This window comes from Lathyrus oleraceus, chromosome 6 (assembly GCF_024323335.1).
Source record: "Lathyrus oleraceus cultivar Zhongwan6 chromosome 6, CAAS_Psat_ZW6_1.0, whole genome shotgun sequence".
Taxonomy (NCBI): Eukaryota; Viridiplantae; Streptophyta; class Magnoliopsida; order Fabales; family Fabaceae; genus Lathyrus; species Lathyrus oleraceus.
The window spans coordinates 310,760,965-310,833,053 of NC_066584.1; the positions used below are offsets into that span (position 1 = coordinate 310,760,965).

Consider the following 72,089-nt stretch of genomic DNA (forward strand, 5'->3'; position numbering starts at 1 on the left):
GGATACTCTCAATCTAGCAAAGCATATAGAATATACAACAAACGATTACTTGCTGTAGAAGAGTCTGTACATGTCACTTTTGATGAATCCAATCCGAGAAACGTCGGAAAGGGTAGTGTTTTTCATGGTGCAGGTACATCTACCGAAGACATACTCAAAGGTGGCGAGCCGGGGATTGATCAACCCGACATAGTCAAAATTGAGGAGGACAAAGATGTACACCATGAGGAAACCAAGGTAGTTCATCCGCCTTCAAACGATGATCTCCCTCAAGCTTGGAAGTCTTCCAAAGACCATCCAATCGACAACATTCTCGGAGATATCTCAAAGGGTGTAACAACTCGATCTAAGCTAAGTAATTTCTGTTATCACTTCGCTTTCGTTTCGCAGATGGAACCTAAAAACCCTAAAGAAGCCCTACTCGATGAACACTGGTTTTTATCAATGTAGGAGGAACTTAATCAGTTCACCAGAAATGAGGTTTGGGACCTTGTCCCTCCTCCGCGAGATCATCGAGTAATCGGCACCCGATGGGTGTTTAGGAACAAGCTGGACGAAAACGGGGTAATAACCCGTAATAAGGCGCGTTTAGTCGCGCAAGGGTATAACCAAGAGGAAGGCATCGACTATGAGGAAACTTATGCGTCGGTTGCCCGACTCGAGGCTATACGCCTTCTCCTTGATTTCGCTTGTGCGAAAAACTTTAAGCTATTCCAAATGGATGTCAAGAGTGCGTTCCTTAACGGTCACATAAATGAAGAGGTTTATGTCGCACAACCTCCGGGTTTCGAATCCCATGAGTATCCTGATCATGTTTATAAACTAAAAAGGGCTTTGTATGGTCTCAAACAAGCTCCTAGAGCTTGGTATGAGAGACTAAGCAAATTCTTACTCGATCAAGGCTACTCAAGAGGAAAGGTTGACACAACCCTCTTCATTAAACGTCAAGGAAAGCACTTGATATTAGTGCAAATTTATGTAGATGATATCATATTTGGGTCTACTAACATGAATCTTGTGAGAGAGTTTTCAGACCTTATGCAGGGCGAATTCGAGATGAGTATGATGGGGGAGCTCACATACTTTCTCGGTCTGCAAATTAAACAGCTCAAAGAAGGAACTTTCGTGAGCCAGACAAAGTACTGTTTGGACCTTATCAAGAGATTTGACATGGCAAAAGCTAAGGCCATAGACACCCCAATGCCTACTTGTACAAACTTGAACAAAGATGAAGACGGTAAGGAAGTAGATGTAAAACGGTATAGAGGTATGATTGGTTCACTCCTTTATCTTACTGCTTCTCGTCCCGATATTATGTTTAGTGTATGCATGTGCGCAAGATATCAATCATGTCCCAAGGAATCCCATTTAAAAGTCGTCAAACGAATACTTCGATACCTATCCGGTACTCCGAAGTATGGACTATGGTATTCCAAAGGTAATGATTGTTCATTGGTAGGTTTCTCCGATTCCGACTTTGCCGGTTGCAAATCGGATAGGAAAAGCACCAGTGGCACTTGTCACTTATTTTCAAACTCTTTGGTCAGTTGGCATAGCAAGAAACAGGTTTCAGTTGCTTTGTCAACCGCCGAAGCGGAATACGTTGCCGCCGGTAGTTGTTGTGCCCAAATCCTTTGGATTAAGCAACAACTATTGGACTTTAACCTCAAACTTGAACGTATTCCCATTTTCTATGACAATACAAGTGCCATTAACCTTACCAAGAATCCTGTGCTGCATTCTCGCACCAAACATATCGAAATCCGACACCACTTTCTTCGGGATCATGTAGAGAAAGGTGACATTGTATTTGAACATGTTAATATTGAAAATCAACTAGCGGACATTTTCACAAAGTCGCTAGCCACTGAACCTTTCTTTCATATTCGCCGAGAACTTGGTATTCTCGATATTTCGGAACGGGCAATATAATCGGTTGTTTTACCTTATTCCATATAAGACTATAATCTTGTACTTCTAACAAGTTAATGTTGTTGCAAGCACAAGCTTACTGTTCACCAAGTCACTCCGGCATCGAGGTGATACTGTTCCTCTCTCTCTCTCTACAAAGTCTCATGGTTAAAATAGTTATACCTCATAATGATAGTATATATATATATGCATGATGTATCTCTTTGGATGTTTATTGCTGCATGGCATGTTATTTATGCATCAAACCTGTCAACGCATGTGCAAAACTGTGAAAAATTGAAATTCTGACTGTATGAGTCGACCGCAGCAGGGCTATGGTCGACGCACGCTTAATATTTTCTGTATTTTCTCAAAAATCAAACAGTATGTCGAGCTTTAGTGTGAAGTGGGATAACATTAAAGCATTAAGACTATTATGTTTGTAGACTGATGATCACATCTCATGGATCATGGATAAAGAGTTATTAAGTCTTAAACATAGGTATGAATATTAGGAGTAATATTTATACCGGATTGACCCGCTATGAGAATACTATATAGAAAGTTATGCAAGGTGTCATAAGTTATTCTCATGGTGATAATAGTGTATTCCACTCTTCGACCTGAAACCACTATGGATCCTAGATGTACAGTCGAGTGCTTTATTGCTGATCCAACGTTGTCCGTAACTGGATAACCATAAAGACAGTTGATGGGTACTCCATAAAGCATGCTGAGGGACATGAGTGATCTAGATGGAATTTGCCCATCCTGCATAACAGGATAAATGTCTATGGGCTCAATATTGAACTGGACAAGGATGACACGGTCTATGCCTTGTGTTCAATATAGACATAAGGGCAAAAGGGTAATTATACACATAAGTATTATCACAGAAGGAATTGTCAGATCACATGACATTTTCGTGTCTTGGGTAGCAGTGATGTGTTGCTAGATACCGCTCACTGTTTATTATATTAAACGCGTGATTTAATATAATTGCCAACGTCACGAAAACCTACAGGGTCACACACAAAGGACGGATTGATGAGAGATAGAGTAACTAAGGAATACCGTAAGGTACGGTGCCCTTAAGTGAATTATAGAACATCGTAAGGTACGGTGTACTTGAGTAGAATACGAAATATGGTAAGGTACCATGGGCTTAAGTGATTTTGGGCATATTATAAAATATGGGCCAAAATACACTTAAGTGGGCTTTTAGCTTGAAGCCCACAGAAGTGGTTCTATAAATAGAACCCTTGTGCAGAAGCAAAAATTTGCGGTTGCATTATTTTCGTTTTCTCTCACTCTCTCTCTCTCACTCAAAGCCTTCATTCGTACCAGCTAACACTGAGATTGAAGAAAGCCGTTCGTGTGGACTGAGTAGAGACGTTGTCATCGTTCAACGTTCGTGATCGCTTCGTGGATCTGCATCAAAGGTTTTGATCGTCACAAGAGATCTGCACCAAAGGTTCCGATCATCACAAGAGGTAAATATTCTATCACTGATCATGACCATTCGTAAGGATCTCTAAAGGAGAAATTTTAATTTCCGCTGCGTTTTGGACCGCAATTCTCCTTCAGCTTGTTCCACAAGCTCGCGTCGAATCCTTCAACAACGATATCAGCAAGAGAGGAGTTGTTCGATAACATGCGTTCTACAAGCTTACCGCAGAACGCATGCACCTTGCAGAAATCATGGCTCTGCTACAGCATCAAGGCTTTGTCAACTTTTTGGAATGCAACACTAAATATAGCGAAGACTTAGTCAGAGTGTTCTACGCCGGACTTCATGATAACTTTCGCGGGCACAAGTTTTACTCCAGAATCGGCACGACAAAGGTATCGCTTAAGTCAAATGTCTGGAACCAATATTTTGATATGTCTGTGGATGATGCTGAAAATCCTCTACCTGAGGTAACTGACTCTTACCAAATAGATGGCTACGAGTTTAAGAGTGCATTGAATGACATGCTGAAACGACCATATCCTGATCAGTTTGTGAACAGTGACGCATTCCCACGAACTGTCACTGCCGGGAAGCTAAAAACCGGAGAACGGATTCTTCAGTGGATTGTCTCACGCATTCTGCGACCAAAGAAGGGTGGTCTCTCCAGAGTTGAACAGGCTGAGGTTCACCTCATTTACATTTTGAAGAATAAGCTGAAAATCAACTGGCCCTACTACATAGCCAGTAGGATGTTCAGTCTACGTGATTCCGGACGAGGAACGGCTCTTGCTTACGGATCTTTCATTCAAGAGGTCCTTACTGCAGCCAACGTTAATCATCCGTCCTTCCCGTACACTTCCATCTCATCTGACAAAGAGTTCAGCCCAAAAACTCTGTTCATGATGGGATATTTTTGGTGCGATGAACGGAGAATGTACAAGTTTGTTCGAATAGGAAATGTTCCGGCGCCTGTTGCAGCAGATGATGACAGTGATGAAAGTGAAGAAGAAGAAGATGAAGAGGAAAATGAAGAAGAGGAAGTCGGGCAAGCCTTTGATCACCATGGTGGAGGTAATAGTCCCCCACGTGTTGATACTCACGACTACTCCGACTCTGCTTGGGTTCAGCAGTCACATTCAACGGAAGAAGATGTTCCCATCTGGGGTGGCTGGGGTGAATGGCAACATACGGGCTGGTCAACTCAACGTCAATTCTACCAGTCATATCACCAGAATGATGAAGAATCTCCTCCGTCTCCTCCACAGCATGCAAACTCTTCCGAGTTGTTGGATATGATGCGAAACATGCAGCTAGCTCAACAATCCTTCATGCAAACCCAGGATGACCGCTATGCTCATATTAGCAGTCAAATTCAAGCCCAAAATGAGCGCTCGACACCCTATCTACAAGCTTAAATGAACGGTATGCAGACTTGGATCGGTCGGTCGACGGGAGCCTCAAGCATCTAAGCGGTGTTGCTGAATACCTATCAACTCTGGCTGACCCCAGCAGAAACCCAGGCATCTGCTACCATCCAGGACACCGTCATTAGGACATAGACCTTCATATGCACATTGCATGTTGCTTGTTGTTTTGAATGTATTCATGTTTGTTTTCTTTGTTTTGCCTGTTTGTGTAACAGTAATTTTAATGTGTTTCTTCCTTTAATTAATGATTATCGCACAGAAATGATATTGGTGTGATATTATTATCTGTTTGTGTTATTTCCTGTGGAATCTTTTGTTATGTTGACTAATACTTCCTTGTCTCTTTTTGATGTTGTCAAAGGGGGAGAAAGTGTACAAAAGCAGGCAACCAAAACGTTCACCACAACTAACAGACTAACTGTCATTTTTTTATATAGCCTTTGGTTACAAAAGAAAGGGGGGTGTGCATAATGTGTCAATACTGCATGTTGTTTATCGCGTTGGTTTTTGCACAGGTTGTCATCATCAAAAAGGGGGAGTATGTAAAGCCAAAGAGTCAGACAACATATGATCGCAAGTTTCGATGATGACAAATGACCACCATGCACGTCTACAAACAAATGCAACACATTACCTATCATATCCTTTCCTGCTTATCTAAATCTGTTATAATTCTTAAAAACATATGTGGACAAAGTGGGATCATGACGAAATGCATGAAACTCACAAAACACAAATTTTTGCAGATTTGAAGACTTTGAGTCGACCATAAGGGTCGGCGCATAGCTCACGGGTCAGCGCAAAACTCAGACAAATTGGAGATTGGTCAGCACATGCTTACTTGAGTCGACCATAAGGGTCGGCGCATAGCTCACGGGTTAGCGCATAAAACCCTTGAGTCGACCACAGGTCGGCGCATGGCATAGTGATGCTATCCACGGGTCAGCGCATGAAACCTTGTGTCGACCATAGGGGTCGGCGCATTTCCCACGGGTCAGCGCACGTCGACCTATGGTCGACCGCTCGTGCGTAAACTCAGTTTTCTGAGTACTTTTCACTGTTTGAAAAGCTGTTATTTTTGGTTGGTTTGCTAGTTACTATAAATAGAAGTCAAAACACTTCTATCAACCAACATTTGCAAATTTGAATTCAAGTGTTCAAGGAAACAAGAAAGAGTGAAAAAGGTGTCAAAGATTCATCATCTTCATCTTCAACATTTCACAACACATCAACTACACACAACCATTTTTGGTGTGCTTCGTGATCGGTTAAAGGTGATAAGGTTCGAAGCTGAGATTGGAGAATCCGGTTCGGGTTGAAGCTTGTGGCAGGTTCTTTCTTGAATAAAACCGTTAGGGTTTTGTCCTCCAATACCGATTTGTGTTTGGGGGTTTTGGACGAATTGCTTCATCAATAGTCAGCTGAGCGAAGGTGATTGAGAAGAGGAAGTCTTCATCAGTCTAGTAGCGGATTCGGTGATATTGAAGTGAAGGATTCGGGTTCGACTCGTTGTGTTTGAGATCAGCCGAGCCGAGGGTTTGAAGAATGGAAGATTCTTCAACAAAGGGGCTGGAATCGGAGGTCTAGCAACAACGATCGAAGGTCTTGATTCATCTTGAATCAAGGAGCAAGGATAGGAAGCATCATTCAACACATTGGAAGTTCTGTTGTTTACTTGCTTTGCAATCCTTGTATAAACGGTTAAATTTCACAGGTGATATCTAATTAAATCATCTCAATTCTAATTTTAGAATTGAGGGCAGACGTACCCCGAAGCGAGGACGGCGGGGGAACTGCCTCATCAAATCTCTGTCTTCTTTAATTTTCTGCATAATCAGTTTTCAGCTTAAAAATTAAGTGATTTTAGTTTAAGCAATTTTACCAAACATTGATATAAGTTGAGTAAGAGATTAAAACTCTATTTTTTGAATCCAAAGTACAATAGTATATTGTACTAGATTAATTTGAATTACTTACTCAACACAAATATCACTTGGAGTGTTTATGCACGCCAAGTGTTTGAAAATTTGCCTAAACCAAAGTTGTCTTAAGTTTGTAGCTTGTTTAATTTGGTATTTGGATCATTGGAACTAGGAATCCTAGTAAGTGAAACATATCATTGATTGTGCAATTAGTGTAGTGATTTGTATTTCATTTTATCTCTAATCCATTAGCTTAACGCATATCCGGTTTTCCAATAACGGTTCGTTTTAGACTAAAATTTTCCTCGGCCACTTCCGCACTTAAAACAATTTTTCAAAACCAATTTTAAATTGGTAGCGCCGACTCAAGTTTTTAATTGGGATCTATTCAACCCCCCCCCCCCCCCTTCTAGATCCGTGCCATAGTCTAACACTTCATACCCGGTTTGATTATTGGTGTTGGAGAACTCAAAACGCATAGATACTTCGATTGTCAATCTGGATCTGTTCTCTATAATAAGTGAATTTCCACGTCCACAACTATTGGACGAACCATATGTAAATACTACTCATTGGCTCGGGTGCGCCTAGGGTCATTTTTTCTATCATATCTGCAAACAATTGTGCCTTTAATGTTTTCCTCAACTTGTAAGAAACGTCGAATTTGAACATTTCTATGGACCATTTGAAGGAGAAGAGCGATCCAAAACGCATCGGAATTAAAAAAATCCTTTAGTGATCCTTACGAATGGGCATGATCAGTGATAGAATCGTTACCTCTTATGGCGATTGAAACCTTTGATGCAGATCTACGGAGTGATCACGAACGTTGAATGGTGACAACGCCTCTACTCTGTCTACACGAACGGATTCCTTCAATCTCAGTGCTAGCTGCTACGAATGAAGGCTTTGAGTGAGAGAGAGAGAGAGAAACGAAATTACAACTGCACACATGCTTCTGCACAATGGTTATATTTATAGAACCACTTGTGTGGATTGCAAGCTAAAAAGCCCACTTAAGTGTATGTGGCCCATATCTTTTAATATACCAAAATCACTTAAACGTGTGGTACGTTGCCATATTTCGTATTCTTCTTAAGTACACTGTACCTTATGATGTTCTACAATTCACTTAAGTGCACCGTACCTTACGGTGTTCCTTAGTTACTCTATCTCTCATCAGTCTGTCCTTTTGTGTGTGACCCTGTAGGTTTCGCGGCATTGGTAATTATATTAAATCACGTATTTAACATAATAAACGGTGAGCGGTATCTAGCAACACATCACTGCTACCCAAGACACGAAAATGTCATGTGATCTGACAAATCCTTTTGTGATAATACTTATGTGTACAATTACCCTTTTGCCCTTATGTTTATATTGAACACAAGGCATAGACCGTGTCATCCTTGTCCAGTTCAATATTGGGCCCGTAGAGATTTATCCTGTTACGCAGGATGGGAAAATTCCATCTAGGTCACCCATGTCCCTCAACATGCTTTGTAGAGTACTCATCAACTGTCTTTATGGTCATCCAGTTACGAACAACGTTTGATCAGTAATAAGGCACTCGACTTTACATCCAGGGTCCATGGTGGTTTCAGGTCGAAGGGTGGTATACATCATTATCACCATGAGAATAACTTATGATACTTTGCATAACATTCTATATAGTATTCTCATAGCGGGTCAATCCAGTATAAATATTACTTTTAATATTCATACATATGTTTAAGACTTGATAACTCCTTATCCATGATCCATGAGATGTGATCATCAGTCTATATACATAATAGTCTTAATGCTTTAATGTTATCCCATTTCACAATAAAGCTCGACTACGAATACTTTAAGAATAACGTCCTTATGTTTAATGGGATCTCATGATTAAGTCACACTTGATACATTAAACAGACTAGCTATTCTAGGGACTTTATTAAACAAACATAATAAAGAAAAAAGCCTTTTATTATTAATAAATAATTCGATACAAGTACCAAAAGTATTGGCCTCTAGGGCTTACACCAACACCATTTTGTCAGACGCCTAAATAGGTCTAGTCGGTGGAGCACTTGCTTCAAGAGTATATCGGTTTATATGACTATGGTGTGTTCCAAGAAATAATGTCGTAACTTTTTTAGTGATGTCACTAAATCCAGTGTCGCCTTTTCTATATTTAGATATTGTGTCTCTGGTCCGGTTAAGGCTTTAGAGATGAAGTAGAACGAGCTTTGATGACCGTTTATCTCTCTTATAAGGAGGGTGTTAATTGCTTCCTTAAATAAGGCGAGACAAAGGTACAACGATTCTCCAACTATAGGTCTAGATAGCACAAGTGGAATTGGTAGGGCCATATTTAGGGACGTGAACACTTTTTAGCATTCTGGGGTCTATTAAAATAATGCTTCTTTTTTCAATAGATTGTAAAAAGGGAGAGCATGTTACGTCGATCTCGAAATGAATCTGTTCAAAGGCTGTAGCATCTGGTTCAACTTTATGACATTCTTCTTCATTGTTGGTGTAGCAATCCGAATGACCACCTCACATTTGTCCATATTCACTTCTATGCTTTTATCTGTCAGATAAAAGCCCAAAAACTTGTCAGTTCTCATCCCGAAGGTGTACTTTTATGGATTGAGCCTCATATTGTAATGTCGGATTCTTTGGAAGACCTGGGAAAAATGTTGGTCGTGTAGCCCCTCTTCGTTGGACATAACAATTATGTTGTCTATATACACTTCCAGTGTTTCGCCTATTTCTTCTTTAAAGACTTTATTCATCATTCTTTTATATGTGGCTCTTGGGTTCTTCAAAACAAATGGCATCACGTTGTACTCGTATTTGGCTTGCTCGATCATTAAGGCAATTTTCTCTTTGTCTGGCTCATACATTTGTATTTGATTGTACCCGAAATATGCATCCATAACGAAAAAAGCTTGTATGTGGCTTAGTTGTCGAGCGACGTTTCTATGCTTGGAAGCGGGTACGAGTCTTTGGGACGTGCTTTATTAAGATCGATATAATCAACACACATTCTCTATTTTCTTGGAGCTTTCTTGACTAGCACCACATTAGACATTCGTTCGGTGTATTTTACTTCATAAATAAAACTAATGTCCAACAAGCATTGGAATGTCTTCGTTGTTACCTCATCCTTCTCGGGAGACTATTATTTGCTCCTCATGGACATGTATTGGGCACTGGGGTCAATATTCAGTTGCTAACATACTACACTAGGATCTATGTCAGGAATCTCGCGGGGGGAGATGGTGAAGAAATCAGAGTTAGGTCTTAAACGTATAATCAACCTTCTGTTACTTTGGCAGACAGACAGACCCTTATCCTTACCAACCTCATAGAATTATCGCCCAACTAAACGACTTCAAAGTCTCCATCAAGGATCGGTATTAGGACTTTCGTCTCGATCTAGGTCAAGAGGCCCAACTCGTCTCCACGAGGAGGTTCGTTTTTGTGAACATTGGGGTTGACTATGTTTGCTGCTCCATATGCTTCCTCGCTTCTTTCTTCAAGAATGATGGTCGTCGATAGAGGACTCTTCGATATTGCTTCCTGCATACGACGTGCTCCACGAAGGTCAGCTTTAACTACAAGAGGTATGCTAGAATCATTGTGGTATTTTAACCGCCAGGAATGGTCGATCAAGAATGTCATTGTAGACGTTTTCGCATGGAATCACAAAGAAACGAACGCTCACCATCATCTTGTTATTTATTTCTCCCAAAGAGATCGGTAAGTACGTATGTCCACACGGGCGAGTGGAAGAATCATTGAATGCCAGGAGGCTTTGGCCTTTGCACTGCTTCAAATCTTGTTTCCTTAAGCCAAGCTCAATGAAAGTTCTGAAGTAGATCAGATTGCAAGAACTTTCGTAATTTATGAGGATCCCTAAGACATAATGATAGTGGAGATAGCGGTATTGATCGGCAGAAGTGTCGCATTCGTAGTCTCGTCCACCTTCTAGTGATTTTGAAACCCTAGGGTTGGTCTCTCATCTTTTTTCTTCTTATTTAGAGGGGCTAATTTAACAAATCCTTGCGGTGAAAGCTTTACTCGTCAGAATGGATCTTCATCAATCGTGTCTATGGTGAAGATTGAAGAAGAACTTGATCTGAAGAATTTCAAAGGATCTTTTAGGAGGAAATTTTAAATTGTTCCCATCTTAGTGTATCGATCAAAGTTTGGAGAAAATCTTATTGAAACGGGAATGATCTGATTGAATCAGATATTTGATTGAGAAATTTGTATAATCAGAACTTGATTCCCACACTTTGGACCACTGTTTCGTATAAGATAGTTATATAAAACATGTATAGAAGTTGACAAAAGAATGAGAAGGATGCGAAAGGGAAATATGCAACCTTTGGTGATTTTCAAATAATTTAGTTACTACAGGATTGCCCTTTCTGTAATGCTATAGACACTGTAAACATTAAAATATCCAACTTATAGGTGAAGAAAGATTGTTAAAGAAGCTCAAGTTTATGAACTGCAAAATTGCATATCAAATCATCAATGTCATCATCATGAGCCTGACATTCTTATTAGTTTGAAAAATCTTGAAATCGAAAGTGTTTATTTAACAAGATATATGCACAAAGTCACTAGCATCGTTCATCATCAATTTTCAAGATCCTTAGTTAAATTATTGAAATTTTATAATTATTTACAAAACCACTCTATTAAATATACAAAACTTTTGACGTACTGACAACTACCATTACTGGTTAATTATATCATTTTGCAGAAAACCGTAAGATTCTCTGATGAAAAATATTGCATGGCCAAGTTGCCGCAATATGGTCCATTCCACACCACAAGATGCGGCAACAAGGAAAAGGAAAGTATTAATCAATTATTCAATTGTAAGGTGTAACATGTAGAAAAGTCTTCACCTAATGAAAGAAGAAAGTTCCAAAAATGTGGTGTGCCCTTAACCTAACTGATAATCCATCATAGCTCCATACATGGCAAGACAGCTATCATTAATTTAAATATACGTTTTTGTTACAGTATATCTATATTTACCCCATATTTGACGGCACAAATCACCTGCTCCACATCAATTAATTTATTATTTAGTCAGATATATTTTGATACAGACAACGATCCTGCTCTCATTATCTAAATAGAAGATATTACACTTGAGGTGAAAGTGAAACAGTTCTGTAAGCATTAACCAGCTTACTGTACAAAAATGGTAAATGCAAATGGTAAAGCATTCAAACATTCTACAAGCAATATTATACTTATAAAGTTATGACTATTATACTTATAACAACTAGAGTATGTTTAATAACTCACCATAGAAAATGAATTTTACCAATCTAGTTTTTGAATATTCACTCCTGAATATGAATTTCTTGTATTATTATGTTGAAAAAAAAAAAAAAAAAAAAAAATATATATATATATAATATATATATATATATATATATATATATATAGATATATATATATATACTATATAAAAGCCTCCTAACCAATTCAATTAATTAAGAAAAAATTTAATACAATAATATCCTAAATAATATTTTAATTGATATTACTAATAAAAATAATAGATTCAGAATAATAATAAAACACTATCTCAACACTCCCCCTCAAGGTGGTACGTATACATCATAAGCATCCATCTTGTCACATATGTATGTAATTCGAGGTCTTCGAAGAGATTTTGGAAAGAGGTCGGCAAGTTGATCCTTGAAATTAACAAAGGAGGTTTTGATGGTCCCAATGGTAATCTTCTCTCTAAGAAAGTGACAGTCGGCTTCTATATGCTTTGTCATTTCATGAAAAATTGGATTGGAGGATAGGTGCAAAGCTGATTGATTGTCACATACAAGTTCCATAAGACCGACTTCACAAAAGTGAAGTTCCTGTAGTAAATGCTTTAACCACAAGAGCTCACATGTGGCATGGGTCATGGCTCGATACTCAGCTTTTGTACTTGATCGAGCAATGATCGTTTGCTTTTTGCTTTTCCCTGAGATCAAATTTCCCCCAATAAAAACACAATAACCCGATGTAGATCGTTTGTCTATCACTTGCATCTCCTGCCCAATCAGCATCTGAATATCCAATGATATCAGGGTTGCCTCTATCACAAAATAAGTCATTTGCTAGGTGATCCTTTTATATACTTAAGGATTCGAATAACTGCTTCTAATGGTTGTCACAGGGAGAATTTAAGAATTGACTTACTACACGGACCGACAAAAAAAATCAGGTCTAGTCAAGGTAAGATAATTCAACTTTTCAACAAGTCTTTGATATCTTCCCGGATCAGTATATGGCTCCCCCTGATTAGGGAGAAGCTTTACATTAGGATCCATAAGAGTGTCAACTGGTTTGTAGTTTGTAAGATTTGTTTCTTCCAAAATATCAAGAGCATACTTCCTTTGAGAGATAACAATATCTGACTTTGATTGAGCTACCTCAATTCCTAAAAAGTAACGAAGAGAACCCAAATCCTTAGTCTGAAAATTCTGAAATAAGTGTTGTTTTAAAGCTTGATACCCTCAAAATCATCACCTGTAATTACAATGTAATTACAATGTCGTCAACATAAACCACTAGATAAATATATTTATTGGAGGAGCAGAGTGATCTGATTCACACCGGTTCATCCCAAATTGTTGCAACACTTTACTAAATCTTCCAAACCATGCCCGAGGTGATTGTTTCAAACCACCATACAAAGACTTGTGTAATTTACATATCCGATTACACTCCCCCTGAACAACAAACCCAAGAGGTTGCTCCATGTAAATCTCCTCTTCCAAGTCACCATGCAAGAATGCATTCTTGATATCCAATTGAAATAGAGGTCATTGTTTCATGACAGTCATGGCTAGAAAGAGGCGAACAGATGCCATCTTCACAACAGGAGAGAAAGTATCACTATAATCTTGACGGGGGACTTGAGTGTATCCTTTTGCCACTAAGCGATCTTTCAATCGATCTATCTGTCCATCAGGACCAACCTTAACATTAAATATCCACCTACAACCAACAAATTTTCCAGGTGGGAGAGGAACAAGCTCCCAAGTATGATTAGATTCTAAAGCTGAAATTTCATCAAATATTGCATGTCTCCACCCTTGATGGGATAAAGCTTCCTGAATAGTTTTAGGAATAGAAACGGATGCAAGTGCAGTAACAAACGCACAGTAGGTAGGAGATAACCGGTGATAAGATACACAATTATAAATAGGATAACGATTACGGATTGAACGATTATCTTTACGGATGGCAATAGACAAGTCCAGCGACGGGGCCGGAGCAGGGACGGAGGCGCTTGGAATAGGAGCTGAATCATGTGGTCTCAACCTTCTCTCATAGGTTATGTCATACCGGTTCAACAAAGGTGGAGACTCATCTATCACAGCAAGTGGACAAAAAAATAAAGAATTGGACTCATCCGACTCAAAATAAGGAATAGGCAAAATTTGATCTAAATTAGTTTCAATGACACCTAAGTTGGGAAAGTATGGTACGTCCTCAAAGAATGTAACATCTGCAGACGTGTAGAAACGATGTGTAGAAAGAGAGTAACGTTGATATCCCTTTTGGACACTGAGTAGCCCAGAAAAACACATTTGATGGCACGAGCAGAATTTTTATCATGACCTGAGGACAAATCATGAACAAAACAAGTACATCCAAAGACACAAGGGGAAACAGCATATAAGAGATCTGTAGGAACCTGATCATTCAACAAAGAGGATGGTGTCCGGTTAATTAAATACCTGACAGTAAGAACAGCATCACCCTAAAACTTTAGAGGTAAATTGGCATTTAGCAAAAGGGTACGACCAGCGTCAACAATGTGTTTATGTTTTCTTTCAGTAACACCATTTTGTTGAGGCGTATGGGAAAAACTCGATTGATGTGCAATACCTTTGGAGTGCATGAAAGAGTTGAAACGATGAAAAAAATATTCTTTTGCATTGTCACTGCGTAAAATGCGAATTGTTTTGCCAAATTGTGTCGAGATTTCATAACAAAAATTCTTTAAAATATTAAACAACTCAGAACGATCTTTCATTAAAAACATCCAAGTACATCTTAAGAAATCATCAATAAAAGTAACATAATACCTATACTCTAGGATAGAAGGTATCCGACTAGAACCCCACACATCGGAATGAACGACATCAAAGACAAAGCTCTATTATTAATGCGACGGGAAAAAGAAACTCTAACATGTTTTCCTGACTTACACGACTCACATTGTAAGGAGTCTAAAGGATGAATATCTGACACCATTTTCTTCAATTTTGATAAACTCGGATGACCTAAGCGACGATGTAGAAGATCGGGAGATTCAGTAGTAGCACGTATAGCAGAAGTGGGTGGTTAAAGATAATAGAGACCACTAGATTCAACTCCGACTCCAATTGTTTGTCCCGTACTCCAGTCCTGTATCAAAAAGGAATCAGAAGTAAATGTTATGACACAGTTTAAAGAGCTGACTAATTTGCTTATAGAAATTAAATTGAAAGGGTAATTAGGAATCAATAAAATAGAACCCAAAGAGAGAGAGGGAATAAGTGATACTCGTCCAACACTAGTTGCCTCAACTTTAGATCCATCCGCAATAGTAATATAATGTGGATATTTAGGTGGTGATAATTCAGAGAAAAGTGAGGCATTACAGGTCACATGGCCTGAAGCACCAGAATCCATAACTCATCCAATAGCAGTAGCATGAGAAACACAAACCATAGAATTTCCAATACGGACAATAGTAGCCGAGGAGGTGGCTTGTTGTGCTGCCTTCAATCGTAAATACGTTTGATACTCATCGGCAGAGACAGTAGTTTCGAGTTCACCCATTATTCACGATTTCCGATGGTTTGAGCAACATTAGCAGTTTTGTTCGGGTAGCCATGTAAGTCAAAGCACCGATCTTGAGTGTGCCCGTCTTTTCTACAATGAGTGTAATAGAAGTTACTTTTACATCCTTGACCACATCCTCGACCACGGCCACGGCCACCACGTCCTCCATTACTAAAGTTAGAAACAAAAGCAGATGACTCATGAGTAGTATGAGTGTCATCACTTGGTAGAGATATTCGGACGAGGCGATCAATTAATTCTTCTACCGTAGGGATGGTAGTATTTGTTAAAACCTGCTCTTTAACCGAACTATATTCTTTAGAGAGGCCATGAAGGACAAACAACATGAACATATTGTCAAGCTTACCCAATATCTTCGTAATATCATCACTAATCAGCATAAGTTTGAGGCCATCAATAGTTGATTGAGCACTGGTGAGATATTCTGATAAGTCTTGATCATTCATCTAAAGAGTAGCCAAATTGCGGACCGATACATACGTTCTTTGAATATCATTAGCATAAAGGTGTTTAGCCTTCTTTTAAACCTCATAACATGATCTATACGCACAAAAGTGTGCCATCATACTTGGTTCAATAGAATTCCACAACAATGATATAAGTTGATAATCAGCGTCTTCCCAATCATCTTTTATCTCTTTATCAATTTCTCAAACCTTTTTAGTAAGATGGTCTGACAGACGTTATCCTAAAAACCATAACTCAGCTGAAGCATAGCAATTCAAATAGTTCTTATTACCATAGTCGTGGTAATAACGGGTGTTCCTTGAAACGCAAACGAAATAAGACTCTTTTTGGGAGGATTCTTCTCAACAACACCGTTCTTTGGGTTTGGAATTTTAGTCATGATTTCAACACCACCAGAAGAACTCTAGATCGCAGAAACAACACAAGAAAAAATAGGGTTGTGAACCAAGAAAAAAATAGGATTGTGAACCAAGAAAAAAATAGGATTTTGAATCAAACTCTAGATACCATCTTGAATATGAATTTCTTGTATTATTATATAGAGAAAAGTACACATATATATAGGTCTAAAACTCCTAATCAACCCTACTAACTAAAGAAAGATTTAATACAATATATCCTAAATAATATCATAATTGATACTACTAATAAAAACAATAGATACATAATAATAATAATAATAATAATAATAATAATAATAATAATAATAATAATAAAAAAAAAAAAAAACAATATCTCAATACACACTATAATATACCAATGATAAACACACAAAATTTGATGTAAATTGGACATTTGAAAAGATTTAATCTTAAAAACAATATTTACTATATTTCTGTAAGCCAAAAACGTTGTACATGAACATGACAAACCACACTGCGGAGAGATGTAATATAGAATCTACACCCATAGAATCTACACCCATTTTCTACTTTTTGGTGTGTCCTATTTTCCTATTGACCAATCAAATGTCTGGTAATTTAAACGAAGATATGTAACATAGAATTAAAACTTTCCTTTTACTTAAGAATGCTTGAATGATATGGATTGCATCTCTTCTAACTTAACGGTATGTCACGAGTTTGAACCCAACCTTAAGAAGACAATTGTGTTAAAAGCTCTTGAGAAAGAACTTTGTTGCTCATTGTTATACTTATATTGTACTATCATATTTGAGAGATTAATCTCAACCGTTATAATGCAAGAGACCTAATTAAGAATAAATAAGATGGTCGAATACATTATCGAGCTGTCTTGAGTTTGTTGTCTTTCAGAGATCAGTGTGTATGTGTTTGTGCTCTAGCTAGAGATAAAATGGAATTATGCCTCATGACACACTAAGCAATGACAATGTCTTGAAGTATGGGGAAACATATAAATTATGCAATCCATTAATGATGTCCAAGCACATGTTGGATCAGGCAATCGCATTAGTCAACAAAGACTTCAACAAGTTCCAGGTCTTATCAAAGTCAGCAACCTCACTATATATTCCCTTATTAGAAAGTGAGATATATATAAACTATAAAGTAAAGAAAATGAAGGAAAGAGGAAGAATTCAGGAGAATAGAATATTACATAAAGAGTACAAGTGGTGTACTTATAGTACTCCTCCATGTAACTATCTTCTAATTGAATTCATATTTGTTACTAATCGAATTCTGACTTAGGAAAAGAAGAGGGTTGGGCTAAATCCCAACTCTAAATACAAGATAGTAGCCCATTATATATTCCTAAGAGCTTGAGTTTCTAAAAAGGCACACGTGTGTTTCGGACGGGAAAAAATATTGTTTTTTCCGGAAGTATACTTCTAAAATGACTTTGGAGGTGGAAAAAGAAGCTCTCTATTCCTAATTAGGCAAACATAGAATATGAAAATGTAACAAATGGGGTTCTGTTTTTCTACCGCCAATAAGCAACATAACTCCCTTTGCAACAAAACAAAAAAGACAACTCATGAAGTACACACATCACTCCATCCATAAGAAGTTTAAAACTGAATGTGTCTATTTACATGATATAAAGTTTACACATTAGAAAATTGGCAGGATAGATGAAAGAAACCTGACTCAATCTGGATGGTTAGGACAATATTTTCAAACCGTGTCACGAGTTTGGTATTATGATTGTATACTAATACTCACAAACTTACACTGTGCAGCTTCTCCAGCATTTGCAAGCAAAACCGAGCGAAGGAAGCACACACAAAGCTCAATTTTTCTCTGATTTAAGTTGTATACCAAGTAAAACAAGCCCTGCCGAAGTAAGTGCAGACAAGAACGTGGAGGCGTAAAAAAGAGCAAGCAGTGTTCCCCTCAAAGACTGCGGCCAAATATTTAGACATTTTAGGCATCAGAAATAGGTAGTTAACAAAAGCAGGTTGAAGTGTTGTGAGTAAGAAGTTATTTCAAAGCACCTTAGCAAGCATCAACGCATTGTCATTTGCATACTGCAAAGAATTCTCTGGAGTGCTTTGAACTCCCTGAGCTATCTCCCATGTAAGAATCCTAATTCAAAGTTTAAAGAAGAACTAAGTTTTCGAGGTCTCAATCATCTTGCTGATAAAATCTTAACATGGAAAACTTACCCAAAAACTAATGCAATTGCAGCCCCTATATTGGCTTTAGTGGGAGTAATTTCAACTTGCAATGCTCCAAACTGCAGTCGGCATCCAGGTTATTAATTTTGCAGAATCCTAGTAGTTTCTCAATACAAGAAATTTCCCATAAATGGAGACAAATGAAATAAAAACCTTCAGCGTCTTAGTCTCCTCCTTGGGTTGTTTATCAATAACTGCAGATGTTGAATAAGCAGATAAAGCTCTCCCAGCCGCAATCATTGCCTTTGCAATCTATAGAACATTTCCGCATGTCAATTTGATAACACTGATTAGTATAATTGTTTAGCCATGTTACTTTGTGCACAGGTGACCTAATGAGATTGCTAATCTGGTGTGTTTTTCTGACTGTTAACAATAGTATTAGTCTTTAAAAGAATAACTGACTTGAAAATGCCAATGAATACTCTGACGGGAATTTGGATTTAAGGGATAATTCCTGTAAAAGCCAGTTCTCATGAGCAGGCACTCCAATAATTTAGAATTGAATTCAGCACATAGAGAAAATAAATATAGAGAGTTTTAGAGAGAAGATAGCTTTTCTGAAAATGATGAATGATTCATTCATTGGACCCTCGGCTATAATAACATAGGATGAACCTTACAATTTAGAGTATTTTCTTACAGTCTTACTCACTCACTAGTGCGATATCAGTTAAATGACGAGAAAAGTAAATGAATAAACATAATGAAGGAGGTGAGTAACACAGACTACACCTAAATGGAAACCAGAATGTAAAAAACAGGGATATAAACTATAGAGTGAACACATTAATTGTTACGATATGTATTTCCTGTGACAGTTATTCAGAAGATTGATATGAGCTATGTTAGCAATTAGTCATTGCAAAAGCATGTTATGTTTGGCATTCATGGCCCGGAAATGAAAAATGTTTCTAGTCAATTATAAACCACATACTATGAAGTAAATATAACAAAAAATAGAGTTTATACAGAAATACTTGCATGGTTCATTGGTTTCCATATTTGAACCTAATAACAACTTAACATCCTAAATTTGTTTCAATATAAAACATGCTTTCAAAGAGAAAAAACAATTTGTAAAGGAAATTAAGCTCGTTTCATAGAGGGTAAATGACTCGTAACAAACAAGATTACGGCCTAGTTTGAATTAGTTTCTAACCTACAAAGGGTTCTCAACTTAGATAGATACTTAGTTTATATTTCTTAACTAATGAAATAAAAATCTCTTATGTTTATAGATACAAAGAAGCTACATGATAGAGCGTCTGAAAATAATGATTGTAGAAGCTTATTTCAACTTCTGCAAGAAGCGACTATGTTGAAAAGTTTGTTCGAGCTGATTCTAGTTAAATGATTAAAGTGATGTACAACAAATGAGCATAACCCACCTTCATTTTATTTGGATATCAGTTCGTTATTCCCTAAAAATGTCAATCATTTTCTCGGTATATTTACTTCCCAGAAGCTAGAGAGCTACCAACACATATTGAGTAGTGTAAATACCTTTTGTGTCTCACCTTGACCATATTGTCCCATTGACTGAAACCTTCTTCCAGCGGCTACCAAACGTTTTCCAAGTGCTGTGCAGCAAAGAGAACAAAGAGATCTTCAAGCTAAATCCCTCATAAATTTCAGAGACAGGTTTGTTCGAAGTTGTTCCCTATTATAAGCTCATCGATAATTTGCTCATGCGATTACCTGACTTGGCAGTGCCTGTCAAACTAGCCTCAATCAAAGGAAGCTTTGCCACTAAAGAGCGAGAGGATGATGTATCAGCAACCTCCCATGCTCGAGAGAGGTTTAGCAATGTCTCTCCTAACTCTTTGCCACACTAAGAAAATATACTCATTCCCATTAAACAAATTTATCCATTCTATTCTGGAATTGAAAATACTCAAGACACACATAGTAGAGGCATTTTTTGGAGGCAGCCAACGGATTAGCACAAAGTTACATGCATATAAACCATAAATGGTGCAACTTATTTTTCCATGAATACATTGATTGAAAATGAAAAAAAAAACATATAAACACATGAAATCATCTTATCAGTGTATTACAACTAAGAAATTGGATGATTTCAATTAATTATCAATTAGGTTTGATGCAAATAACCAGAAATTGGATTGTTCTACAAGAAATCCAAGAGGATAAACTATTAGCGTTGTAACAAAAAACTTTAACAAGAATCTACATTGTGCTTGCATTGGAGGTAGCAAACTATAAATTACTTGCCAAGACCAAAAACAAACACATAGACACTAATAATAATTTTAAAAAGTGAGAGTGATTGAATGCAACATGTATCAAGTGTAGTATTGATCTCCGGCACCAGACACACCTTCAATTTGAAGTATGTACAACATAAATACTAACCTCATCCAAGATTGGTCCATTTGAAAGGTCGAACGCAGCATCATTTAGCTTTTACAAATCACAAACATGTTTACAAAGTAAATAAACACTGTTAATTTTGGTATTTGTTAATAATAGAAACGATTAAATGAAAGTGTCGGATGTTAAACTACATATAGTAAAGGATAGCACTACACTTACATCTAATCGAAGATCTTTGGGAAACTTTGCAAAGTAATCAGAAGGAAGATCAAAACTTTCCTGCAACGTGAATTGGGAATTTTCAAGTATAGAAAATAATAATAATTTCAAATTTTGAGATTTAAAACAGAACTAAAATGAAAGGCTTACGGCAATGTCTTGGAGAAGAGTTTTTGGGTCGGGTTGTGTGGAATTAGGCGAGTTGGATTCTGTTAGAGCGAAACACGGAGAGAGAGGTTTGGGAGTAAAAGTGGTAGTGGAATTGGTGGAAGTGAATCTGAGAGAGGTTGTGGAAGAGAATGGATGGGTGTGATGTTGGGAAAGAGGGGATATTGAAGACCAGAATTTGGAGAGAGATGGAAGAAGATGAAATTGAAGAGAAGGTGAAGCCATTGTTTTCATCTCAACTTTGATTGATTGAAGATTTGAACCTATGCAGTGGCAATACTCTGTATCAGCCACGAAAACCCCCACAGAAAATGTTAAATTTGCATGTCACTTCACTTATCTCAAACTAGATAACGTGTTTTTATTACAATTATTATTAAGGGGAAAAAACTCAATTTGCTAGTACTTTTCTTTTTTGCATTTTCTAAGACTTCACATTTTGATCTTTTTCGAATCTGGAATCTCTCCTTGTTTAAGTATCATCATATAATGAGGATGTTATCTTCGTTCTTTTTATTTGAATAAACATGTATGTAATTACTCTCTAGATCAAACTTCAATATATTCGATTTTTGATTGTTAAAAAAAGAATAATTTGATTTTGTTTGTTAAAAAAAGAAGTTTGATCATTTAATGAGTACTCAAGCCCATATGCATAAGAACAAAGAAAAATATATAAATTTTCAACCTGTGAGAAATTTGATTTTGTTCAACATTGGAGTTAAAATCATGGCATTGGTATTAAGGCTCACAATGTTTGTTTGTTTTCTAATCGTACACATTTCAACTTGGCCAGAGTAACTACAGAACTCCTTTGAGCAAGACAGGGGTTCTAAAACTCGTGGTCTTGCAAAAAGTATGAATCTATACCTTTGCATTCTCATAAACCTCATCATTGTCCCTGTCGGAATTGGAAAAGGAAAAACAAAACAGAAGTAATTTCATTCCGAGTTGATAACTGAAACATGTCTTACAATGCTATTAAACAGTATTGTATTCGTGCTTAGACTTTAATGGAGAAATTAAAAATTAAATCCTGCTCACAATATGAATGAAAACAAATCATGCGTCAATGCTATTTTGGAAGTAAAACAATTTGCAGTTTACAAGAAAAAATTACAAGCTCGTGTTCTTGTATGGCTACAAAACTGCTTAGATATGATTTCTCACTCCAACAACGAGGCGTGTCAGTAGATTTCTACAACTACGAGACCTTTTCAGCCGAAGGGGATAACAGATTCCAGCTTGTGATCTTTAGTAATCTTGTCAGCTTGCAATCTTGGCCACTTTTCTTTGTTCAATTTGACCAGATAGTGGACACTGCATCTCAGTCCAACTTATTGGAACCATAGTCGCACCTAAACAAAGAAAGTACAACCAGTTGAGGCATGCATGAATTTGACTGTGTATAGTGTAGGAAACTAAAAAAGAGTGTCCAGTGAGATAAGCTTAAAACAAAAATTTCAGATTGCCCGCCAAATATAAAAAACCCCAACTGTTAGGGGAATAGCACCTCCAACTGCGAGCTTGCAACTTAAACTGATGCTAGTAAGATGAAACATCATTAGGAACATAGAACATAAGGGAGCTATTCATGTTGTGGGAATGCATGAAAAGTTAAAATTCAAATCAGGTACCTAGACCAAAGTACAAGCATTACACTTAAACTGATGTAAGCTAATCCACTCCCTCATTGATCTCTCAATAATGATGCATGTTTATATGCAGGGTGTGTAACAAACTTTAACAAACTCTCCCTCGAATACAAGTAACTCTAACAACTAACTATAAAAAATTAGTTTACATCAGTCTTTTTGTGTCTAACAAGAAGTAAAATATAAAACAAATCCAAGCTTATCTCTCTAGTTACATTCTTTCAGTCATGGCTAATTGAGATTCCAATTTAATTTACCACATCAACAGTTCAAAGCTATAAATAAAACAGCAGTCCAAAGTCTACCCTTACCTCACCAACCCATTCCCCATACAAACTGTGAGTGTTATTCTGCTAACTAGTAACTACTACTCCCTCCGTTCCTTTTTAAGTGTTATTTTTTGATTTTTTACACGTATCAAGAAATCTAATCATCGTTGTTACTTTTCACACAATAATTCTTCTTTTACCTATAATACCCTTAATTATATATTACATTCATTTTACTTTTTCTCTCTCTATAATAATTATCTAGGGGTAATTTTGACAAAAGAACAATTAATATTACATTGAACTTAACAAGTGACAATTAAAAAGAAACATATTTTTCTCAATAAAGTGACACTTATAAAGGAACGGAGGGAGTATCTGATAAATTGCTGTAACCCAAAACATATTAGAGATATGTGATGAAAGTAGAGGGAACCTACTTAGAGGAGGGTTGTTTGTTTGTGCCCCTGCTCAAGAGAAACTAACAAAGGAAAAAAGCAAACTAAAAATATATACATGAGGGTGAACCTCCCACAGAACACAATCTCACCAGCAGTGCTTTCTGCAGAAACAACACCAAGCTCATTCTTTGCAGTTGTCAGAAAGTACGCCCGTGCATCTCCAAGTGAAAGCTGATAAAGAAGGATTGAGTAAGTTTAAGTGTTATTCAAGTAGCAACCAATTGATTTGAGGGAAATTTGGAAGTTTTGAAGTTAACTTATAAAACTCTTAAAGCAGTAATAGTACCACAAGAGCTTTAACAATGTCACCAGGTCGAAAAGATAAGTGCATGTCTACTTTATCAATCTCAGTTGCCCTAACATCTTGCTGCCTGCCAAAATAAAAATTATGAATACTCAATATATTAAAACAGGAATAATCATTAGAACTTCAAAGGACAACTGCATGAAATTCATGACATAAAGATAGTCATCCACAAATAATAAAGTAAGTTCAACTGTTCAACCAAACCCGATATAATTAAATGAACTGCAGTTCCTACAACCCTTTTACTAAAGCCTTTCTAAAGCAAAAAATGATAATTTCATAGACAGATTGTCTATGAAAGAATAACAACCTAGTTTAAAGCACGCACATAGTTAAACAAAACTTTACGAGAAAAATATTCTAGCGCTTAACAATACTTCCAGAAGTTCCAATACCAATGAGAGTTCATGCAAGCTACTTGCCCTCCATAAAAAATATGGTATCAGAAAATTTTCCTCTTTGATACTTTTTCTGTTTCATTATTAGTGTCATTTTTACGATATTTTTATGTTTCAAATTGTATTTCGACTCCACGAACTACTGCTAGTAATAAGTGTATTTTGGTATTGCTAGTATATATAAAATTCATCATCAATAAAATCCACACAACTAACCTATGAAGCACGGACACCTCTATGTGTAGGTGTGTCGCGGTGTCCGATACTTGTATGACACTTGTACAACACATGTCGGAAAAGTCAAACAAGTGTCAGACACTTTTTCGCTATCCGTCACTTTTTGAATCGATGTCCAACACATCTATGACACTCATACAACATGTATCGAACACTTCAGACAAGTGTTTCAAAAAAAAATTGCTTCAACACGTCTCATACATTTTTAGACAACTCTCGCATACATCTAAAAGTATAAAACATGTATTGAAGCAATGTTATCAACGAGGGATTAAAGACATTCATTTTTATTAGAATAATTTTTATTTTTTTAATAATAGATGGATAAACGAATCTCAAATAATATCATAGTTGTGGCGGTGTTGGTGTCTTATGTTTTGACATTATCGGTGTCGGAGTGTCCGTGTCGTGCCGCGGTGTCCGCGTCGGAATCCGTGCTTGATAAAACTAAACATTACTTTAAGTCATGGAGAGACAAGGCCACCTAAAACCATGTACCACCACGTAGTCATCCACTTTAAGTGAACCTTACTAAAGCCAATGGGAAAGATAATCAAAAGGAGGTAAAATGTGGCTAAATGGTAAAGATACACCATGCATAATACAACAACAACCAAATCTTATCTAACTAAATAGGGTCGACTACATAGATCAACTTTCGCCGTAATATTCTATCAAAAACCATACTTCCATCCAGATCGTTAATCTTGATGTATTTCTAAATAGAGAGTGGTCCATAAGACTATTTATGCAAAACAAAATTAAAAGATACTAGTGGCATCCTATTTTATAATTTCACCTCTAATTTTAACAAACACTTCAGCTAGCTTATCTGCTATCACTTATAAGTTCATAGCTAACTTATCTGCTATTTTCAACTTTGGTAAAATTATAGCATACCTAATGATGCCAGTAAATTTTTCGCGAACAGACTTCTGTCCAACACACATAATATCAGCAAAAGCGGTTTTCGCCATCACTTTGGTAACCCTGGCAATAACAATAGATCCAGGCTCAGGAACAGGTCCATGAGCTTTATGACCAGTTACTTCAACAGTAGGCCTCTGAATGGTGCAAACAAACAACAAAAACAGAATGAGTAATTGGATGAAATTAGAATCGAGAAAATGAAACCCTAATTTAGGAGTGGGAATCAGAAGGTATTGGGGAACCTGGTCAGGAGAGTCCGTGGCGGGAGGTATGGTGTGGCGGAAGCCAGTTAAGGAGGCGTATACGGTGTTGTTGTGAACCGCCGCGTATGTTCCTCTTCCGGCTTTAACGTCGGAGGTTTTGCCTACTACTTCTCCCGGTGTTACCATCTCTTCTGCTGCTCCCATTAACTCTTCTTTCTCTCCTTCGCCGCTCTAAAGCTTCCCTTTGTTTTTTTTGGCTGACCAACTCACTCTAGTCAATTTCACAGATTTTAACTTGTGACCAACACGTTATACCTTTTGTAAATACTGAATTTGTTTTAAATTTCTCAATTTTTATCGAAAATTTGTGGTATGTATAGGAAATTTTTGAAAAGTTTGTTATTTTATAAAAAAAAATTATTAAAAATAATATTTTTCGAAAAACTTTTGAAGAATATCAAAATTTAAAAAAAAAAATTCAAAAATTTCAATATTTTTTTACATTATCAAAAATTTCAAAAATTTCAATAATTATAGTATTTTTCGAAATTTTGTATAATATTAAAAACTAATAATTTTCAATAGTATTAAAAAAATAAATTTTATTGAATATGAAATATTAAAATTTTCACTTTGGTTGTAATTTTTGGTATAATATAGTATTTTTTATATTTTTGGTAATATTGCAAATTCACAAAAATTCAAATTATTTAAAATTATAAATACATTATCGGAAATTTTGATTTATCTGCCAAAAGCTTTACACAAAAATGTATTTCAAATTTTTGTCAATAGCAGTTATGAAATTATGAGATCTAAGTACAAGTATGGGATGGTAAGTTGAAACCTATCGATTTCATTATGAATGCATGATGTCGTGTTCTTTCAAATATATTCTCTTATTTAATTATTTACTGAAGAGCTCTAAGAAAATTTTGTTAACAATGAGACATCTTTGAAGGATTGCATAAAAAATGTTTTTTTTTATACTTGTTTGAAGATTTATAATCTAAAAATAATAAAGCATTTATGGAGGATGGTCAGGGATAACTAAAACATTTGTGATATATTTATTATTATTTGAAGATTAAAGTATTTGTGATATCGTTTCCGAATAACAGTTCATTTACAATTATAATATTTTGAATGATTGTCCTCCTAAAAAAATCTTGACCCCATCTATTTATATAAGAAAAGTATGTGTTATAGAAAACACATACTTGTCTCTTCTTCTATTCATGTCACCTAAAGAATTTGAAGGCATTTTATGTTTAAAAACCAAACCTTGCAACCTGTTTCATTCTAACTACCATTTACATTGTTTTCTCTCTGCAAACCTAACTACCGCTTTCGGTCTCCTTCTTTTTCAATCAGATATCATGATTTTTCTTCTTCTCTTTCCAACCATGTAATCACTTCTCTTTTTGGTCATATCAATCAAATCACTACGGATATGGCTTCTCCTTTCTCTTGTCACCATCATGATGCCTACTCTATTTTGCAATACACCATTTCCTCACCATAAACTTGTTTCTCTCTATCTGACTTCTTCATATATCTTTCCATTACATTCGCCTTCTTTCATCATTTTCACCTTTCTGATTTTCTTTCGAAAATGGTGCGTCCTTTTGACTTAATAAAAAGATATAACTAAGAAAAAGAAACTATGGAAACTTGTTGTGAAGGTTCTTCACTGGTGAATGGTCTTATCTAACAACAAAGATCAAATCTAACTCGCCTTGATTGATAAGGAAGTAAGTTGATTTTCAACTTTTATAACTTTTCTAGTTTTCAAATATTAGCTACGGATGGTTTTCGATTACTCTAACCTCACTCGTTGTTTTTTAAGGTTTTGATGTTTACCTTCTTAACATTTGGATTGTAAGTAGTTTTTTATACATTTTGAGGTCTTTTGATTTTATTTGTATTATTTTAAATCATTTTTTTATTAGAAATACCTTGCCTTTTCTTATGCAACTTTTTTAATCTACATGGAACTGATATTCATGTCATCGTCCCATCGTTCTATAAAGTGGCATTTGATTCGGTCCTAACTGTCAATAACACATAGACGATCACTAACTTTCAAGTTCAAAAAACTGACTTGATGTTTAAGATGACTGACCATAAATATGTCCTCAAGTTTAATGGTGGAACCAGGGTTTCAGATGTCAACAAACATACAAGGATCGCTTAATAAGTAAACTTTACTTCAAACTATTCCCACTTTTTGTCTTGCTTTATGTAAAGTTGCAACATCAAATCATTTGTTGATATTATGCTAATCATTAATCTGATATTATTGGGATGGTTGATGACATTGGCTACACCCAAGCTCAGTCAGAAAGTAAAAAATAGCAGTTCAATATAATCTTTAAGGATTTATGGTTTGTATTCTAAATATTAATATATATATATATATATATATATATAATATATATATATTAATATAATATATAATATTATATATTACTTTCTTCGTTTTATTATATGTTAAACAAACATTGACCAATATCATCTTTCATAGGACAAACACAATCAATTGCATGGTTTGGAAAGTTTATGCAATGAAATTTCTGAGATACTATGAAAATAGAAAAGATTTGCTGCTTGTTATCATCGTCTTAAAACATGTAAATATCAAGGAAGAATGTTTTTATCTGTTTATTTTTCATTCTATTCATCGTCGTTTTGGTAAATCCAACTAACCATTTACGCTTTTGTACATTGAAATTCTGGTATGCAGATATCAGATGTCCTACGAGATATCGAGACAGTGATATCTAACCAACGTATAATAACAAGATAACTTACATATAGGGGAACATAAAATAACAAAACATACATAGTTGTTAACCCAGTTCGGTGTACAACAACACCTACATTTGGGGGCAACCAAGTCAGAGAGGAAATATACTAAATAGTATCAGTTTGTAGACCTTTTGCAAACTATCTTCAATTTACAGTCTATACCTTAATCACTACTCATGCTTAACTTCTACATAAGACACTCTTATGTGTGAGACCATTCTCACTTCCCTTCCACTCACAACAGAGTAAATTCAAACAATTACAAACGATTCTGAAGTCACACTTCACAGACACACAAACACTTAATGCTTAAAAGCTTATGAGTGTTTGACACAACTTACAACTTAAATGAAACAGACCTACTCATATATCAAAATGATATTATAGAGGCTCACAATTAGCAAGAACGCTCAAACCCTAACAGCTCACTCACACCTTATTTTCTTTGTCCTTCAATTAGGTTTGAGGCATTTTATATATAGCCATAGATTGAACTGGATTTGGGCCTAGTATACTCAATGAAACAGATGCACACTGTTAGGTTAACAATCAAATGTTTCCTAAAATGTCTCAACATTTAGAAAATAGAATAAGTTTAAAATCAATTAGAATCCCTGATTCCTTATTCTGGTGCGCCGCATGGGATTACTTAATATTCCTAGAATATTTTGTAATCAGTTAATCAATCAAATGTTACCAAGAGTAAAAACCTATTTTAGACAGGATGTCGAATCCACGTGTTAGGACATCTTGTTTAACATGTTGCAGCTAAGTTAGTTTTACCAAAATTACTGCCAATCATAAATACAAGGAATTAACAATCTCCCCCTTTGGCAAATTTTGGCTAAAACAACCAGACACCCTTTGCACACCAGCATTATAGTCCAGGTTACAAACAGAACTACATAGGTTTGAAAAACAAATCAAACACACACATCACAGAGGTAAACAAGCAATCTCACCAGACAATTTTGTACTCCCATGTTTCACATAACCAGGACTCCCTCTCAAGGGATCAATCATAGCAAACAAGAATTGTCCAAGTACCACATCAGAGGAATAAGCAGCAGCAAAAAGAACCTTCTCACAACAACAATTACTCAGACAAGTTGATGTCAGAACATTATGTTGACATCACAACACAACAACCCAATAAGTTCTAGAACATGAACTCTTCCTAGCAGTCAGTGGCTAGTGGTTAGTGGTCAGAACACACAAACAATACTCCCCATTTTTTAGCCATAATATGACAAAGGTAAGCATCTAACCAAAATAGATAAACCATATTCATAAAGTTAACTATCACACATAAGGGGGCACCTAAGGGTGCATAAAATCTTGGTCACAGACCACAAAACATAATCAAATAAAGAACAAAACAAAACAGCAATCAAATATTTTCCCGACCATCTGAGTCAGCAGTTCTATACTTTTCTCCTTCATCTTCTTTCTCTTCATCAGTTTCAGCATCATCCCCACCAGCATAGTCCTCAACATCAGTTCCTTCATTACCATCACCACCTTATTCAGCTTCCTTCTTCTCTTCTGCCATCATAGCCATCAAGTTTGATCTTCGTTGCAGTGTTATACCTGATGGAATCCTCCAACTCTTTATAAGTCTTTTTCAGTTGAGCAATAACACTCTTCTTGGAAGTGGCAGGGCCAGGTACCTGAGAAAATGTCATGACAATATCTGGGACATGTGTTCCAGCAAACAGTTTGTAGTGGAGTGATAAGGGAGAGTCCATTTTCTTCACATTATCAATGGGTAGTAAAATACCAGGATGTTGGTTCAGGATGTTTCCATATGTGAGGGATGGAAAGCATATGTGCATTTTTATAGCAGTAGAGAAGGCTTGTTTCAAAACTTATTCAAAGATGTGTTTCCCAAAGTCAAATGTTCTGCTTGTTCCAATAACATAGATAAATTTCCTAATACCAGTAGAGATGGTTGAGGTGTGATTAGTGGGTACACAGTTGGTATTCCCAATCCTATGAAGGATAGCATATTTGACACTAAACTTTCCAGCAGGCGGCTTCCCTTTCTTTGGTCAGTGTCTAACCTGTTTGGCAGTTATCTCTTTGCACACTTGGTCATTTATGACCTCTAGCTCAGCCTGAGGTTCTTCTGTTCTTCCCAAAAATTTATTGATCACAGTTGGAGAGAATGTCACGACATTGCCTCTGACATACACTTTTCCATAGTCAACACTTTTCACATCATCACATCCACCAAGAATAGTCAACATAAACTCCTTTATTAAGCTTTCATGGCAATGGCCAAATTGTGTGACAGTCTTCATCAACCCAATAGTTTCTATAAGTTTTACGACCTCCTTACATTTAAGGGCATCCTTACCCAATTCTCTTTCCAATGCCACGTTCCTCTGGATGACATACTTCCACCTTTCAACATTCTTTACATAGTGTAAAGAAACACTGTTTGGTGGAGCCTCGGGCATAGCAACATGAGGCTTCTTGTAAGCAGATCTTTTTACAGGTGTGATGTCTTGGACATCCTTTTCTACATCAAACTCATAATCACTAGACGAGACAACTTTTCTCTTTCTAGTAGGGGTACCAACTTTACTTCATGATCTAGTAGGACCAACATGAGATTTTCCTATGGAGCTTCTAGAAGGAGTGCCTTTCAAACCAACAGATTTTCTTTTCATTTCCCAGGAGGGAGAATCTTCAAACAACACTACCCTTCCTTTACGTCTTTGCAGTCTCTTGGTTATACCGGGAGTTACAATACTAGTAAGGGGTTATTCATCAAAAGTTAGTTTATCAAAATTAACATCATGATCAACTTTCTTTTTACTTGTTATATCATGAGAAGCATGCTCAGGGACACACCCATCTTCCTTCTTCTTACTCCTTCTTTCAAGAGCATCATGTTCAGGAACACTTTCCTCAACTTTTTCACTAGACTCATTGTCAGGTCTAGTTTCTTTTGCCAAAGATTTCTGAACATCTGACAAAATATATGAGTTTACTTCCTTTAAAACAGATGTAATAAACTTCCTAAGTTCCTTATCAACGGCTCTTCTTCCCGCTTCCGTTGGATTCTCAGTTCCGTCAACATTCATAATAGGGTTTCTCATCTCAGACCCTTTAGACCTAGATTCTTCTTCAACAACAGTTTTATCTTTACTGGGGATTATAGGTTCAAAAGACTTACCATAAGTCTTGACATTTTTACATACGAAAGGCGTAGCTTTCTTCTGAGAGGATGGATGAATTATGGATAAGGGAGCAACATCCAAGACCACATCCTCCAGGTTGATCATTTGGAATGGTTCATTTTCCCTAATAGTTGGGGAAGATTATCCACTAGTTTCAGTTAGTACATGCATATGTATGGGTGAAGATTGTTTCAACGTTTTAGTTGACACTTAATGCAAATGGAATAGGGAAAGACTCTTAAGAGAGGGTGAACGCAGATGTCTGGAGAGTAATAAGGTGTTTGAATGGAATGGGTAGCGTATTTTTGTCCAAAAGGATACACAACGAGGTAAAGGGTTTATGTAAGCATGTCCAGTGTAATGATGAGAGCTAGACTCTTGTCAGACACACTTAAATAGTTGTAATTTCTATAAATGCTCATTAACACAAATCCCAAATTTTCCTCTTAATTTTTCAAATTGAATTGCATCAAAGGCTTTGGTAAAAATGTCTACAAGTTAATTCTCTGTGCTCACATGCTCAAGTGTTATGACTTTGTCTTCAACAAGTTCTCTAATAAAATGATGCTTGATGTCAATGTGTTTAGTCCTACTGTGTTGGATAGGATTTTTTGAGATATTAATAGCATTCAAGTTGTTACAGAATAATGTCATGACATCTTGTGTGATATTGTATTCAGTCAATATTTGTTTCATCCATATTAGTTTAGGGGGGTTATTGTCTGCTGATATGTACTCAGCTTCAACAATAGATAGGGATACACAATTATGTTTCTTGCTTAACCATGAAATCAAATTGTTTCCCAAGAAGAAACATCCTCTAGAGGTACTCTTCCTATCATCAGTACTACTAGCCCAATCAGCATCATAATACCCCACTAACATAGAATTTGAATCATGGGAATACAACATTATGTACTCACTTGTGCCATTTACATACTTTAGAATCCTTTTTACTTGATTGACGTGACTCACTTTGGGTTCTGCTTGATATCTAGCACAAACTCCAACATCAAAAGTTATATCAGATTTGCTTGTTGTAAGGTATAAATGGCTACCAATCATGCTTCTATATAAACTTTGGTCAACACTTAAGCCTTTTTCATCTTTAGATAACTTTAAGTGACTAGGTGCGGGAGTTCTTTTGTGACTAGCATTCTCCAACCCAAATTTCTTCACAATACTCTTTGCATATTTGCTTTGACACGGAAAAATGGAGTCTTCGATCTATTTGACTTGGAGCCCAAGGAAGTACGTCAGTTCACATACCAAACTCATTTCAAACTCAGATTGCATTTGCTTGACAAAATGTTGGACCATCTCATCTGACATCCCTCCAAACACAATATCATCCACATAAGTCTGAGATATCATAATTTTTCCATCCTTTTCTTTGACAAAGAAAGTTTTATCAATTCCACCCTTTCTATATCCATGGTTGGTGAGAAACTCAATCAACCTTTCATACCAAACTCTTGGGGCTTATTTTAAACCATACAATGCCTTCTTTAATTTGAACACATGATTTGGAAATGTAGGATCAATAAACCCTTTTGGTTGTTCAACATACACATCTTCATTTAGATAACCATTTAGAAAGGCACTTTTAACATCCATTTGGAACAACTTGAACTTTAAAAAACATGTCATTCCAAGTAACAATCTGATAGACTCCATGCGAGCCACTGGAGCAAAGGTTTCATCAAAGTCCACTCCTTCCATTTGGGTGTATCCTTGAGCAACAAGTATGGCTTTGTTTCTGGTAACAACCCCTTGTTCGTCAGACTTATTCTTATACAACCATCTAGTGCCAATAACATTTGTTCCTTCAGGTCTTGGAACCAAATCCCACACCTCATTTCTTTTGAATTGACCAAGTTCATCTTGCATAACATTAATCTATAACTCATCATTCAAGGCCTCCTTGATATTCTTAGGTTCAAATTTAGAAACAAAACAGGCATTTGACACAACTTCCCTTGATCTGGTAATTATCCCTTCATTTAGATTTCCTGTAATAAGATTCTTAGGATGATCTTTTTGAATTATGATGGAAGGCCCTTTGTTTTGACTCAGTCTCTATAGGTTCATTTTTAGCATTTAAGTCTACAACATTTTCTGGAACATCATTCATTGATGTTTCAACATCATCTATGACATCAGTTTCGTTAGTTGAGTCATCCACAACAATGTTTATGGATTCCATCATTACCTTGGTTTTGGAGTTGAAAACTCTGTATGGTTTGTTGTTTGTAGAGTACCCTAGAAAAATTCTCTCATCACTTTTAGGATCCATTTTTCGCCTCTGCTCACGATCTACCAGAATATAATATTTACTTTCAAATACATGGAAATATTTCACAGTTGGATTTCTTCCTTTCCATAGTTCATACAATGTGGCTAATGCGCCAGATCTGATAGTCACTCTATTAAGGATATAACAGACAGTGTTCATGGCTTCAGCCCAAAAATGATATGGTAGTTTCTTAGCATGAAACATGACCCTACCACATTCTTGAATGGTCTTATTCTTGCGCTCAACCAGACCATTATGTTGAGGGGTGATGGGTGAAGAGAACTCATGACTAATTCCTTCAGCGGTGCAAAATTCCTCAAACTTTATGTTCTCAAATTCATTTTTATGGTCACTTCTAATTCTGGCAATGCCATTATCCTTCTCTCTTTGAATCTTTTGACAGAGTTCTTTAAACACTTTAAACACTTCTGACTTTTCTTTAATGAAGTTCACCTAGGTGAACCTTGAGAAGTCATCAACAACAACATAGGCATACCTCTTTCCTCCTGCACTTTCAACTTGCATAGGTCCCATCAAGTCCATATGAAGTAGATCCATAACTTTTTAAGTGCTCAGATGTTGGAGCTTCTTGTGTGACATCTTTGTTTGCTTCCGTATTTGACATTCACCGCAGATTCTTCCTTCTTCGATTTTCAGTTTGGGAATTCCTTTGCCTGCTTCATATGACACAAATTTCTTCATACCTTTCAGATGTAAGTGACCAAGCTTTTGATGCCATAACTTAGTCTCATCCTCATTTGACATTAGGCAAGTTGAGAGATGATTTGTTTCTTTAGGAGTCCATAGATAGCAGATATCTTTTGATATGTCTCCCTTCATGATAGCTCCATTCTTCTCATTTGTTACCATACATTCAGATTTACTGAAGTTCATTTTGAGACCTTGGTCACAAAGTTGACCAATACTTATCAAATTAGCAGTCAGTCCTTTAACAAATAGTACATCATCTAGACTAGGCAATCATGGATAGTCCAACTATAGCTAGTAGAATATAACTTAATATTCACCAAAAAATTCTTGACACCGCTCATATGTCTAGAGAAGCCACTATTGAAATATCAATCCTTTATAGCAGAGGCTCCGAGGGAGGTGTGAGCTATGAGTCATGACATACCATTTATGGGAATCCATCTTTTCTTTGGTTTAACCATAGTTTGTTTTCTTATTGGTTGTGAAGCAGGTTTGGGATAGCCATAAAACTTGTATTAATAGGTTTTATGAGATAAAACTTCCCAGAGTGATGACACTTCCATCTTTGGGTCTTGCTTCCTGATTAAACCTCTTGATGCCCTTGTTGATGTTGGAACATTTGATTTTACATATGTCGTTCCTGTTTTTCTTTTAGGTTGAAAAAAGTTCATTATAAACCTTTTTCCTTTATTCATTACACCTAGATTATCATAGCCTATACCTTGAACATTTCCATCATTCTTACCAGTTTGAAGAATTTCATCTAGCACATCAGAACTACTGTTAAGCATTCTTACAGATTTAGTCATATTGTCAAGTTTTGAATTGAGCAATACAACTTCCTTCTTCATACCAGAGATAATAGATAGATGTTTCACTTTCTCTCCCTGTAATTGAGCAATAACTTTATTTTGATCTTCTCCCAGTTTACAGACTTCTTCACTTCTGAGGCACAATTCCTTGTAAGATTCAACAAGTTCCTCAAATGTGAGTTCCTCACAATCAGAGTCCTCATCAGAGTCACAAATTCCAATCAGGGCAGTAACTTGTTTGGTAGGTTCCACTTCAAGATCACTTTCAGAATCATCTTCTGACCAAGAGACAGACATACCTGTAAGACCCCAATTTTGACCCTAAGATCCCTCATGGCATCATATCATTGCTCATTGCATTGCCTCAAGGATCATAACATGTTTTGGCTCCTTAACCCTAGGGTTGGGACTTGTGTGAGTGGCTTGAGATCACCAAGCATACTTGAATTATATATTATTGCTTCTCTTATTTGATTACTAACCAAAATCACAAAAATATGTCACTAACTCTTTTTGTTTTAAAGCTCAAGTGATCATGTGCTCCCATTCTCATAGGAGGCTCTTAAGCTCAATGAAATGGCTAGATGAAAATGAGAAAAAGCATGACAATGGTCCACAAAGTTCCTAATCATCATATATGTCTCCTAAGTATCTCAATTTTCCAATTTTATCAAGATAACCCAAATGGCTTGAGGTTTGTTTCCCAAGGAAACCCTAATTCAACTGTGCTTTGACTATGCCTTGCTCATGAAGCAACCTCAACCTATGATCAAATTTAATTAAGGGAAGTTCTTTCATTCATTATTTTATGAATACATGAGCCTATGTGAGAATCCTAAATCATTCATTCATCAAGATTTGAAGTTTGGCCTTGAGAAGTTGACCAGTCAAGTCATCTGACTAAACTGAAGATCACTGAGATACAACTTCTAATTTGTTTATGAAATAAAGATGACCCTAATAGAAAAAATGTTCTTAAGAACCATATGAAAAACTTTAATGTTCATCAAAAATCCATTTGAAGCTTGTAAGGTCATCATTCATTTCAAAACATTATAGGTCATTTTGATTGAAACCCTAACTTTGGGTCAACTTCCCAAGGACCTAACTTCCTTAATTTTTATGATTTTGAGGTTAAACCAATTGCATTGGAAATATTAATATGTCTAATTCAAATGTTATGTTGGACAAAATTTCATAATCCTAAAAGAAATACATGTGATAATACAAAACATTATAGGTCACTTTTGACCTAAGTCATTGAATTTGAAAAATGCCCAGCTTCAAGTGCCCATAACTTTCTCATGAAAAATCCTAATGATACAAAATTTGAGTCCAAATTGATCATCTTGAAAAGATCTACAATTTTGATGTTGTAGGTTTTTTCATTGAGGCTTGCATCATAGAAACAGAAGGGCTTGAAGATGCTTGTTTTTAGAGAAATTTTTCAAAGGTGACTTAAACATGTTTTGTACCCAAACTTTCACAGCCAGTTTTCATTAAGCTAGAAACTCCAAATGAATTTTTGCCCAACATGACTTTTGTTCCTTATTTCAAGAGCTTTCCAACCATTATTCACATTAATTTGTTGGGCTTTCCATGGGGGAGTTTCGAAGAGCTTTCTATTTAGGTTCATTTTTGCATTTCACATTAAAACTTGATGTGCAAGCTAATGCCACTCCAATTGCATGTCCATTTCATTTCCAGATGGTCTCAACAAGGATTTGCACCCATCATTGGGTCTTACATGCACCTGTACGGGCCCATGCAAGGGGAATTCAAATCCCATGCACATGAGGGAACCATGCTTCTCATCACATTTCAGCTATAAATAAGTGTGCATTCTCATTCAATTGGAAACCAAGTGGAGATCTGAATTGCTGCTGAATTGAAATCCAAACCCTCACTAAAGGAATTTTCAGTTTTCTATTTCTCTTTCAAGCTTGGATTTCAACATCATTAGTTGATCTTCAAAGCTCAATTTCTTAACCTAGCATCATCATCACACTTCCAGGGCAAAAGTAGATTAAGAGCTTGGAGAATTTGTACTGTTTGAAGCTTCATTTCAGAGGTAGAACACCAAACTTTCTTGATCTAGATCTTGCTAAATAATGTAGCATCCTTGTGTTTCTGTGGTTTTCTGAAGTTCTCATGCTTGAGGCAGGCCAGTGGTGGTCTTAATTTTGCAAATCGTGTCATTTCAGTTCATGCACCATGATCTTCAAGCTCATGTTTCTCTCTAAATAGGAACTGTGAGGATAATCCATGATTACGGGGGTGATGTACATCACCTCAGCTTCATTTTGATGTCCTCCTTTTTTATTTTCATTGTAATTTAATTTCCTGCGCTTGGTTACGGATCTTGTTGAATCGCCGGAGAAGATGGTGGTTTCCACCACCATCCCCACGTGGTAGCCTCCCAGCCTTTGGATCATGCTGAAACGTTTTAATCTTGGTCATTGCATATGTTAACTTGTTTTAATACAATGTGTTGCGCGCTTGACTTGAGAGCATCGTGTATCCGCGCCTTAGAGCCATGTGATCATTGCCACGTCAATTAATGAGATGATCTGATGGCGCTGGATTTTCCTATTTTTCTTATTTTCTTTTAATTTCAATTAATTCCTTTTATTTTCAAAAATTCATAAATATTTTATTTGAAGTCACAAAAATATGAGACCAATGCAAAAAAAATTCTTGAAATATCTAGTTTCATATTTTGATTTTTAATTATTTTTGTGACTTCATTTAATATTTTTTGTGGATTATTTGATTTTTAGTAGTTTTAATTCATTTTAAAATACTTTTTGATATTTGAAAAATCCAAAAAATATTTTCCTAACACCTATGGATCATGATAAATCAATGAAAAATAGTCTCATCAATTTCTTATTTGATTTGAGATTTTAATTCATATCTTGTTATTTTTTATTGTTTTTAATTGTTTTAAAATAGTTTCTGATTTCCAAAATTATTGAGAAAATTTGTCAAAGTTTGTTTGACCATGTTAGACCTATGAGAATTTAATTGGACTTGTTGAAGTTGATTTGAATTGAATTTGAGGTTTGACCATATTTTGATTATTTTATTTTGCATTTATTTTTAATTCAAAAATTACCCAAAAAATATGTTTGACTTGTTGACTTATAATCTTCATTTCTCTTCTGTTTGACATTGATTGATGATGACTTGGTTCACATTTGATCAATTGGATTTGTTGTTTGATTTCTCTTTCCATTCATTTCATCTTCATCCCATTTCTTTTTATTTTTGGCCAATGAGTTAATGTCTTATGGTTGGTCTTGACAAATGAGAGGTTTAACCTTCTTTGATCCAAACCAAACTCAACTTGATCTAAGATCAAGTGAGTTGTTTTGTGTCCAAGATAGGTTGCTTCTTGGTCAAGCAAAAAAACCTAAAGTCCATACAAGACCCTTTCTCTTTTCTTTTGGCATGGCAAGTTTGTGGAGCTTGGCTTACTAGTCATGATCTCTAACTTGTGTTTATTTGTCTATAGTTTTATTGACCGACCTCAGATAGGTGTGACTACTACATTAGTCCACTTACGATTGCTTAACATAGTGCTACATTGTCTTATGACAAACTAACATAACCTCACTAATTACTAACTTTAATTTGAGCATTTAATTTCTTGCTCTTTACTTTAATGCACTTTATTTCTTGCTCATTTATTCATATTGCTTTTCATTTTGCTCACTTGAGCACATATTTTATGTTTATGCCATTTTTCTTTTGCTCATTTAAGTTCATTATTGTATATAAATATATTGTTGTCTTGTGATTGTTTTGTCTTTGTTTTGTGTGAACCCAATGCAAAAAGGAGAAAGGACTTATAATTAGGACATACCCATGCTTAAAGGAGTTCAAGAGCAATTAGGCCTCATGCCTTTAGAATGCTAAACTTGTTGAAGAGCAACTAGGCATCATGCCTTTAGAATGCTAAATCTCAAAGTTGACTTTAAAGGACCTCTCATCTAAACTATTTCTTTGTCCATTCCCCTTATTGTGTTGTGAACTTTTTGATGTTTGCTCTTGTGTGATAGGGATTCCATCTTGAGATAGTAAAAAAGGACCATTGTCATGAGTAACTAAGTTAAGAGAGACAAGTCAAATGGAGATCCTAGGAGCTTGAATATATTTGTTTGATTGCTTGAGTGTTTGCTAAGTCCAAAGGAAGGGAGCATCTTGAATCATCTCTATGATTTCAAAAAAAGGAACTCCAAGGGTTTCATCTTCTCTCTTATCTTTGTATGCTTTAGGACTAGCCCTTCTCTTCTTCTCCTCATTCTAACCAAGCCAAAACCTTTTCTTTCAAACTTTGACATTGTTTCAAATTAGAAACCTAGGCCTTAAGCCTTTGACTTTTCAAAAATCATTTTCATAAATACTCATTATGAATAAATTTTAATTCAACTTTGACTTTATTTTGTAAATAAATCTAACTTGTAAATGTAACTCACTTCAAGTTTTTTTTTTGTGGTTCCAATGACCACCTTATTAAAACATTTTCATAAACATTAGTCATAGGTTTGAGTTATCATAGTGGTTGATGTAAATCTCACCTCATCCTTAGTGATTGGATTATAAGTCTTCCATACTTATTATAGGGTTAACCCCTCACTAGTATGTTGAAGCTCTCCTCACATGGTGGATTGTTGGTTTAGGTTGAGTTTTCTACCTTTGATAACAAAAGACCATAAGGCTTTTGATCAAATCAATTCACCAATATTTGTATTTTTACCCCGAACTACGAGGTTTTGATCCTACCTTTGTGATGGTACGTAGGCAATGAGTTCATCCATTCAAACAACAAAATTGTAAATATAATATATTCTCTTCTCATCCCTCCAATCTTTTGCACATATTTTCACAAATACCAACCTACAACACATGTGTGCAAAAAGGGTTCCCTTAGAGTACTAAGGATGTTTTGAGTGCGTAAAACCTTCCCATTTCATAACCAACCCCTTACCTAGATCTCTGACATTTTTATTAGTTTTTGATTTGATAAAACTTCTTACTTGGCTTTTGTTCGCTTTTTAGCATTTCCTTTGGATAAATAAAAGTGCGGTGGCGACTCGAATTGTATGTTGACTTTTGGTTTAGTCAATAAACCTAAAGGTAACGAAAACCCCGCTACAATACCATTCTTCTGTTTCTTGAGATACGTGGGGCACTCAGCTCTTATGTAACCAAACCCTTCACATCCATGGCATTGGGTTACTTTTCCTTGGTTAGTCTTTTCTTCAGTTTAGGGCCTTCTTCCAAAATTCTGATTTTTGTTGGTGTCGAATGGCTTGTTCTTGACATTAGATCTTGTTTTCTAGTCCATCTTCTTTGTCACTTTGTTAAATTGTCTTTCAAGTAATACAATATCATTAGATATCCCTTCACCTGTATCCAGGTCACATTCATCTTCAATGTCTTCAATATTAGAAACAAAAACTATGTTTTTCTTCTTTTTTAGATTTTTCATTGATCCCTAACTCAAAGGTCTGAAGAGATCCCATCAGTTCATCAACTTTCATGTTGTTGATATCTCGAGCTTCTTCAATGGTAGTTATTATCATACCCCAATTTTGTCTGGGCATATTTAAATTTTTGTAAAATTGATTTCATTTTTAATTTGCATCATATGCACAACACGACATGCATTCCATCATGAATAATAACTAAAATATCTGTCAGAATAAATTTATTGAAAATATAGACAAATCGGTTGAATCATTTTCTCAAGTACGGACAAAATCAGCGGATAAAAAGTTTCGAAATTAAAATTGCGGACGGCAGTATTATTAATCTACGGTTCATATAGTTTAACCTGGTGTGCTCGTTGTATTTTTCAGTAGTTGTTTCAGTTGCGTTTTGACTCGTCTAAGCCTTTTAACCGGTGCAAACTTATTTCAGAATTTAAAGAAACGTTGTATTTTTTCAATAAGTATATTTTGTGCTGATCATTTTAGTGTGTCCGATTTAATTTTTCGAGCAAATTTATATCTGACTTATATTTATAATCGATCACTATTTTTGTTAGTTAACTATTCAACTAAAATAATTAGAATTTATTCAAATCAAAATATTTATTAGAAATTTTTAATAGGAAATTTTAAATAATAGTAATTGCTTTCAAAAAAAATAAAATGAATTTAGCATTGGATTCCTAATTTTTACAACTGGTACCCACACACTCACTTGACAACTCACTCCCTCACCTCTCTCAACGTCACTCACGTTCTCTCTTCTCACCTACCTTTTTTCTTTCTCTCTATGTACACTCTAAGTAGCGAATAAGACAAAGAAAAAGAAAAAAGGAGAGAATAAATTAAATGGTACATCTCACGTCTCTCAGAGGGGACGTTTCCTTTTTCATCCACCAACAAAGAAAACGAAAAAAGAGAAAAAAGAAAAAGTTGTCCAGCTTTCTTCCTCACCGCGACACCCCCACCGTCGCCTCCACCATCCACCGCGCACCCTTTTTATTCCCCAAACATCTCCACGCCGTCTCCGCCCTTCACTCTCACTAACCACCACCGCTACCCTCCGTCACTTCCCTCACCGGCGAACACGATACCACACCGCCACGAACCAACAACCCCCGTCATCTTCCGCTGTGAACTCCGAACCATCAACCCCCGCCGTCTTCGGCTGTGAACTCCGACACCCTCCACTTCTGATTCACCACCCTTAAACTTCAAACGCCATCGTCGTTCCAACCTTAACCTAAATCAAAACCCATCGCCGTAATTCCACTCCTTCGTGAATAAACTTACAACGCCCACCGTCCACCCTCATTTTTTGCGTACAACACCACAAACTCATTCAACAACGATTCCCACTATTCAAAAATAATGACGGTGTTATGTCGGTTGTTCTTTAATGCCCAATGACTTGGCAGTCATAATTTTCCAAAAAAAATCAAAGAAAGAGCCCGCTAAGTCGAACACCCAAAGAGGCGACTTAGGCAAAAATTAGGGCAATCCCGATGGACCAAAGCCTCAAGAAGCGTTCCAGGCAAAAGTTAGGGATCAAAACAAAAATCAAAAAGAGGAAGTGAAAACCCTCAATAAAAGAAAAACAAGATTTAGTGACCACCATACCAAAATCAAAGGGTCAGAGACATCCAAAAATGAAATAAGGTGGTTGCCGTTTTAAGAGACCTTGAATCACCATCTTAATCCTTACACCTTCAAAAAAAACGAACGTGTATGTTGAATTAACTGAGTGTAGGATTGGAGATCATCGTGAAGAAGGGTTGGGTTAAAACAAGATTTGAGTCTTACATCCTTTGTTTCGATAACCATGAACCAAGCCACATTACAACCCTTAAAAGACCTAATTGAGGTAGGGTTTATTCTGAAAGCATACTACAGCAAGGTTGCGTGAACTGACTCCTAAATGTTTTCCAGTCACCTATATTGGCATCATATTCTTGCTATATCTTTCATACGCTAGCTAAACCAGCACTGCGTTTGGATTAATGGTTCATTCGTCGCACACTATCACATCACCTCAATAAATGATTTTTCAAATCTGCATGAATATCGCATTAAAATTGCCATTAATTGAATAAACAATTTTAACTTCAAGTAAATACTTGACATCAAGGAGCTTCGAAGAAGCAATCAGAGAAGAACTGGATCATTCGTCAATGCTGACCCAAATCAAGGCAACTTCCTAACCCTATGGATTAGGGGCATGGTATCCAATGAATGTAAATTGGTCAGTCGAAAGACAAACTCCAAGCATCAGTTGATCAAGGAGGCAAATAATTTCAAAATATTCAATCCATCTGGGGCAAGCCTTTAAAAAAGCTCAACTTGGGGCAAATTGCAAAAAGATTCATACACTAGGGCAAATTGGTTCAAGCCATGGTATAAATGTCCCGTGATTTCCGTTCAAAGGTGAATTCCTTCAAAAACCCATGCAGACTGGGGCAGACAAGCTGCAAAAAGTCGTGGGGCGGAGCAGGAGCATAATCATCATGCATCGATTATGCCGCTACACTCATTAAATGTTGGAAAGCCATCATGGCATATCAGGCAAAGAAGTTGAGATTCCCTTAGGAACAAACATCCAACCTTTCAATAACAAATCAAACTTGGGGCACCACGAGCATCCACGTCTATCTTCCAATCATCACATCTTCAAAATACAGAGTGTCGGGAAGCCAAAACCTTTTCCTAAAACCAAAGTCCAATCCATATTGGCAACTACCAAAAATAAAAGTCCACTTTACTGGCATCTTCATAAACTCAAATCCAATCAACATTGGTACCCAAAAAAAATCTCACCTTTAAAAAGAGAGATCAATCCAAACACAATCAACATTCATCTTGCATTACCACATGCACTGCATACAATAAACACACATGACTTTCCTTCAAAATAAGGAAGTTGCATATCTAAAAGCTCTCTCACAAAAATGAGAAATTCTCATTAACATGCATCATATGCATACATAACATAATAAATCCTTCTCGTCAACCCTTTGATGAGGACATAACCTGGCTTTTTCTTTTCCGTCAACCCTTTGACGATGACAAACTCTTTTCCATCAGCCCTCTGATGATGAGGTTTATACAAAATTCCTTTTCCACCAACCCTTTGGTGATGTCGCTCCCTAATGAAGTTTCTGTTCCGTCAAACCTTTGACGATGATAGATCTTTTCCATCAACCCTTTGATGATGCCACTTCATAGTGAATTCTCTTTCCGTCAATCCTTTAATGATGATATTACATATTCCTTTTTCACCAACCCTTTGGTGTCGTCCTTCTTTACCTTTTCCATCAGCCCTCTGATGATGACAGTTATTTTCCATCAACCCTTTGATGATGCCACTTCACAGTGAAGTCTCTTTTCGTCGACCCTTTGACGATGACATTATATATATATTTCCTTTTCCACCAACCCTTTGGTGATGACATCCTTTACCTTTCCGTTAACCTTTTGACAATGACAAACTCTTTTCCATCAGCCTTTTGATGATTGACAGTCTTTTCCACCAACCCTTTGGTGATGCCACTCCATAGTGAAGTTTCTTTCCGTCAACCCTTTGACGATGACAACTTCTTTTCCATCAGCCCTCTGGGTGGCAATCTTTTCCGTCAACCCTTTGACAATGACATTTACCTGTCCATCAACCCTTTGATGTCGACATAAACTATTTTCCATCAACCCTTTGATGATGATATTCCTCGATAATCTCATTGAAAAATAAAACCTTACAAAAACTATCCAATTACCCATTTGCATTCTGACATACATCATATAAATCATTCATAAATGGTTTTCCTACCAAACAAAAAATTTAAAAAAAACACAGTCATATCAATCATCAACATACTCATGCATAACACTCCCACAAAATGGGAATTTCAACAAAATAAAAATCATTCGCATTCCTACACGCACAACCAAATACCCCCAAAAATTGCATACTTCATACGCCTCATGCATCCTCCCATGCATAGTATTTCCATCCAAAGTGGAACATCATACAAAAATCAAATATAAAATATCAGGATCCAAGGTCATTCATGTATATCCTGGATGTTTCTCATTTCCAAATGAAGTTATTACCCTGCATATGCTCGTGGAATTATTTCTCAGCAAATCATTTTTCAACTTTATGATTAAAAATGATATTCCCAACATTTTTCTTTACAATTATTGCTCTCCAAGCAGAGGTTACCCTAAAAAGTCTCTCATGAGCTTTTCCCCCTGCAGAGCATTTCTAGTAAATTTCCCTCAAAAGAAGTCTTTTCTTAAAATTCCCCCAACAGACCAATATTCGAGATACTGCTTCATTTATCTGAAGAATCTCATTTTACTGTTTGAGATGCTCCTTCATCAATATGAAGAGTCTCATTTCAGATTCTTTTTAGAGATACTGCTCTAATATCCTCAGAGAGTCTTAGATTAAATTAAGGTATTTTTCCCTTGCTGAAATATCTTAATTCTATCAGATAAGATACTGTTTTGATTCAATACAGAGAATCTCACTTTTACTGTTTGAGATGTTGCTTCATCAGTATGAAGAGTCTCATTTCAGATTTTTTTAGAGATACTGCTCTAGTATCCTCGGAGAGTCTTAGATTCAATTAAGGTATCTTTCCCTTGCTGTAATATCTTAATTCTATCAGATAAGATGTTGCTTCGACTCGATACAGAGAATCTCATTTTTACTGTTTGAGATACCGTTTCATCAATATGAAAAGTCTCATTTCAGATTTTTTTAGAGATACTGCTCTAATATCCTCAGAGAGTCTTTGATTAAATTAAGATATATTTCCCTTGCTGGAATATCTTAATTCTATCAGATAAAATGTTGCTTCGACTCGATACAGAGAATCTCATTTTTACTGTTTGAGATACCACTTCATCAATATGAAGAGTCTTATTTTAGATTTTTTTTAGAGATACTGCTCTAATATCCTCAGAGAGTCTTAGATTCAATTAAGGTATCTTTCCCGTGCTGGAACATCTTAATTCTATCATATAAGATGTTACTTCGACTCGATACAGAGAATCTCACTTTTACTGTTGAGATGCTGCTTTATCAATATGAAGAGTCTCATGCCAGATTTTCTTTATACTACTCTAGCATCCTGAAAAATCTTGAGATTTAGCTAGGGATATCATTCCATTACTAACATATCTCGACTATGACGTCCAAGATACTGTTATGACGACTCCCAGAAAGTCTTGGTTGTTCCATTTTACTTTAGGATAATGTCTCTCACTATTTCTCACTGCATTTTCTTCCTTGCATTTCCTAGGATAAAATTTGGGTCTTTTCGTATTTAATTACCTTCCACTATGAATGTACGAAGACTGTTGTCATTCTTACCTTCTAGTTCAAGATAATGAAATAGGGGCAGCTGTCATACCCCAATTTTGTCCGTGCATATTTAAATTTTTGTAAAATCGATTTCATTTTTAATTTGCATCATATGCACAGTACGACATGCATTCCATCATGAATAATAACTAAAATATTAGTCAGAATAAATTTATTAAAAATACAGACAAATCGGTTGAATCATTTTCTCAAGTACGGACAAAATCAGCGGATAAAAAGTTTTGAAATTAAAATTGTGGACGCTGGTATTATTAATCTACGGTTCATATAGTTTAACCTGGTGTGTTCGTTGTATTTTTCAGCAGTTGTTTCAGTTGCGTTTTGACCCGCCTGAGCCTTTTAACCGGTGCAAACTTATTTTAGAATTTAAAGAAACGATGTATTTTTTCAATAATTATATTTTGTGTTGATCATTTTAGTGTGTCTGATTTAATTTTTCGAGCAAATTTATATCTGACTTATATTTATAATCGATAACTATTTTTGTTAGGTTAATTATTCAACTAAAATAATTAGAATTTATTCAAATGAAAATATTTATTAGAAATTTTTAATAGGAAATTTTAAATAATAGTAATTGTTTTCAAAAAAAAAATATGAAATTAGCATTGGATTCCTATTTTTTACAGTTGGTACCCACACACTCACTTGACAGCTCACTCCCCCACCTCTCTCAACGTCACTTACGTTCTCTCTTCTCACCTACCTTTTTTCTTTCTCTCTATGTACACTCTAAGTAGCGAATAAGACAAAGAAAAGGAAAAAAGGAGAGAATAAATTAAATGGTACATCTCACGTCTCTCAGAGGGGACTTTTCCTTTTTCATCCACCAACAAAGAAAACGAAAAAAAGGAGAAAAGGAAAAAGTTGTTCAGCTTTCTTCCTCACCGCGACACCCCCACCGTCGCCTCCACCATCCACCGCGACACCCCCATCGTCGCCTCCACCATCCACCGTGCACCCTTCTTCTTCCCCAAACATCCTCACGCTGTCTCCGCCCTTCACTCTCACTAACCACCACCGCTACCCTCTATCACATCCCTCACCGGCGAACACGATACCACACCGCCGCAAACCAATAACCCTCGCCATCTTCCGCTGTGAACTCCGAACCATCAACCCCTGCCGTCTTCCGCTGTGAACTCCGACACCTTCCACTTCTGATTCACCACCCTTAAACTTCAAACGTCGTTGTCGTTCCAACCTTAACCTAAATAAAAACCCGTCGCCGCGATTCCACTCCTTCGTGAATAAACTCACAACGCCCACCGTCCACCCTCGTTTTCTGCGTACAACACCACAAACCCATTCAACAATGATTCCCACTATTCAACAATAATGACAGTGTAATATTCTGTTTTGTCTTCAATTTGATTCTTGATGTTGTTTGTTTTCATGCAGCTTGTGCAAAGACTCAACGGGTTCACGGTTTGAATTGGACGAAGAATGTTGGTTTAAATGCAAAGCGGATTCAAGCACGGTGAGTAGTTGGTGGTTCGTGAGGAAAGTACGCATCGACGTTGTTGAAGCGGTTACAGTCGAACAATACTAATAGGGGGCGTGTTCCGTTAGAAGTTAATTCTCCGATCCGTTTTTCTTCAACTCGGTAACAATTCTGTCTATGGGTTTCTCTAATGTTGATGCCGATTTTATGTTGATTAAGTTAAATTATGTATATTGAGTTGCTGAGAGATTTTCTGTTTTAGGATTATGTAACTTATTTTGTGAGTTTTGATTACACATTTGTTTCGATTGCGTATCCATTTCGGTTATAGTTTTTGTAAATTACTAATAATTCTCTTTGGTTGATTATGTTAAACTCTATTTTTACAAGATGATTAAGTGATTGTTGTTCCCACTTGTTTAACTGAGATGTTGAACTAAGTGTATAACTTATAGGATATTTTTACACTTGTAATGTTATCCATAATCTTGACAATGTTGAAATTTGGTGCTTTAAAAATTTAAGTTCTTTTCATTAAAATCCAACACTTTTGTTTTGCTGCATATTTTAATGGTAGGGCTGCAATAAAGTTTCATTAGCTATGACTTTTGGACGGTTATCGTCGTTTGCGGTAAAGGTTTATTGTATGGTGTAAACCGTGACAGTTTAGATTTTCCTTTAAAATAGTAGCATGTTATACACATTGCAAATAATTAATCTTTTAGTTATAAATATCATGTAAATATTACATTTAGTAGTTTTGGTGTAAGCTCATGGCATTTTATTTATTTATTTATTACTTACTTGCATTAGTTAATTGATTAATTAAATTATAATTAGTTAATTAGATTAATAAATTATTAGTTAATTAGATTAGGGCTGCAATAAAGTTTCATTAGCTATGACTTTTGGACGGTTATCGTCGTTTGCGGTAAAGGTTTATTGTATGGTGTAAACCGTGACAGTTTAGATTTTCCTTTAAAATAGTAGCATGATATACACATTGCAAATAATTAATCTTTTAGTTATAAATATCATGTAAATATTACATTTAGTAGTTTTGGTGTAAGCTCATGGCATTTTATTTATTTATTTATTACTTACTTGCATTAGTTAATTGATTAATTAAATTATTAGTTAATTAGATTAATAAATTATTGTTAAATATATTTTTTTTATTACTCTGATTTTATAGTACTTAGTAGATCAATGTCTACCCATGTCCATGCATGCAAGTAATCGTTTTTATTTTCACCATCAACTTTTTTTAAACAACTTTAAACCAAATCAAATTATTTTTCACTAATGTGACGAATACCAATTCAACTCTCGATCCAATGTCGGTTACGTTATTTAAAATTAATTAAAAAGTACTTAATCACGATTAAATACCATTTCATAATTTGGAAATAAAAAAAAGGGATGGTTTTGAGTTTTCAACTCCTCTCCTCGATTATTCGAATACGAGTTCTCTTACTCGGTTAGTCGAATAATCATCATCTCTAAACCCACTTAAGCATGATTAAATCAAAACATTCTTACAATAAATAAAAATGTGAAAAGGGGGATGGTTTTGAGTTTTCAACTCCTCTCTTCGATTATTTGGATACGAGTTCTCTTACTTGGTTAGTCAAATAATTGTCATTTGTATCCGCTTAAACATAAACACAATCAAAACAAATTATTTTCATAATAAGAAATGAAATGGGTGATGACTTTGAGTCTTCAATTTCTCTCCTCAATTGTTTGAATACGAGTTCTCTTACTCGGTCAGTCAAATAACTGTCATTTCTTTACAAACTTCTAAACCCAGATTAAAACGGATTATTTTCATAATAAGAAATGAAATGGGTGATGACTTTGAGTCTTCAATTTCTCTTCTCAATTGTTTGAATATGAGTTCTCTTACTCGGTCAGTCAAATAATTATCAGTTCTTTACAAACTTCTAAACCCAGATTAAATCAAATTATTTTCATAATAAGAAATGAAAAGGGAGATGACTTTGAGTTTTCAACTTTTCTCCTCAATTGCTTGAATACGAGTTCTCTTACTCGGTCAGTCGAGCAATTGTCATTTTTCCACTGTCATACCCCAAAATTTGCCCATTAATATTTTAAGACATTTTTCAGGGCACTCCGACTCATTTTTATGACACTGATCTCAAAGGAACGAAGGCCCAGCTCACGAATGGCCCAATCCAGAAAATGGCCCAAACTGGCCTGTTCGCTACACGTTCGCTACACGCTCGCCTAGCGAACGTTCGCTACACGTTCGCTACACGCTCGCCTAGCGAAGCTGACAGACAACAGAAAATTTCGGGCTTCATTCTGAGCCCATTAGGTCATCAAAGGAGTATTATAAATACCCCAACTCCAGAACGAAAAGGAGAAAACGGAAAACCGAGACGAAGACGGCCGGAAACCCTGGCATAGCAACCCCGGAGAGTAGCCCAGAGAAGTCGGAGTGAAGAAACCCTGACGGCCGCTCATCCGCACCGAAGTTACCGCCGCCCAACTCAACCCGATACCAAAAGTGACTTGCCAATTCAGCATTACCATTCCATTGCAAACAGGTTTGTGTATCATTATTGTTTTATGCTTCCAATTTGTAAATCTCTAAATACATAATACATCATGATTGAATTTTTGGATATGTAATTAGACTTTGCATGTAAATCTCTAAATACATAATACATCATGATCTCTAAATACATAATATTTCTGTAATTGAATGCAATAAGGCATGTAGCATGCTGAGATCATACTGTTCTGAAATTCAAAACCCGCAGCCGCTCGCTAGCACATCGCTAAGCGAGCATGTAGCGAGCATTCGCTAGGACCTCGCTAGGCGAGGCAGAGGCGAACGGGACAACCGTTGATATTTGTTATGTCCTATGCGTAACCTGATCTATTCTATGTTAATTATGCACTGTTTTGCCTGACATTCATGCTGCTGTGTTTTCTTTTGCGGTGTAATCCTCGATTGCACCCTGATTGGTATTCTAACCCGTTTGCTGAATTTTGTAAAGGTTCACATATCCCAGGAAAAGAGTGTTGTTTAGGCCTTCCACTTTATTTGTGGGATACCCTTATGAAGATCCACCCTAAATTGCTTAATTAATTTTAATGTATTAAGTTTAATGTATTAATTTTAATGTATTAATTTTAATGTATTGATTTTAATGTGAAGATTCATCCTAATCACCTAATTGACTTTAAAATATGACCTTTAAACATGTGATTTTGGACCTCTCTTTGCTGCCCTACGGTATTACGGTATAACGGTCATGTCCCGCGAATGTAGGGATACACTTAGCAAAGACCCTTCGGTTAAATCATCATAAAATAAATCATGGTCCCTCGGATGTTGCCTTCGAATATATGATTTCGTCCCTCGATGACCCTTCGGTGTAGCCTACGGTTAAATGATGATCGTCCCTTCGAATGCTAAGGTATCCTTACAACTGTTGCCTTCAATGACCTATCGATGACCCTACGATGACCCTTAAACATCCAAAGGGTAAAATTACTTACTTCTCAATAGTAAGGACAGTTTTACCCTCATAAGGATAGGAAACGTTCATAACGACCTTAGGAAGGTATAACTCTCAATTGCTGGATCATAACCTAAAACATTTCCACCCCTCACACTTTGCAAATCCTAGAAAATCACCACTTGGTATACATTCATACTAGAATCATTACCAAGTTACATTTTTCTAAACCGTTTTCAAAATCAAACGAGATAAATACTTTGTATACATTCATACGAGAATCATTACAAAGTTAAACTCTCTTTTCGAAACATTTTTTAAACAATTCACGAACACTTTTCAGACAAAAATATAAGTGATCCAGCAATTAAGAGCCCATGGATAACCATGGATACAAAGGGTGCTAACACCTTCCCTTTGTATAATGTACCTCCCGAACCCAAAATCTATTGAGGTCTTTCCTGTTCTTTTCCACCTTTCCTTATTGGATAAAAGAAAAGTCGGTGGCGACTCTTGCTATCCGCGACATTGCGATAAAAAGCAAAACACCCCAAGTCAGTTCACCGTATGACAGAACTGGCGACTCTGCTGGGGAGACTTTAAAAAGAGAGGTTACCTTAAAAACAAGATCACTTATTCCAAATTGTCTGATTTACTTTTAAGGGATTGCTTGGGTATTTTTGAGTGAAAGATCCTACACCCGGATCTAGTGTACCTTAGGTAAGTAGCAATAGATCATCGCGACTATCCGGCGTATACTGGAATGGTTAAAATGATGGCTACGGTTAATGTGACACTTTGGATGTCCTGATGTTCCTCATGTTCACTTGAGGAAAAATTTGGCTTCCGCGTGGTGTCATTAAAGCATTAACCAGACCTTTAGAACCCTAATTGACTCATCCTGGCCATTAGAAAGTAGTGAGATAACTGACTTCGGTTCCGACTGGGGTTGGTTGAGACTCGATACTACACTCTTTGAGATTGGACTTTAGGGAAGCTTCGGTCAACCACTTGGTGTTGCACTGAAGTGGACTTAAAGGAAGGTCGGTGATTTGAGATCCTTCTAGAACCCGGTTACTATTCTAGGACAGGTTGAACCAACTAAACTTCAGTGGGGAGGGTACTTACCTATGGAACTCATGCAAGCCTTAAAACCTAGGAATGATGGTTGTGTGACTTGCTTGTGCTTGTTATTTATTTAACATCTTAACATCATAACATCATGACATCATAACATTGTACTAACCATTTCAAGGACTTAGGGATTTAACTTTGCTCTGTTTTGTAAGGCTATGGCTCCCAGGAAGACCATCCGGATCAATTTTGTAGCAATCTCTCCTCAACTGAAGAATTTAGTGTCAGAGCTCCCCGATCATGCCCAGTTCATCAAGAAACACGGTTCTCTCCTCAATTTGGTTACCACTGGTTTCAAAGAAGATATGATGAGAGTTTTATTCCAGTTCTTCGACCCTAAACATCATTGCTTCACATTCCCAGATTATCAGTTGGTACCTACACTGGAAGAATTCTCCAGACTGCTTGGGATACCTATCCTTGATCAAATACCTTTCAGTGGTTTAGAAAAGGTTCCGAAGTCTGAAGAAGTTGCCGCAGCTTTACACATGACGAAGTCCGACATTGAAGCTAATTGGGTAACAAGGAGTGGAGTTAAGGGTTTACTTGCCAAATTCCTGACAAATAAGGCCCGAGAATTCTTAAAAGTTATGAATGTCCGTGCTTTCGAAGACATCCTGGCATTGCTAATCTATGGCTTGGTGTTATTCCCTAATCCAGACCAATTCATAGACATGAATGCTATTAAGATATTTCTCACTCATAACCCTGTACCTACCTTGCTGGGAGACATTTTGCATTCCCTCCACACTCGTACCATGAAGAAGCAAGGGACTCTCATGTGCTGCATACCTTTGTTGTCTAGGTGGTTTATTTCGCACCTTCCTCAATCAGTCTTGAAGAACGAGCAGAATTTGAAATGGTCTCAAAGGATAATGTCGCTCTCCCACCCAGACATCTGTTGGTGTCCTCAGTTCAAGGAAAATGTTACCATCATTGACCGTTGTGGCGAGTTCCCTAATGTACCACTCCTAGGAATAAGAGGAGGTATTACTTATAATCCTGCTTTAGCTCTGCGACAGTTTGGTTGTGCTCGAAGAGATGGTCCACATGAAATGATCATCGAAGGCATTGTGTTCGACTATGACAACGATTCCCAAGGCCTCCGTCAAAGATTTGTACGAGCTTGGGGCATGGTGAAGAGAGGTACGTTAGGACAGAAAAATTCTATTCCTATGGAACCTTATCTCAGATGGGTACGCGCCAGAGCTCGTGAACTTGTCATGCCATATCTTGCAATCGGACCTCAGATTGTCGAACCTGAAGCTGAAGGAGGTGCTCCTCAGATCATTCCTTATCCAGATATGCCTACCAATGTTGAGGAACTAAAGAGATCCTGGATCCAGTTGAGAGAAGAAAGGGATACTTTCGAGACTCAGTTCGTCGCAGAAAGGAAGAAAGTGTTAGAACTTACCAGTCAGCTTAATGAGGAACGAAGACTCAATGCGTATCTTCGCCCAAAAAGAAGTCGCCCCTGGGAGACTTGAGCTTTCATTGTATTTTTATTATTATTCCTTTTGTAATGAACATTGATCAAAGAAATCAACAATAAACATTTCTCTCTTGTTGGTAATTTACGCAAAGTTAAATTCCAAAAGTCCTTGAAAACATTTCATGCATTGCATAACATAACATAACACTGCATAACAGGTATTCTACAAGTTCAATGTTCTCACGGTCTTCATTACAAACAGAAAAATGGATCTCGAACAAACTGTCAAGGATCTCCAGACTCAGAATGCTCAATTCAAGGAGATGATGCTAAGCTTATCCAAGGGGCAGGAGGAACTGAAGGCTCTTTTGCTCGAAAAGAAGAAAGACAAGAAAGCTGTGAGTTTCATTAACCCGGGAAGAAGGCGTAAAGGACAGGCCGCAGGAGTCAAGTTTGGGATCCCGAATGGTCCAGAAGAGGAGACAGAGAATGATTCAGAAGAGGAGAATGTCGATCTCTTCAACCCTGAGGACGACGATGAAGATTATGAAAATGAACAGTACTCTCCAAGAGATGATAAGTACAAGTTGCTGGAAGAACGTATGCTAGCTATGGAGGGTCAGAAGGCGCCCGGTCTGGATTTCGAAAGTTTGGGTCTGGTCTCCGATGTGACCATTCCTCGCAAATTCAAAATCCCCACTTTCACTAAGTACGATGGTGCGTCCTGTCCTCAGATGCATCTGAGAGCTTATGTGAGAAAGATTCAGCCGCATACCACTGACAGGAAGCTATGGATCCATTTCTTCCAAGAGAGCCTGTCTGGCACACAGTTGGAATGGTATTATCAGCTCGAGAGCTCTGACATCCGCACCTGGACTGATTTAGCAACAACTTTCTATAAACAGTACCAGTATAACTCTGAACTAGCGCCTACCCGGCTACAGTTGCAGAATATGACTATGGGATCTAAAGAAAGCTTTAAAGAATATGCTCAAAAGTGGAGAGATTTGGCTGGCAGAGTCAAACCCCCTATGACTGACAGAGAATTGGTGGATATGTTCATGGGCACACTGACCGGCCCATTCTACAGCCATCTACTGGGAAGTTCTTCATCAGGTTTCACTGAACTTATATTAACAGGTGAACGTGTTGAAAGCGGCATCCGAAGTGGAAAGATACAGGCGGCTACCTCTGCAAGCACCAAAAGGTCCTATCAGGGGAGGAACGAATCAAATGCTGTGTACGGTCAAAAGGGTCGTAACAAGAAAAACCGTGACCACGACATTGGAGCAGTTACGATTGCAGCACCACCATCTCAAAACTTCCAGCCCAAACAAGACAGGCCAAGAAGGCAGTTCACCAGGATCAATATGACCTTGGCACAGGCACTGCAGGGAATGCTAAAGGCAAATTTGATCACCCTTAGAGATCCTCCTACAAATCCCAACACTACCTCTTCTCGTTATAATCCCAATGCCAGGTGTGCATATCACTCCGATAGCCCCGGGCATGATACAAACGATTGCTGGTCATTGAAGAATAAGATTCAGGATATGATCGAAGCTGGAGAAATTGAGTTTGAGCCTCCGGAGACTCCTAATGTCATCACTGCTCCTATGCCTAACCATGACAAGACTGTTAATGCTATGGATGACGATTCTCACATTTCCAATGTGGCGGACTTAACATCTCCTCTCCCGATCATAAAGAGGAATTTATTGCAAGCTGGTTTATTTCCAGGTTGTGCTGAAGATTGCAATCTCTGTATATTCCAACCAGATGATTGTTGGGAATTGAAGAATGGTATTCAACGGCTGATGGACGATCGTACAGTTCTCTTCGAAAGGATTCCTAAGGCGGAAAACCCTATTGAAGAAATATCTGTGATTGCTAGGTCCAAAGTTCCAGTGAAGATTACCGCTACCAGGGCGCCTGTGAAGATTACTGCTGAGCCCAGGGTTGCTCCCCTAATCATCACTGCACCTGGCCCGATCCCGTATTCCTCAAGCAAAGCTATTCCGTGGAATTATGGCGGTGATGTTTACGTCCATGGCGTGAAGCAAGTGGATAATGCTGCTAATACTAGTGGCATTGTTGGGACTAGTAAAATTACTCGAAGCGGAAGGATCTTCTCTCCAGAAATCTCACCTCCTGTCCTTGAAACTCGAGGAAAGGAACCAGTCAATCCTTCTCAGTCAGAGACACCGGTCGAAGTTACTCCCGAAGATGTTGCCAAACAAGAAATGGAAGAAGTGCTGAAAATCATTCGCAAGAGTGATTTTGATGTTGTAGAACAGTTGGGGCATACCCCGTCTAAGATCTCGATGTTATCCTTGCTGTTATCTTCTGAACCTCATGCCAATGCATTGATAAAATTCTTGAAGACCGCTCATGTACCTCAGGAAACATCTGTCGATCAGTTCGAAAATTATGTTGCTCACTTGGCTGTTGACAATGGCCTAGGCTTTTCCGATGCTGACCTGACACCAGCGGGAAAGAATCACAATAAAGCCCTGCATATCTCCATTGAGTGTAGGGGAATCACTTTGTCTCATGTGTTGATCGATAATGGCTCTTCCTTGAATGTGCTGCCAACAGCTGTGCTGGATAAGCTGGATTGTAAAAGCATTGAACTGAAACCTAGTGACATTGTGGTACGTGCTTACGATGGTGCGAAGAGTGTTGTCCATGGCGAAGTAGTCCTTCCTATCAAGATAGGACCTCAAGTCTTCAACACTACCTTCCATGTAATGAACATTCGTCCTGCCTATTCCTGCTTACTGGGACGCCCTTGGATTCATGGGGCAGGCGCTATAGCCTCGTCTCTCCATCAAAAGTTGAGGTATCCCACAAAGGGCAAAATTGTCACCGTGTGTGGAGAAGAAGAGTACATTGTCAGTAGTGTGCATACCTTCAGATACGTCGAGATGGATGGTGAATTCATTGAGACTCCTTGTCAGTCATTTGAAGTAGTTCCTCCGACCAATCCTGTCCTTAAGCCAACTTCCTGTGTACCCAAGGTTATTCGTGCTCCTCCTGCTATGATTTCTCTGAAGGACGCTCAAGCCGTGGTTGAAGATGGTGGTCGTACTGGCTGGGGTCAATTGATCGACGTACCGTACAAGTCTGACAAATTTGGCCTGGGGTTCAGCTCTGACAAGAGTCAAATTAATGTTGTAGAAGATGCTGACAGCGATTGCGACCTGGATAGCTGGATTTTCCCAACAATTGGTGACGGACTCAATAATTGGAAGGCTGAAGACACTATCCCGATTTCCTTTAGTCAGGAGTAATTGTTATTGTCTATTTTAGTGTTGCAAATTTTTGTTTTTTTTTACAATTGAACTTCTCCAAGCGTTGTGTCTATGCCCGGGGCACAATAGCTAATTTGTTAAGGGTTTTGTCATCTTCATAAGCATATTCATATTCAATAAATCAATGGACTTTTTGCATTCAAATATTGCGCTCTTTATCTTTTCTGTCATCTTCCAAACGAGCTATGTTTTCTTACACACACTCACGTAACGAATTGCAGATCCATACCCACTCTGGATCCTGTTGACAATAGTTCTACTACTGTTCATTATGACTTTGAAAATCCGATCTACCAAGCCGAGGATGGAAGTGAGGAAGATTGTGAAGTACCTGGAGAACTTGCCAGACTGTTACTGCAGGAAGAAAGGACTATACAGCCACACGAGGAGTCAGTTGAGACTGTAAATCTGGGTACTGAAGTAAACAAGAAAGAAGTCAAAATAGGAGCAGGCTTGGAAAACAGTGTCAAGAGAAGGTTGATTCAGATGTTGCATGACTATGTAGAGATTTTTGCTTGGTCTTATGACGACATGCCAGGACTGGATACTGATATAGTAGTACATCGGCTGCCAACGAGGGAAGATTGTCGTCCTGTTAAGCAAAAGGTTCGTCGCATGCGTCCTGAAATGTCTGAGAAAATCAAAGCCGAGGTTATGAAACAATTTGATGCAGGTTTTCTGGCTGTTACTTCTTATCCTCAATGGGTTGCTAATGTGGTACCAGTGCCGAAGAAGGATGGCAAGGTGCGAATGTGTGTAGACTACAGAGATTTGAATAAAGCGAGTCCCAAAGACGACTTTCCACTTCCGCACATTGATGTTCTGGTAGATAACACCGCTCAACACAAGGTATTCTCATTCATGGATGGATTCTCAGGTTATAACCAGATTAAGATGGCACCTGAAGACATGGAGAAAACTACGTTTGTGACGCAATGGGGCACGTTCTGCTATAAAGTAATGCCATTCGGTTTAAAGAACGCGGGGCAACGTACCAGCGTGCTATGGTGGTTTGTTCCATGATATGATCCATCATGAAATAGAAGTATATGTGGATGACATGATAGCCAGATCTCATACTGAAGAAGAACATCTCGATCATTTGTACAAATTGTTTGAGAGGTTGAAGAAATACAAGCTAAGATTGAACCCGAACAAATGCACCTTTGGAGTAAGATCCGGTAAACTCCTGGGATGTATTGTCAGTGGTAAAGGGATTGAGGTTGACCCGGCTAAGGTGAAGGCTATTCAAGAAATGCCAGTTCCCCGTACGGATAAAGAAGTCAGAGGTTTCTTGGGACGGTTGAACTACATTGCCCGATTTATCTCCCATTTGACCGCCACCTGCAAACCCCTCTTCAAGCTACTGAGGAAAAATCAAGAGATGATATGGAATGAGGAATGTCAAGAAGCTTTTGACAAAATCAAGAAGTATCTCCAGGAACCTCCGATCCTGATGCCACCAGTTGAAGGAAGACCTCTAATCATGTATTTGACCGTGTTAGAAAATTCAATGGGGTGTGTGTTGGGGCAACATGACGAGTCTGGTCGAAAAGAGCATGCCATATACTACCTTAGCAAAAAGTTTACCGACTGTGAAACAAGATACTCACTGCTCGAGAGGACTTGCTGTGCTTTGGCCTGGGCTGCTCGCCGACTAAGACAATACATGTTGAATCATACCACTTTATTGATTTCTAAGATGGATCCTATCAAATACATATTTGAGAAACCGCTCTCTCCGGAAGAATAGCAAGATGGCAGATGATCTTAACAGAGTATGACATCCAGTATACTACTCAGAAAGCAATCAAAGGAAGCGTGCTAGCCGATCATTTGGCTCATCAAGCAGTGGATGATTACCAATCTATGAATTTTGAGTTCCCAGATGAGGATGTCATGCTTGTTACTGATTATGAAGAACCTGGACCGGATGAAGGACCCGAACTAGGATCCCGATGGACTATGGTTTTCGATGGGTCTTCTAATGCATTGGGCAATGGTGTTGGTGTGGTAATCATTTCTCCCGAGGGTTACCATACGCCTTTCACTGCTAGACTATGTTTTCATTGTACCAATAATATGGCTGAGTATGAAGCATGTATTTTGGGACTCAAGGCTGCTATAGACCGGCGGGTCAAGTTTTTGAGTGTGTACGGAGACTCAGCATTAGTAATCAGTCAGATCAAAGGAGAATGGGACACAAGCATCCGAATCTCATCCCTTACCGAGAACGGGTGATGACATTAATCCCATACTTTGAAGAGATTACATTCGAACATATCCCACGAGAAGAGAATCAGTTGGCAGACGCATTAGCTACCATGTCATCTATGTTCAGAGTCAGATGGGACAATGAAGCTCCCAGGATCACCATTGAGCGACTAGATGAACCGGCATACTGTTATGAACTTAACACTGAGGGAGTACGGGAAAAACCTTGGTTCCACGAAGTAAAAGATATTTAGAAACTCAGGAGTACCCTGAGGGGGCATCTATCAATGATAGAAAATTCCTGAGGAAGTTCTCTGCTAAATCTTTTTGAGTAATGGAGTATTATACAAACGTAATCATGACTCAACTTTGCTTCGCTGTGTGGATAAAAAGGAAGCAGAAGAGATTATGGAAGACATGCACGACGGTATTTTTGGGACTCATTCTAGTGGACATACGATGGCCAAGAAGATTCTGAGATCAGGGTATTATTGGTCTACCATGGAAGCTGATTGCCACCATCACTCCAGAACCTGTCACAAGTGCCAGATATATGCGGATAAAGTACATGCACCTCCTGCTCCATTGAACGTGTTGACCGCACCTTGGCCCTTTGCAATGTGGGGCATTGATATGATTGGGGAGATTAAACCTACTGCTTCTAACGGGCATCGTTTCATCCTTGTTGCTATTGATTACTTTACAAAGTGGGTAGAGGTCGCCTCATTCGCTTCTGTCACCAAGAATGTGGTGGCACGATTCATCAAGAATAATCTCATTTGTCGATATGGCATCCCTGAAAGAATTATTACTGACAATGGTACTAATTTGAACAACAAGATGATTACTGAACTCTGCACGCAGTTCAACGTAAAGCACCATAACTCTTCTCCGTACCGACCAAAGATGAATGGCGCTGTAGAAGCTGCTAATAAGAATATCAAGAAGATCATACAAAAGATGACGGTGACGTACAAAGACTGGCATGAGATGTTACCGTTTGCTCTTCACGGTTATCGCACTTCAGTACGCACTTCGACAGGAGCAACTCCTTTCTCTTTAGTCTACGGAATGGAAGCCGTTTTACCAGTGGAAGTTCAGATTCCCTCTCTACGAATCATGAAAGAGGTGGGCTTAGATGAAGATGAATGGATTCAGACTCGACTCGACCAGATAAACTTGATCGATGAGAAGAGACTTGCGGCTGTGTGTCATGGACAGATATATCAGAAGCGCATAACCCAGGCATTTAACAAAAGAGTCAAGAGACAGGTGTATCAAATCGGCGACTTGGTGGTCAAGCGTATCATTCTACCACAAGGTGATCCCAGAGGCAAGTGGACTCCCACATACGAAGGGCCATTTGTGGTTAAGAAAGTATTCTCTGGTGGAGCCATGATACTTGCTACGATGGATGGTGAAGACTTCCCACATCCCGTGAACGCAGACATAGTTAAAAAATACTACGCATAAAAGAGACCCTCTAGGTCGACGTACCTAGGCAAAAGTTAGGGCATCCCGGCGAACCAAAAGGGTTCGGGCAAAAATTAGGGATAAACATATAAAGACGTACACCCGGCAAGTCGAAAACCTGAAAAGGCGGCTTGGTCAAAAAAAGGGTATCCTGGTGGACTGAAAACCTGAAAAGGCGGTCCAGGCAAAAATTAAGGATCAAAGCGTATGACTATGTCTCGTTCTCAGACGGCTTCATCCAAGTTCAAAGGACTGAACAAGCTAATCACTTCTATCCGACAGCAGGAGATGAGAGGCTTGAAGACATAATGGCAGTAGGGGAATTAAAGTCAATAGGACGTTTTCGGCATAGCTTTCTCTTTGTTTTCTTGACAATTTCCTCTTACTAGGATTTCTGTCTCCTTGTACACAAATTGCCCGTTTATAGGCCCTCTTTCGAAATCAATATAATTTTAGTTTAAAAAAAAAATGCTTTTGTTTTACTTTCTCTGTTTTGTTTGCATAAACGTCCATTGATTTAATTCGAATTAATATATGCATTTGGATATGATCGATGTTTACCAAAAATGCGTGCATAAAATAGAAATAGCGATTACTACTAGGCTTCAGGATCGAGGAGAAGGTCTAATCATGCTTTCCAATGAATCCGTTGCTAATCTTATTCCCCAGCAAAGCCAGTCATTCCCAGAAGAGAGTGGCATTACTAGACAAATGGGTCATCTCTTCCACCCCCAGCCGGGCTTCTGTTGAACATTTCTACCATCAGACAGAAATCAAGCATCCCCGGCTAAGAAAGGGTCATCGATACCAGTATCTCCCAACCAGAAGATTGAGATTTGTTTTCCCCAGTAGAGTCCTCTGGAAGAACTTTTCAGATGCATAATTCATTCATTACATCATAATTCACAGCATACGCATGCATACATCGTTCGCAGTTATTTTCGAAAGCATAAAACATCTCATGCATCATGACATGGCATGAAGCTAACTTTATTTTTCAGGTTAATTATTCCCCTGATACAGTCAAAACAAAGGTCCATTCAGACGGACATCCTCATCAATTACGTTCAGGATTCAACTACATCTTTCAGACATACTCCATGACAACATTCATTCTAACATCCTCCTAATGATGACATCTATAAGCCCATCCCAGACATTTATTGCAAATACAACATATACAAATACTATCAGATATAGCCTAGCGTACGGTTCATTCTGATTCAGCTCAACATATGACTCTTTCAACTCAGATGCGATCTAACGTACGATCCATTCCGACCTTCAACAACTCCAATACGGTCCAGCATACGACCCATTTGGACCTTCAAGGCCTCGGATGCTACCTAGCGTACGGTACATTCTGAAGTGTAGTCTGGCGTATGACTACCCCTTTATTATCATGTGCAGCCTAACGGACGGCTCGTTCTGCTACTCAGAGACGGTCTAGCTTACGACCCGCTTGGATGTTCATCCCCTCAAATGCTACCTAGCGTACGGTACATTCTGAAGTGCAGTCTGGCGTATGACTACCCCCTTCATCACCAGGTACAGCCTAACAGACGGCTCAGTCTACAACTCAGATACGATCTAGCATACGATCCATTCTGATCCTTCACCCCCAGTAACGATACAGCCTAACGGACGGCTCGTTCTGCAACTCAGATACGATCTAGCATACGATCCATTCTGATCCTTTATCCCCAACAGTGTATGACTCATTCGGATTCTTATCTCATTTTGATTCGGCATAACATATTACTCCCCCAACAAGTCCGATACGGTCTAGCGTACGACCCATTCGGATCTTCATTCCTCAGATACTACCTAGCGTACGGTACATCCCGAGGTGTAGTCTAGCGTACGACTACTTTTCGTCAGATACAGCCTAACAGACGGCCCATTCTGCAACTCAGATACGATCTAGCGTATGATCCATTCTGATCTGTTATCCCCAGCGGCGTATGACCCATTCTAACTCCCCAGTGAAGTCGACGGCCTAATGAATGACTCACTATACGGTCTGGCGTATGACCCAGTGACACCCATGACTTCAGATATCTTCTAACGTACGACGCACTCTGAAGCTCCCATCATCAAACTTCCTAGATGGCATCTTTAAGCCCATCTCCATCAAGACTAACTAATTGACAAGTGCAAATTTTTGGGGCGTTCTAGGTGTTCAATAATCTTCCACCTCCAGACCACGAATGGCGTACATACCATTCTGACTCTCTCGGTTCAAGAATATTGAACAGGGGCAGCTGTCATACCCCAAAATTTGCCCATTAATATTTTAAGACATTTTTCAGGGCACTCTGACTCATTTTTATGACACTGATCTCAAAGGAACGAAGGCCTAGCTCACGAATGGCCCAATCCAGAAAATGGCCCAAACTGGCCTGTTCGCTACACGCTCGCCTAGCGAACGTTCGCTACACGTTCGCTACACGCTCGCCTAGCGAACGTTCGCTACACGTTCGCTACACGCTCGCCTAGCGAAGCTGACAGACAACAGAAAATTTCGGGCTTCATTCTGAGCCCATTAGGTCATCAAAGGAGTATTATAAATACCCCAACTCCAGAACGAAAAGGAGAAAACGGAAAACCGAGACGGAGACGGCCGGAAACCCTGGCATAACAACCCCGGAGAGTAGCCCAGAGAAGTCGGAGTGAAGAAACCCTGACGGCCGCTCATCCGCACCGAAGTTACCGCCGCCCAACTCAACCCGATACCAAAAGTGACTTGCCAATTCAGCATTACCATTCCATTGCAAACAGGTTTGTGTATCATTATTGTTTTATGCTTCCAATTTGTAAATCTCTAAATACATAATACATCATGATTGAATTTTTGGATATGTAATTAGACTTTGCATGTGAATTTCAGTACGCCTGAATATCCTGAGTGTTTGACCATATTATTTCTGTAATTGAATGCAATAAGGCATGCAGCATGCTGAGATCATACTGTTCTGAAATTCAAAACCCGCAGCCACTCGCTAGCACATCGCTAAGCGAGCATGTAGCGAGCATTCGCTAGGACCTCGCTAGGCGAGGCAGAGGCGAACGGGACAACCGTTGATATTTGTTATGTCCTATGCGTAACCCGATCTATTCTATGTTAATTATGCATTGTTTTGCCTGACATTCATGCTGCTGTGTTTTCTTTTGCGGTGTAATCCTCGATTGCACCCTGATTGGTATTCTAACCCGTTTGCTGAATTTTGTAAAGGTTCACATATCCCAGGAAAAGAGTGTTGTTTAGGCCTTCCACTTTATTTGTGGGATACCCTTATGAAGATCCACCCTAAATTGCTTAATTAATTTTAATGTATTAAGTTTAATGTATTAATTTTAATGTATTAATTTTAATGTATTGATTTTAATGTGGAGATTCATCCTAATCACCTAATTGACTTTAAAATATGACCTTTAAACATGTGATTTTGGACCTCTCTTTGCTGCCCTACGGTATTACGGTATAACGGTCATGTCCCGCGAATGTAGGGATACACTTAGCAAAGACCCTTCGGTTAAATCATCATAAAATAAATCATGGTCCCTCGGATGTTGCTTCGAATATATGATTTCGTCCCTCGATGACCCTTCGGTGTAGCCTACGGTTAAATGATGATCGTCCCTTCGAATGCTAAGGTATCCTTACAACTGTTGCCTTCAATGACCTATCGATGACCCTACGATGACCCTTAAACATCCAAAGGGTAAAATTACTTACTTCTCAATAGTAAGGACAGTTTTACCCTCATAAGGATAGGAAACGTTCATAACGACCTTAGGAAGGTATAACTCTCAATTGCTGGATCATAACCTAAAACATTTCCCACCCCTCACACTTTGCAAATCCTAGAAAATCACCACTTGGTATACATTCATACTAGAATCATTACCAAGTTACATTTTTCTAAACCGTTTTCAAAATCAAACGAGATAAATACTTTGTATACATTCATACGAGAATCATTACAAAGTTAAACTCTCTTTTCGAAACATTTTTTAAACAATTCACGAACACTTTTCAGACAAAAATATAAGTGATCCAGCAATTAAGAGCCCATGGATAACCATGGATACAAAGGGTGCTAACACCTTCCCTTTGTATAATGTACCTTCCGAACCCAAAATCTATTGAGGTCTTTCCTGTTCTTTTCCACCTTTCCTTATTGGATAAAAGAAAAGTCGGTGGCGACTCTTGCTATCCGCGACATTGCGATAAAAAGCAAAACACCCCAAGTCAGTTCACCGTATGACATCCACAAACATACAACTTAATCAAATCATTTTCATAACAAACTATACGAAAAGGGAGATGGTCTTGAGCCTTCGATTCCTCTCCTCAAATGTTTGGATATGAGTTGTCTTACTCAGCTATTCAAGCACTTATCGTCTATTCTAAAAATACATCAACCACACGTAAACTTATTTTCATAACCACTCAGATGAAAGAGAAAATGGTCTAGAGTCTTCTATTCCATTTCCCGATTATTAGGATACGAGTTGTCTTACTCGACTATCCCAGTAATCGTCATCCAATTAAAACACCTTAACTATTATCAAATCCCTTTTTATAATTAAGGATGAAACAGAAAGCGGTCTAGAGTCTTCTATTCCCTTTCCCGACTATTAGGATACGAGTTGTCTTACTCGATTATCCGAATATTCGTCATCCATTTAAAACACCTTAATTATTATCAAATCCTTTCTATAATTAAGTATGAAAGAGAAAATGGTCTAAAGTCTTCTATTCCCTTTCCCGACTATTAGGATACGAGTTGTCTTACTCGACTATCCGAGTAATCGCCATCCAACTAAAAACATCTCAACCAATCAAAACAACCAACATATTAATTCAACTTGTCACCCCCATGTGACCAAAACTCTTTTCAGAAAGAACACTGTTTAAGCCTTTCTAACGCGTATAACAAACTAGTGCTTAAGCCTCTGCCGAGAGTAGACAAGTCAGCGTTTAGCCTTTAGAACACGATATATGCAGTTGTTCATAAAAAACACACCAATTAATCGTAGTTCCCCGAACTACGAATGCTCTGACTTCCTTATTGCACCATAAGGATACATAGGCAGGAGATTGTTGTATCTTCGCGAGCACACTAATAAAAAACCTCCACTCTCCCTTTATGAGATTCTCATCCATCTCTATTTTCAATGTTTTAACCCAAAGATAACAAACAAACATAAATTAACACTCGAAACGCAAGTTAGAACTAAAAGGTTCCCGCTTAGTACAGCGGACGTGAGGGGTGCTAATACCTTCCTCTTGCGTAATCCACTTTCGAACCCGAATATGGTTGCGACGACCATTATTCCATTTCCTAAAGGTTTTATTGATATCTTCCTATCCCTTCATTGGGATAAATAAAGTTCGGTGGTGACTCTGTTTGGACGTAATTTTTTCCGCGACCATTGCGAGGAATCGTATTTTTCGAGATGCGACGGTTATCTTCATGTCAAATCTCTTGGAAGGGACTTGAGGATTTTTCTGACCAACCTAGCTTCTGACATCTTCTTCCCTAGGGCACTTTGAGGCATTGGTTATCTCAATGATAAACATGTGAAAGTCATGAATGATCTTATCCTCCTCAACTCTCAAGTTCTCAAACTTGGTGGTCATAAGTCAAAGTCTTGACATCTTTACCTTATAGGTTTCTTCATGAGCAGTCTTCAAGAACTCACAAACTTCTTTAGCAATGGTACAATTGTTTATTAGTCTGAAGATGTTCTTGTCCACTCCATTGAATAGAGAATTCAATGCTTTGGAGTTTCCATGAGCTAATTTATCATCTTCATCGTCCCAATCTTCCTCATCCTTCAGCACATCAGTAATCTTACCATCTTTATCTCTAATCATGGGTGGATCCCATCCCTTGACCACAAATTTCCAAGCCTTGTTGTCCATGGATTTGATAAAAGCCATCATACGAGCTTTCTAATAGTCATAGTTGGTTCCATCAAGAATGGGTGGTATGTTCATAAATCCTCATTCCTTGTCCATTGTACCAGAAAGTATCTTCCCTGAATCTCACCCAGACACAGAGCAGGATGCCTATTATAATACCAATTGAAATTCGGGTATGCAGATATCAGATGGCCTAAAAGATGTTGAGACACTGATATTTGAACAACACACAATAACAAGATAACTTACATATAAGAGAACATAAAATAACATAACACAGAGAGTTTTTAACCCAGTTCGGTGTAAAACAACACCTAATATGGGGGATAATAAGTCAGGGAGGAAATCCACTAAATAGTATCAGTTTGTAGACCTTCTGTATAACTATCTCCAATTTATAGTCTACACCCTAATCATTACCCGTGCTTAACTTCTACCTAAAACACTCCTAGGTGCGAGGCCCTTCTCACTTCCCTTCCATTCACAACAGAGTAAATTCAAACAATTACAAACAATTCTGAAGTCACACTTCACAGACACACAAACACTTATTGCTTAAAAGCTTATGAGTGTTTGACACAACTTACAACTCAAATGAAACATACATACTCATATATCAAGATGATATTAGAGAGGCTCACAATTAGCAAGAACACTCAAACCCTAATAACTCACTCACACCTTATTTTATTCATCTCTCAATTAGGTTTGAGGCATTATATATATAAGCATAAATTGAAGTGGATATGGGCCTAGTATACTTAGTGAAACAGTTGCATATTGTTAGGTTAACAATCAAACATTTCCTAAAATGTCTCAACATTTAGAAAACAAAATAAGTTTAAAATCAATTAGAATCTCTGATTCCTCACTCTGGTGTGCCACATGGGATCACTTAGTATTTCTAGAATATTATGTAATTAGTTAATCAAACAAACTTTACCAAGAGTAAAAACCTGTTTTAGACAGAATGTCGAATCCACATGTTAGGACATCTTGTTTAACATGTTTCAGCTAAATTAGTTTTACCAAAATGATTATCAATGATAAATACAAGGAATTAACATACACTTTGAGGTAAGTACTCACTTTCTGTTTCAAACACATACAATGTTACCCTTCTATCCATAAATGAAGATTGTCCTCATATCAATGATTTCAGGAATTGGTAACCTTCAGTTTGTTGAGATTGCAACCACTATGTAATTTTTTCTTAATCTTTAACATGTAGGTTTTTATATATATAGGATACCTAAAGACTTATTGACTAAAATTTCGAGTCATACGTTGAGTTCACGTTCACTGAAAATGTCTTCAAACTCTGGATATTAACATATGTCTCTTTATGATATATTCATGTCCAACGTTATTCCACTGCCACTCCATGAAATCCCCAAAGATAAAGATGTAATAATACTTTGTAAAATTTATCATACTTCAATACTTTAGTTGATCTCCTTTATAATATACTAAAGTGAATGTGTTGTAGTTGACTTTTTGTATCACTACTACAACCATTGACAAGCTTAAAACTTCATAATTTGGTTTGTACTACCAAGCATTACCATAAATTCCCCAAAGTTGCAAATGGGGTTCAACCACTAGTTACTTACGTTGGTGGACATACAACTGAGACATAAATTTTTAGTTTTTTCTTTAATTTGAATTTCTTTATTCATTGTATATCTCTACCATTCACATAGTTTACAACTTTAACTAGTTTTTCATATGTTTAAAATAAAAATTAGTGTAAATCATGTTGGCTTTAATACTACTTTTATTTTATGGGATCGCGGGAGTTCACAACTCTTGGGTGTTTCAGTTGTCCGACTTGGCAACATGATGATACAAGTGATCTAACATCTTTTAATATGGTTTCCTATTTGAAAATTTACCTTACTATATATTTATTTATGCATAGAATGGTATAAATGATCCAATATAATATCATATTGTACTTTATTCAATGTTGGATAAGACCTTGACTTTAAAGGTTAAATGGAAAACTAGATGGAATACTTCATCAGCCATATTCTTCCTCGAAGATCAATATACAATTCAGCAACTACTTCATACCTAAGACGAAACAAAGGTCTTTATTACAACTAATTCATTTTCGTGTAAACAAAGTTCATACTACTATGAATGACTGTTTTAAATCATTGTAGTACCCAAATTATTTAGCTGTTAATGATCCCAAGTCACTTCAGATATTCTTCTATGCAAAGTAATCTACCATGATTTAATATTAATCATTCATATATCATGTATTCATATTGTTTTCTGTAACATTTAGATCAAAGAAAGCATTGATGAAGCTACAATTGGGCATGACTGTAATGTCGTTGGTGTAAGCATTCTTGATAATTCATGTTTCCTTAAATTGTTTCTCACACATCCATCACTAAACCTTTTTACAAGTTTCACAACCATCGCTAAATCTATTTTTCTCTCGGGATTTAGAACAAATCTATAGTCATCAACCTAAACTTATCATCCTAGTCGCCCCTCCCAAAAGTGGTGCTCCCCATGGATTAAGTGAGTCTTCAACTTTAAAAAGAACTTCAGAATTGTGACGGAGAAATTTCCTAAACTAAGATCAACATTATTTTTAAATTGGAGAAATAGCTTTTTCGATGCATATCCTACTACTCTGTTTGACATCTGTGTTATGGTTATTTGTTACCCTACCGTTTTTCTATTTATTCAACTATTTTGACTAGTTATGGTGTGTACTACTTGATGACAAATTATACTTTTTTTATGGCGGTTCATACCCTGTTGATTTTTTTTGGGCAATGTACTTCTTGAATTGATGTCAATGAACTTATTATTATTATTTATCTATGAAAATCAATTAACTCCAAAGAATCGGTGTTTAAAATGGAAAAGTGGTGTTTAAACTAAATAGTCGGTGTTTAAATCGGAAAAGTGGTGTTTAAACCAAGGAGTCATTATTTAAACCAAAATAGTGGTGTGTAAACCAAAGAAATAGTGTTTAAACCGGAAAAGTGATGTTTAAACTAAAAAGTCGGTGTTTAAACCTAAAAAGTGGTGTTTAAACCAAATAGTCGGTGTTTAAATCAGAAAAGTGGTGTTTAAACCAAAGAGTCATTGAAAGTGGTGTTTAAACCAGATAAGTGGTGTTTAAACCAAAGAAAAGAAAGTGGTGTTTAAATCGGAGAAGTGGTGTTTAAACCAAAAGAAGATAATAACAGTGTTTAAACCGAAGAAATGGTGTTTAAACCGAATAAGTGGTGTTTAAACCAAATAAACGGTGTTTAAACCGGATGAGTGGTGTTTAAACCAAAGAAACGATGTTTAAACCGAAAAAGTGGTGTTTAAACCAAAGAAACGATGTTTAAACTGGAAAAGTGGTGTTTAAACCAAAGAGTCGGTGTTTTAACCAGAAAATTGGTGTTTAAATCATAGAGTCGGTGTTTAAACCGGAAAAGTGATGTTTAAATCAAAGAGTCAATGAAAGTGGTATTTAAACCAGATAAGTGGTGTTTAAACCAAATAAAAGAAATTGGTGTTTAAACCGGAGAAGTGGTGTTTAAACCTAAAGAAGATAAAAATGGTGTTTAAACCGGAGAAATGGTGTTTAAACCAAAGAAAAGAAAACAGTGTTTAAATTGGAGAAATGATGTTTAAACAAACAGAAGGCAAGAATGGCGTTTAAACCGAAGAATTGTGTTTAAACCAAAATAAGATAAGAATGGTGTTTAAACCAAGAGAAAGTGAAAGTGGTGTTTAAACCAAAGAAGTTGTGTTTAAACCGGAAGAGTGGAGAAAATGGTGTTTAAACCAAACATGTATAGAAATGGTGTTTAAACCAAACAGGAAGAGGAAATGATGTTTAAACCAAAGGAAGATAAGAATGGTGTTTAAACCAATAAACTGGTGTTTAAACCGAAGAAGTGGTGTTTAATCCAAAAAAGAAATGAAGGTCCACCAGAGTCTATAACTCTATGAAAGATTACCAGAGTCTGTAACTTTATAGGCAGAATGAACGGTTGCCATGGTCTGTAACTCTATATAGAAAAGTGCAAAGATGTGTGTCATAGTATGTAACTCTACAGGGCTAAGTGCAAGGATGCTTGCTAGAGTATGTAACTCTATAAGGAAAGGATAAAGAATGCCATAGTTTGTAACTCTATAAGGCAACAATGAATGAGAATTGTCGTACCTCATTGAAAAAATGAGAGACACGACCTTATGCGAAAGCGCGATCGCACGCTCGTAATGATGGACTGAACAGAGTCGCCACCGAACTTTATTTATTCCTAAAAAGGAAAGGGGAAATATCGATAAAACCCAAGAAACAAAACGACAATGATTATTGGTCGTCGCAACCAAATCAGGGTTCGGGAGTCGATTACGCAAGGGGAAGGTATTAGCACCCCTCACGTCCGTTGTACTCAACGGGAACCATTAGGTTAGTTGTGTGCGTTAATGTTAGTTTGAAATGTTAGGCTTTTCAAGTTATTAAGTGGGAAAGAAAGAGTAAAAGAGAGGAAAATGTTTTTGGATTTTTTAACGAAGGACTAAACCTAAGTTTTTTATTAGTGGGCCTGACAAGATTTACAAATCCTGCTCCTACGTATCTCAATAGAGAAGTCAAGGCTTACGTAGTTCTGGGTAGAAAATGTTTGTTTGTTGGTCGATTTTAGCGAAAGCTACTTTGTGTCTAATCGACGAAAACATTGTTGGACTACCCAAAACAGGTGGAGAAACATTGCCTTGCATTGTTTTGAAACAAAGTACCTTTCATTTGTGAAAACGTTTAAGAGATCAATCGCACGGCGGCGAGAAAAGAAATTGATTGGTTTGAGGTGTTTTGAATAATGGCGAGAACTTGGATGAGCGAGATATACATCTCGAATCCTAGTCTCAGGAGTGCGCGGTATACACCACGTTCCATTTCCATCTTATTTGAAAAAAAGTGTTTAATAAAGATTAGGTGTTTTGAATTTGATTGAGAAAGGGTTTGAAGAAACCGCATTGACAATTTTAAATGATGGCGAGAGCTAAGATAGGCGAGACATACGTCTCGAATCTTAATCTCAGGAGTGCACGGTATACACCATGTTCCAT

General features: G+C 37.3%; 3 protein-coding genes across 3 annotated transcripts; all 3 read right to left on the minus strand.

Moving 5' to 3' along the window:
- Window positions 1-18,021: 18,021 nt before the first annotated feature.
- LOC127097613 (uncharacterized) lies at window positions 18,022-21,833 on the minus strand. The gene is made up of 9 exons (XM_051036115.1): window positions 21,373-21,833; window positions 21,223-21,282; window positions 21,043-21,090; window positions 20,365-20,497; window positions 20,170-20,246; window positions 18,817-18,915; window positions 18,652-18,722; window positions 18,481-18,571; window positions 18,022-18,386 (listed from the first exon to the last, which is right to left on the minus strand). Exons 1-9 carry the CDS (start codon window positions 21,622-21,624, stop codon window positions 18,276-18,278), a joined length of 942 nt encoding a protein of 313 aa, XP_050892072.1. The 5' UTR covers window positions 21,625-21,833; the 3' UTR covers window positions 18,022-18,275.
- Window positions 21,834-22,313: 480 nt separating this feature from the next.
- On the minus strand, window positions 22,314-26,167 carry LOC127097614 (uncharacterized). Its single transcript, XM_051036116.1, has 5 exons — window positions 25,890-26,167; window positions 25,618-25,781; window positions 24,062-24,146; window positions 23,865-23,946; window positions 22,314-22,748 (listed from the first exon to the last, which is right to left on the minus strand). Exons 1-5 carry the CDS (start codon window positions 26,052-26,054, stop codon window positions 22,657-22,659), a joined length of 588 nt encoding a protein of 195 aa, XP_050892073.1. The 5' UTR covers window positions 26,055-26,167; the 3' UTR covers window positions 22,314-22,656.
- A 4,020-nt stretch (window positions 26,168-30,187) lies between these two features.
- LOC127095377 (uncharacterized) lies at window positions 30,188-31,954 on the minus strand. The gene is made up of 4 exons (XM_051034080.1): window positions 31,521-31,954; window positions 31,270-31,418; window positions 30,725-31,185; window positions 30,188-30,331 (listed from the first exon to the last, which is right to left on the minus strand). The coding sequence occupies exons 1-4, from the start codon at window positions 31,952-31,954 to the stop codon at window positions 30,188-30,190; spliced, it is 1,188 nt and encodes a 395-aa protein (XP_050890037.1).
- Between the last annotated feature and the right edge of the window lie 40,135 nt (window positions 31,955-72,089).

What these genes read in the sequence shown, in the direction of transcription:
- LOC127097614 (XM_051036116.1), bottom strand. Translation starts at nt 26,054, where the DNA reads ATGGGAGCAGCAGAAGAGATGGTAACACCGGGAGAAGTAGTAGGCAAA. An exon ending in AAATTTACTGGCATCATTAG is followed by an intron (nt 24,147 to 25,617) that starts GTATGCTATAAT and finishes TTATTTTGGCAG; the next exon opens with GCAGCAAGATGTTAGGGCAA. An exon ending in TTCTGCAGAAAGCACTGCTG is followed by an intron (nt 22,749 to 23,864) that starts GTGAGATTGTGT and finishes TTCTTTGTTTAG; the next exon opens with GTGCGACTATGGTTCCAATA.
- LOC127097613 (XM_051036115.1), bottom strand. Translation starts at nt 21,624, where the DNA reads ATGAAAACAATGGCTTCACCTTCTCTTCAATTTCATCTTCTTCCATCT. An exon ending in CCAAAGATCTTCGATTAGAT is followed by an intron (nt 21,091 to 21,222) that starts GTAAGTGTAGTG and finishes GATTTGTAAAAG; the next exon opens with CTAAATGATGCTGCGTTCGA. An exon ending in ATGGACCAATCTTGGATGAG is followed by an intron (nt 20,498 to 21,042) that starts GTTAGTATTTAT and finishes ATATTTTCTTAG; the next exon opens with TGTGGCAAAGAGTTAGGAGA.
- LOC127095377 (XM_051034080.1), bottom strand. Translation starts at nt 31,954, where the DNA reads ATGATCAACCTGGAGGATGTGGTCTTGGATGTTGCTCCCTTATCCATA. An exon ending in CATAGGAAAATCTCATGTTG is followed by an intron (nt 31,186 to 31,269) that starts GTCCTACTAGAT and finishes AGTTTGATGTAG; the next exon opens with AAAAGGATGTCCAAGACATC. An exon ending in AAGAGATAACTGCCAAACAG is followed by an intron (nt 30,332 to 30,724) that starts GTTAGACACTGA and finishes ACATTTTCTCAG; the next exon opens with GTACCTGGCCCTGCCACTTC.